Below are 53635 nucleotides of genomic sequence, written 5' to 3'. Positions count from 1 at the left end.
TGGGGTGAAAGTCAGCCTTGCAGCTTAGCAACAACATATCATTATCGGTTTTGTAGTGTTCTAAGTTTGCATTAAAATCACAGTAACCAAGGGCCTTTCTATAGAGGATGAACCTAGATGCGGTGGGGCAGTAGTCGTCCACAGGTTTCAGGCTTTGACAGCGAGACAGTGTGTGTGTGTGTGTGTGGAAAGAGGTGAGCAGTCATGATTGTGCACAGTCACGAGGCATGAGACGACAAAGAGTGGCAAACAGTCAATGCTGATACTTCAGAGTCTCTACAAGGGGAAGAACTAACCCAGGCACACTACTGGGCCTCACATGCTTTTGTATTAACATGCAGCCTATCCAACAAAAGGAGAATATTATACAGCATATCTGCTCATGAAATACTGGTCACCATGGGTTCTACTGGACAAGAGATTGGAAATGTGTTTGAAATGCGTTTGGTAAATAAAAGGTGTTTAGACATTTGCAATACGAAGGAGAAAATAATGAGCATCAAGTCCTTGTGTGTGTGTGTGTGTGTGTGTGTGTGTGTGTGTGTGTGTGTGTGTGTGTGTGTGTGTGTGTGTGTGTGTGTGTGTGAAGTAACTATGACTTCTGCTCAGCTCCTGCAGCAGACTGGGCTGCACTCTCCGGTTTAAGGATCTGGTAGGTGATGAGGTACTCCGGGTAGGCCTGAAGGAAAAATACAGAAAGACATTACCCAATATGACAAAGCAGGTGTTCAATGTGCTTTTGCTAATGTTATCGGAAAATTGTTCTTAATGTGTCCACACCAAATGATGCAACATGAATGAGGCAAATACAGGGAATCCTCTTCATTCACACAAGTTGAAATATTTCAACTTGAGTGGGAAATTGCTGTGTCGTGAAAGGTCCCTACACGGAGCTCTATGATAGTAGCTCACACACCAGTAACATTAGTCCAGAGACCAGACCAGACTATGTGGAGGAACCAGAGACGTGCCTGTACAGACAACAAGGTCGCTAATGTTCTTGTCTAGATGACATGTTTTTGAGTGTTGATGGAGCAGCTGCAATGTTAATCCAAACCCCATTCAGAAAACAAGCATTTTAAAAGTCGTTTGCTTTTCGTCTTGTAGTCAGACCTTACAAACTTCAGACTTCAGGTGATGGTATGAACTCAGACAGGACGGCGGATCTGAGACTTCACAACATGTACAAATAGCATGAGTGATAAACCCCAACGATCTGACGGTCAAACAAGTAATCCAGGACGAGAGTAGAATGTGTGCGAGTGTGAACACAGCTTTGGGCGTTTACCTGTTCTCCTCTGTAGATGACATACTCGGCGTAGGCCAGGCCGTTCACACTGGGCCGCCCGATCACCGAGTGGTGTCCTGGGGGGGCGTGGGCCATCTTCATGGCACTGAACTGGAGAAAGGACTTCCCCAGGGTGACTCGGCAGAACAGCATCTGCCTGAGATGGCAGGTGACAGGAGGCAGTTCAGACACAAGCATCCCAGAATAATACATATAAAACCTATTTATGCCCATCCTCTGGTTTAACTAGGGATGGGCAACACCAGGCTTCTAAAGGTCAGAGGACACAGACTCTGTTTGGTAGAATTTTACAGAGAGTTGAATAGGTATGTGAATTTTTAAACTAATGATCGTTCTTAGCATAAAAAGGTAATTACATTTAAAAGGCACATCACATGACACAACTGGCCATTTATAACACATGCATTGCAAAAAAAACATTAAATAAGATTAGTGGGAAATGAAAAAAACATCCGAAATACACATTTAGGATTTATATACTGATTAAGAAGAGATAAAACTCTCCTTGTAAAACTCTTTAAAAACTTTTACTATAACTGGGAAAGACTCATGGACGGTGCTTTTTATTTATTACTCTTCTAACCTGTAGTCTCTGGCCTTAAACTGAGATGGTGATCATGACTTTTAATGTTGAGGTTACTTGTGTTGCAGCTGTGTGGAACCATTCTGCTTGGTTGTCATGTCTCACAGTTTCCACGGTTAAAAACATGCCAAACTTGTGACTGAAAGCGCCTGGAAGAGATGCACCCATGTTTTGTTCTTACTGATATTTTCTTTTTAAAGGAAATGAGGAGCTTGAGAGTATGGAAAAATGTATTACACCGGATCCATCAGCCCATCTCTAACCAGATATCTTTTAGTTGTTGTGGTGTGATGCTGCTATTAGACTATTCCTTATATCCAAGTCAAGGTTACCTGTGGCACAGGTAGCAGGATCGGTCTTTGTGCGTTGGGCAGCCCGTGCCTCCTCCGATGCCGTAGACGTACTGATTGCTCTTTGAGGAGTTCTCTGCGAAGTAGATGCCTGCTCCAAACATCCCTCCGATGTACGCGTGGCGCTCGTCGAACCCTTTGTGGATGATTGCGTTGATGAACGGGGAACCTGAAGGAAGACGAGGCCACAGTGGCAGAATGATATCATATACAGTAATTGACATGCAATGATTTACAGAATTAAATAAGTGCATGCCTGACAAACAAACAAACAAACTAAACTATCACTATTTATTTTTATGGTTACCATGAAACAACATCCGCTCATTGTGATGGTTGTGGTTCTCATCTGCGATCTCCTTCTGCCGGTGGGTGTAACGTTCCCTCAGCTTCTTATTTACCACCTTCTGAATCTGTGGGGGAAACCGTGACACACACATAGAACACGATGTTGGAGTCACGTCCGTTTTACACCAAGAGTTAGATGTTGATCACTGTTATTGGTTCTCATTAATACGATCTAACCAGAGAAACAGTCCCCATAGAAGCTGCTATGATAACAGGTTCAGACCTTGATGATGTTGTATCTGCTGAACACCCCACCAGCGTTTCCTCCGTCTCTGTGCTCTCTGATGGTGCTCTGCAACTGAGGGGAACACAATGAAAAGGGCAGGATTTTATAACCAGGATACATATTACTTGCCACCAGTAATTATTTTCTTCTTTTTTGCTGTTGTTTCAAATATAAATCAAGCGTTTCTCAAGCATATACAGTGTCTGCATGAAGCACGATACTTGAATCTACTATATGATGCAATTATTTGTACAAAATCAGAGTAAAAAAGGCATTTACTAAGATATTTAGTACCCGTTTAAAATGCATTATTCATCAGCAGAAGAAATATTGATTTAAAAGGACACCATAAACAGAGACTGGACTCACCTCCTCCTCCACGGACTGGTACTCCTTGTCATCTGGAGCGAGATCTATCAGTATGGTGCCCTGGTTGGCACAATGGAATGTCAGGTAAGGGTTGCCCCCTGAAAAACAACAACACAGCGCATCACTGGCTATGACGTGTTAATTTGTAAAGTGTTACAAGAACAGTCTCTTCCTGCCTCCTTTCTTTTGGTTTCAAACTGTCTGACTACTTGTGGAAGTGCTGCAGACGTCACAGCATGCTGCCATTCCCAGGAAGACATACTATGACTCCTAACCTTGCTGGCCACCAAGCAGCCTCTCAACTCCCTTGATGAGCTTGTGTCGGTGGCCGTATGCATTAATTCCAATTTCCTTCAGCTCCTCATGACCCATGTCAGCCAGCACATCCAGACTGATCTGGAAAAAGGAAATAACCAAACAGATTGAGAAGTTTATACCAAGCAGAAAAATCAACTCAGTCTTGTGCTGTTGGTCTGTTTGCTCCAACATGAAGGTGTTTTGAGTGTATTAAGTATATCGGAGACGGCCGACCTGCTCCCTCTCAAAAATGTCCCTCAGGTGCTCCAGACCCAGGCTCTTCATGAATTGACTTATATTCATGTCCAGCATGGCCACTGCAAGAAAGGGGCAATCACAGTTAAATGAGAATTAGTTAATCAATGTCAAACAGGCTTCATGCACATTTTACTCCTAAAAGTCCCACAAATATTCCATGTCCAGATTTTATTATGCCAGATGCCATGAACTTACTCTCCCCTTCCTTGCGGTCGGTGCCGGTGGCTCCGTCTGCCACTCCAGAGGACCCGGAGGCAGCAGCTGTAGCCAGCTCAGTGAGCGGTCCGGCCAGGTTGTCTATGCTGCTTGCAGCCGACAGACAGGATGGCGTGGAGGCGGGGGAAATGACCGAGGCGCTGACCACTGTGGCCTGGGGCTTGAAGCAGCTGGGCAGGGCGTCTGGTGGCATGGCGTCCATCAGCAGGGCCCGGATATCATCAGCCTGCAAGGATGGCAGGAAAAAAAGGTTTGTTTATTGTACTCTCATTCCAGTTAAGTGATCAGTTGGGGCCCTCAAAGAACAAACAGAAGAAGCAGTGTGATTCTTAATCAACAAGAGCATGATGATGTGAAAATGCCTTCCCCAATTTATGATTCATTTCAATATATATCATTTTTCCACCACGTATCTAGGCCTGAAATGTGCAGTAATTCCTAAGCTATCAATGTCCCCCAGGTTGGTTGCCAGAGTTACCGTGGCCAGGTCCAAAGCAGTCTGACCCTCTTGGTTCTTCATGGTGGGGTCGGCTCCATGAGCGAGCAGGAGCGCGCAGAGCTGTGTACGACCCTTCTGGGCCGCCTCGTGGAGGGGTGTGAAAGCCCATTTGTCCGTAGCATTCACACATGTATTGTACTTGATCAGTAAGGCTGCAATGTCCACATGCTGTGAAGAAGAGAGGCAACAGAGGGCAAGTCAGTCTCTGAACCACAAAAGACGACATTTAAGTTCAATGAAATAACAGAACAAACTATAAGACTACAGGATATATTTTTCTGAGAAATGTATCTTTAAGAAATGTAGTAAGTTAGTGTAGTTCCCCGTAACATTCTATTTATTTTTATTAAAATTAAAATTTATTAAATTTTATTTAATTGTCTTTTAAGTTCCTATCTATCAAAGGGTAAGTTAAAACAATGGTGGTTGATCATGTGACCCACTAATGAAAGTTCTGCTTTGTCCAGAAATAGGATCTCCATGTCTGTGGCCACATTCCCACGCTAAATTCGAATTGAGTTTTATCTTTTTCCGTCAGTCAGCAGCGGTTGGTCTGCAGGTGGAGCTACTCACGGAAGTATGCTGCGTTTACTTGGAATGGGAAATCAGTAACTTCCAACTGCTGAGTCAGGCTTAGACTTAGTTCGGGCCCAGAAAATCAAGCTACCCTACCCAAGCCTGTTCTGTCTGAGCCCGGCCCGGCCCAACACATTAAAGGGATAGTTCGGAATTTTGGACATAAGACCTATTTTCCAAGTGAGCCGGTGTGTTCGAGACGTAAGTCAATGGTTCTAGCTAGACAGGCATTAAAAACAGTCTTGCCCACTCCACAGTGCACCCAAGGCAAATCCATTGTAACGGCAGACTATCGATGTACATATGTGTTGATAGAATGTTTGAAATAAATCCTTAAAAATGCAAGGTTGGTTTTATTTCAGTCTCAGCAGCAGCAGCGTGTCATACTTCCTAGTAGGCTATGGCAGCGGCGGAGTGATATCACCTAGCACTTATAAGTTACCGGTTCTATAATAGTTTGTTTACCTGCTGTCATTGCTACAGACGCAGAGTATCCTACAGTGCTAGTTTCTTCAATCTCACGGAAATGGCCACTTTTGGAGAATATACTGAAACTTTTGAAGACAATGATGAGGAGTTTTTTTTCCACCCAAACCCAACCGTACCTGTACGAGCCTGAATATACAGAGGAAGAATTGCGCGAGAGGGATGCTCAAAGGGCAGAACGTGAACGAGCGTCTGTGGAGACCGAGACAGCCCCCGCTGGAGCTGAGAACCGGGACCGAACTGGTGACTGGTGGCCGCCAGGAGGGAATCCCCTGCAACGCGTCCGAGGGTTTACGGGTCTACGGACAGAGCAGAGGTCCGGGTTCGCGGTGCGTAATTGTGGGTTCACGTGGCCGTGGGCTGCCTGGTGTTTGCGTGAGGTCCAAGCGCTTTTCATCCAGGTCTGAGGGCATGAGTCCCGACAATTCGTCCCGGTTCGATTGCCTATTTACGGGCAGTATTTCGGGCGGCGTGTCTTAGAGTTTTGAGTCCGACGGAGAGTCCGCATGTGTGGATTCGCGGAGCCGCCCGCTGCCCGGTGTTGGTCTGCGGTCCAAGGGCTTTTCACCCAGCTCTGAGGGCACGAGGCCCGATTATTCGGCGGTGTTCATGTGTCTATTTACCGGAGGGAATCCCCGCAACGCGTCCGAGGGTTTACGGTTCTCCGGACGGAGCAGTGGTCCGGGTTCGCGGTGCGTAATTGTGGCTTTGCGTGGCCGTGGGCTGCCCGGTGTTTGAGTGAGCTCCGAGGGCTTTTCAGACAGCCTTGGGGGTATAAGTGCCGACAGTTTGGCCCGGTTCGAAACTAGTTCCTCAAAAAATGGATGATTCATGCGATGCAAGGTTAGTTTTGTTTAAAATATTATTCTATCAACACAGATATTAGATCGACAGTCTAGTGTTTTAATTGATTTGCCTCGGGTGCACTGTGGAGTGGGCAAGACTGTTTTTAATGCCTGTCTAGCTAGAACCATTGACTTGCGCTAGCCATAGCACAAGCGAACTCGGCAACTAGAAGAACTGAATGAAATGTCTTGAAAACGTCTCCAGACGTCTCGAACACACCGGCTCACTTGGAAAATAGGTCTTATGTCCAAAATTCCGAACTATCCCTTTAACTGTAATTAAGAGCCCGAGCCCGATTTCAACCTGACAATTATTTTAAATGCATGAGGCTGTTGTATGTGCATATCTGTGGGAAGTGGGGGTGTGGCTGCACCACTACTCAGCCACAAAAATATGAAAATTATTATTATTATTTTATTACTATTATTATAGTGCTGCCACGATTAGGATATGAGTGGACAAGCCGACACGTATGTTATCGCCTTCTCCCACTAGTCACTTGAAACGATCCCGTACCTCGGACTTTCCTGATGACTTTGCTTAACGTTAATTGTCCTGTTTTTAATTCATCCTTTATGTCTCCAAGCTCCATGTTGCCCTTTAGCGTAACTCCTTTATTCTTTGTTTTAGCTGCACAGAGCAGAACCGTTATGAATGATGCTTTGTACACATTTGTTACGTAGACCTACTCTGCTAAACATATAACCAATAATATTTAATGTTTATGACCTAGTCTTCACCTCAGATTAGGCCAATAGAGCAATGGTTAAAAAGAAAATGAACGAACGAACATAAACGCTTGATCAAAGGCCCGGCCAGACTAGGACTGCCACTTTAAGCGTTTTCAACGTGTAAATCGATCCCACTCCGGATCAGGATTGGATTATGTACTGTGTTTCTGTTGGTGAGACTGACCCCATAAGAAGCAGCATTATGAAGAGGGATAAGGCCTCCTTTGTCCTGGGCGTTGACATCAGCACCATGCTCCAGCAGATACTCTGCCACCTCAAGGTTGTTGTACCCAGCTAAGGAGAAGGAATCAGAATTAAGATCGGGTCCATTTTTAACATTGATCACAAGAACATATGCCAGGTCGCTTTAACTGAATATTTACCATACTTAACAGATTTTCTTTTTAATAACTGAAAAATGAGATGGACTAGAGACATCGGAGTCACAGAGCGGTGCCGTGCATCTGCACCACTGCTGCAGAAAGCACACTGAGGAAGTGAATGCTTTCAGGGAAGGTAAATGCCACGCTCAGAGTGTCTGCCGAGTTCAGTCTCCAGTTTCTCCAGTCTTTTTTCGGAATTCAGATCAAACTTTAAAACGGACAGGAGAAGTCGTCTTAATATGAAAAAAAAAAAGCAATCTGCCTCGGGGGAGTTGGCATGATCGTTGGCGCACAGTCTGTGTAGAGTTCCTGTTCATCTTTTCTCTCCATGACCTTATGAATGCATCATCTATAAACTTGTTCCATAGGCATTATTAATTGTTTTAAAAACACACGCATTCAGTATTGTGAGCGCTGAACCCGCCGCCATATGTCTTGTCCAAAATTCAAAAATATATCCATGTAGAGATGTGAAAATCACCAGAACGATGTGTTCCATCTGTGATGCAATACAAATGTGTTTCTTGACAAAATGATCCACTATGTTTTGCTGCCATTTTAAGAGTTTTTAAAGCACATTTTGATGATTATCGGGATAATATTGTGAATTGTAATTTTGGCCAAGATAATGGTGATATGAAATTTTGATATGGTCCCATCCCAATTAGCTAGTATTGATTACCTGCAAGGTGGAGTGGTGTGGAGTTACGCCCCTGTGTGTCTCTGCAGTTGATATTCTCTGGGGAGCAGAGCTTCTGGACTCGGGCCAGGCAGCCCTTCTTGGCAGCATCCAGCAGGGCAGCATCGCCCCTCAGCAGGTCCTGGATATCTGTATCTCCATCCTTCACCATGTCCAGCGGCATGTTGCCGTCGCGGTTCTTCTTGGATGGGTCGGCTCCATGCTGAACAAAAGAGTTCCAGTTTCTTAGATTTTATACATTTTACTTGAAATATATGAAACAATTTGCCCTCCTCACAAAAATGAAAGACAATACTAGTCCTAATAAGACAGATGTCAACCACGGGTCCTCACTTTGAGCAGCAGTTTGCAGATCTCATATTTGCCCTTGGCTGCAGCCTCATGAAGTGGGGTGAATTTCCACAGGTCCGCCACGTTGACTGAAGCTCCATGTCTGACCAGCAGCTCAGCCACTTCATAGTGGCCGTAGGAGCATGCGTTGTGGAGCGGCACCAGACCGCTAGTGGAGGAAAAACACAAGGGAAAATCTTCACACATTGATGTCTTGCCAACTTCAAACTTGTATTTGTGTCTACTGAATGCATCATCATAGTAGCATTATTAGCTCTAAAAATCTAAACACAATTGATTGATTCCTTCCATTGTGTCCATCCTACAGATGGGAAGGAGGGCAGCGCTCACCCCTTGTCTTTGGCGTGGACGTCAGCTCCATGGTGCAGCAGGTATTCAACCACAGCCACTCGGTTGTAACCAGCTGCAAAGTGGAGAGGAGTGGAGTGGCGGCCCTCCAAGTCCCGACAGTTTACATTCTGGGGGGTGCAAAGTTGCTGCCATAAATAGTAACAATATTAGCAACTCAACTCAGTGGTATAATAGCAGGTTATCAAGACAATTCAAACAGGGCTTTCACAGTCATTTGTAAACCAGTGCTGCTAGCATTTGAAATGTCTACAAATTCTTCAAGAAAACAAAGAATAGCTCCGGTCACGGTGTACAATAATGATTTCATTCAAAACAATTGCTGCCAAAAATCGGCAACTTTAAATTTAATTTATAAAACTAAAAGTATTGTGTATAAAAACCAAACTGTAGCAACTGATGGTATAAAACATGGAAGAAACAGTGAGCTCACTTGCACTGTGTCCAGATCCCCCGCTTTGGCAGCCTCCAGAAACCTGTAGTCCACGTCAGAGTTACGTGTGGGGACATTTTCTGAAAAAGAAAACACATTAAATACAAAGCAAAATGACCAACATGACCAAATGACTAAAGGCTCGGTTATGCTTCCGCGTAGTGATCACGCAATGGCGACGCAGTTGCTTGGAGACCGTGATGGTTCTGCGTTGGGTTTACGTGTCGAAATGCAATTCAATGCCACACCGGTAGAGGGCGCTATGTTTTTTGTAAAGACTGACCGACCGACCGAGACTCTTGACGTATATCGTCGTTAGCCTCGTTATAGCCTATTTGTTTACCTTCCGGCTTTAAACATCCACAATTTTTCAGAACTTGGTGTTTTATTTCTTTGTGCAAAAGCGACAAGGTGCAAACAATAAAACAAGGTGCAAACAATAAAACAAGGTGCAAACAATAAAAGTATTAAAAGTTTAAATGGCAGTGTTTATGAATGGAAACCGGATAGCGGTCTCCAGCGGATGTAGTTAGCGGACCAATCACAGCCAATGCTGCTGCGTTGGTGTTGCGTCGCCTCGACGCGCGTCTAGGATTTTTGGGAGGTGCACGTCGGGCCCTTGCGTTGGACGTAAGGGGGGTTCGCAAGGACGTAAGGGGTCTGCAAGGACGTAAGGGGTCCGCAAGCCCCCTTGCGTTGTGTCGACGCGGAAGCATAACTTGGGCTTTATACAACTAGTTATTTTCATTTGAAAGTAATACATCAGGTTCTAATATTACTATATGATATATGTTAATATCAGTCTTTAGATGAGAGAATTACTGATTACACTTCTTTTGGAGAAAACCGCAGAAGTACGACTAAACATTATACATCGAGGAAGATAATGTTTCATAGCAGGGAATCAGAAGCTCATGCTTCTTGAAGTTCATTACAAATCTAGTGGTGGCCATATGATATAGCTTCAGGGCATGCATAGCAGTCACAGTCAGCATAGCATTTTCCTTTGAGGGAAAAGCGGGATGCAGGGGAGCGCTTCATTCATTCATTCGAGCACTGAAATCCACACAAGAGTTCTGCATACTTCAGACTATAACATCGGCTTTATCTTGTGCAAAGGCGAGCAAGGTTGTTGGAGTGCATTTTCATTCTGAAACTTATCAAACCTAAAGGCAAACAATGTTAAATAGTCCAAAGCCCAGTGTGTGTGCTTACCATTAAGAATCTGTTGCACAGCCTCGTTCCCCATCTGAGCAGCAGTGAAGCCTTGCAGAGACACGATGGAGGGGTCAGCCCCGTAGCTCAGCAGCAGCTTGCAGGTCTGGATGTGACCAGCCAGCGCAGCTCTATGGAGAGCTGTCTGACCTAGTGTGTCCGCAGCATTTACCTGATGGCACAGGGGGTGAAGGGAAGTTTCAGGAACACACACTTTGAATCCCCCTCAGATCAAATTAACTCATTCCATTTTCTAGTAGAACTGAATGGAAATGTAAAAGCGAAGAGACCTTTGCTCCGTGTTTCTGCAGCACCTCCAGGATGTCGTTGTGAGCTCTCTCAGCAGCAACGTGCAGTGGAGTCATGAAGCTTAAAGACACAACGGGCAGGACGTTATCACCTTCTCCTGTTTTTCTTTTCTTCTTAGATCATTTGCTCCAACATGCAGTTGATTTTCTCTCTTACAAGTTTTTACTGATTCTAGTTGTTCTATGTGGAAGACATTACCCTGTTTAAACTTGTTACACTATCCTAACTATAATGTCCCGATGCTGTGTTCACAACAATAAGCAACGTTTTTGCACGATGCTGTGTCTACCAGCATTGAGATTGTCCTCCTGACGTTGGTGAATCAGAAGTGGAGGAAACAAATGTTGTCTCCTGTGTCTGAGGTCACAGAGGTCTACGATAGTAGCTCATACCAGTACAGAGACCAGAGATCTTCTAAGGGACAAACAACAATTTTGCTGCTGTTGTCTCAGACTGACCTCAAGTTATTTCAGCATCCTTTTTTTAATTTTTTTTATTTATTAAATCACTGCAAAATAGTTTATTTTGGATTCATTCATTTGTGTGTGGTACCTTTGGTAGCTTATCAATTCTAGTTTTTAAATTTTCAATCGAGGTAAAATGTTGAAACTAAATGTCAATACTTACTCTTTGTTCTTCTCGTTGATGTTGGCACCTTTACGCAGCAACAACTCAGTCACCTGCTTCCTCTTGGGGTGGGGCGAAGCCACGGCACAGTGCTGAAACACACAGACACATTAGATTAGTGTGCTGGGATCTTGATATTCCGAACCAGGACACGTTTTAAATGCCAGTTCACTCAACCTATAACTAACTGGCTGTACATCATTATTAATCCTACAGAGCACTGTAAGAAAGATCCCTTTTAATGACTCGGGTGAATGTTCTTAAGCATTTGGAATCAGGATTATTTATCCGCATCAACATCATTTGTAAACAACAAGGAGGCTAAGAGGCTAAGTTTCTTTCCACACTGCACTCAAATGTCAAAGCAATCTTCAGCCCAACACAAGAAATAAGGCTGCAGTCTGACCAGAGCCGTCTCGTTGGTCTGAGGATGTTTGAAGCTGATGATCTCCAGAGCCAGTGTCTTCTTCACTTTGGTCATATCTGCCTCTCTGGCTGCCTGCAGCAGCGAGTGACCTTTGAACTCATCTACAGGAAAGAGAAAGTAGAAAATGACATTCTCGAAATGCAAATTGAACTGAACCAATATGTACATGATGTCAGTGTGTATTTTTCCATTCATCGCTCTGAGTATACATGTTCATGTGACTGAGAGAACTCACAGGTGAGCCGTTCTTTAAGTTCTGGAGTGGGAGCCATGTCCACGGCGCTCTTGCTGTGACAGTTCAGCAGGGTGGGATCGGCCCCATGACTCAGCAGCAAGGAGCACACCTCCACTCGGTTCTTGGACGCTGCCTCGTGGAGAGGAGTGAACTGCCACAAGTCCATGGCGTTCACACAAGCTCCATGCTGCAGAGAGAAAAGCAACCAAAGCAAAGAGGTGTACAGAATGTTTCTCCCCACATCTGCCATCATCAGAAAACATCTAAAATGAAAAGCAAAGACTGACAAAGGAAGATTAGCAAAAGTGCAATAATTATTCAATTATGTTCTCACATAGGCCCTTTTGAAATAAAACCTTTTGTGGGTCTTACTTTCAGCAGAAGCTCGGTGACCTCAAAGTGGCCGTAGGAGCAGGCGTTGTGAAGTGGGACCAGGCCACTGAGGGACAAGACACTAGGTTAGTGAGGTCAGAAGTTGCAACTGAATGACGAGGTTTTTGTGCGGTGATCTAAAAGATCTTCTCACCCTTTGTCCTTGGCATGAACATCGGCTCCGTGCTGCAGAAGGAGCTGGACGATGCGGACGCGGTTGTAGCCAGCAGCCAGGTGGAGGGGCGTCGACTATAAGAGAGGACGACTGGTTAGCACAGGCAGATTACCCTGCTTCAGTGTGTACACCTTCCATGGCCACAGGAGCAAGCAGCTGATTAGGCCAGAAACACGGTGCAGGCTATGCTTGGTGAGTTGCAGATGAATGGCGGATATGATGCAAGGTCAACGGAAGTTTTTTCATTCTTCATCTTTCTAAACACTGCCATTTGACAGCAAAATAAATTCCCATGTCTTAAGAGTTCTAAATTAAGTTTAATGTGGTTAGACGACAAGAAAGAATTGCTAGTGCAAATGTTAAGACGATTAAATTCAAAATGGCTGCGTAAGAATTACGGTTGGGTGATGATCGCTTCCTCTCTTTTTAAAAACGTAATGTAGTCATTTAGTAAAACAAAACAAAACAGGGCAAACTTTTACTGTGAATTTTCTTTGTGTTTTGATTCCTCATCATCAATTTATTTATAAGTGCTTTGACTTAAAGAAGAAGAAGAGCGTAACCGGCACTAAATCCAATAAGGGAATTCATGACTGGATTCAAATTTGATTAAATGCCATCGAACCCCAACCGTAACAGGATGCAAAAAAAGCTACAATAAGCAAGCTGATGGATTGAGAAAGCATCTCCAGAAGCTATTAGAAAATAAAATAAAATGACTTCCATCAGCCAAGGAAATTAAATGTTAGTCTGAGCAAAGCAGCAAATTCAACTTCACTTCTCTACTCAAAAGTCTAGCTCAGGTCAAGCTGACAATCATAAACGAGATACAGCATTCATTTAAATTCCCATGCAAGAAATAATTCCTAAGAAGCCAACGGTTAGATCTCAGACTACAGTGATAAAATCAGACGGCTGGAAGTCCAATCGTGGAAGCTTCATTCAGTGTGGGATGACATGAGCATTCAAAAGTCGTTACCATGGAGACAAGCATAGCACCAGAATGACGGGTGACAAATGTAGTCCATTCATTATCAACTGTTCCAACAGGAATGTGAAGTAGACACACATTTCCACACATATTCAGGTTTCGCTTGATAAAATGCAGGGGGGGGGGGGGGGGGGGCTTTTGGCATGCATGAGTGATCATCAAAACAAAAAAAGGAATTAAATAAAAGCCAGATACTGAATGAAGAGTGATTGAAAGTTGTGTGAGTGTGCAAGGACAGACTGAAGAAAGCAGGCGGTAGGACACACACACACACACACACACACACACACACACACACACACACACACACACACACACACACACACACACACACACACACACACACACACACACACACACACACACACACACACACACACACACACACACACACACACACACACACACACACACACACACACACACACACACACACACACACACACACACACACACACACACACACACACACACACACACACACACACACACACACACACGATATATGAGTGACCCATACACCCAGGTCCATGATGTGCAATTAACAAGTGACAGCCAGCTTATTGGTCAAATAAAAACAATGGATTACAAAGGAACAAAACTTCAAAAAGAAAAAAAATCACAACAGTGCATCAATTAAGTGGCCGTTATCAAGGTCAACTTACCAGCATTTTTTGGGATGTTGACTGATCGACAAATGTTGCCAGAGTCACACGGAAAACAAAACGAAACAAATTACAAAATGACAATATCTTTTCACAGCAATTCTTTTCCTGATTCTTAAGTCAATGAAACACAAGCCCTGTTTATAAATCCCCGGCTGATCTGGCAAATAGGGGTGAGATTAAACGGGACAACTGCCGTAGAACTTCTCCTCGGTTTTCTCTGCGGCTTTGTGGAAAGGAAAGGATTGGTTAATGGTGCCCACTGGTTCAAACCCAGACCAATTATGCATTTGCATACTGGCCCGGATCATGCAAACTCTAAATAAACTGCAAAAGTCAGTAAGGAAGTCTTAAACTGCTGTTGAAGGAAATGTGGTAAGGAATGAATGAAATAGGCAACTGCTGATTTACTGTTAGCAACACGGCATAGTGGATACATGGCAATGAAATGGATAAACAAGCCTAAGCCTAAATTAGCAATGCAAATGCTGTCATTACAACATAAGTGCCAAATGCTTCCTCTAAAGTGATCTCTGTGAGATTCTCCTCCTAGTTAAATCTCCACAAAGAGAAAAAACACAAACTTGATGCCTAAAATACCGTCTCATGATCTAAACACTGCTTCCACTGGAAGCAAGTTCCAATAACATGGATTGAAGAAGAGACACTAGCAATATCACAAATAAATGTACATGTATATCAAGATCACAATTAGCATTGCTCCATCATCGGGTATGGAAAAGTGATTATGAGGATGAAGAGACAATATCGCTGCCATGACACCTGGTCCAACCATGTTCACAGAAACACTGAACTGCAAATGAAAGGAATGGTTTGTCTACTTAACTTCCAGGAGATTTATACAGAATCAACTAGTCTAACTGGATGAAAGTGATGTAATGTACTACGGTGAAAAGACACCGGACAACCAAACATGTCCAATTGAAACTGCTGAACCTCTGGGATTCATGAGGTTGGAGAGTTTACATGTTAGAACAGAAGTGGATTTCAAGGATGGTCTGATTTGAGTCACACATCCACTAAGTGTGTGTGTGTTGCACAGTGGTTTGTTCCATGTCAGGTGGTCACATTTAAATCAGACCTTGACTCACACACTGTATGACAGAAACCACCTCGCTATTTTTTTAATGAAGAACTTTAAAAATATGGGACAACAGATGTGTAACCCTGCACAACATGTTGTATCAAAGGTGTGATGGCAGATATCTGTCTGCTGTGTGAAAAGGTGCGGTACATAGTGGCTCATTTACCTTGCGGCCATCACTGGCATGGCAGTTGACATTCAATGGAGTCAGCAGCGCCATCAGCTTTTCTTCATTTCCACTCCTGTCATTAAAAGAAAAAGGCGAGTGTCATTCAATTTTCCATGCAACACCGGATGCAACTAAGTACTCCTTTTCGAGCTGGTCAGATTTGAAAGTCGAACACAACATAGCTGAGAAAATACATAGGTCAAAGGCCAACACAAAGTACGTCTAGTGAACAGTTAGACTGATACTCACCTTGCTGCTTCCAGAAGTTCATCCTTCTTGTATTCACCTGGATGAAAATAAAAATTCTCATTAGAGCTAGGCATGCAGTTTACCCGTTTTTACTTAGTCCAGGTGGAATAGTTGGGAGGCCGATAAAGAGAAGATGCAATAAAGGCTGTTGACAAAGCACACTGCTCGACCAAGATTACAATTTTTAAATCTTGTATTGGCACGTCACTTGTAAATGTGAGGGTTAAAAGTATGGCTGGGACGACTCGTCGACGTAATCGACTACATAAATACGCCGACACGGATAGAAATGTGTGTTGTCGTCCCAAATAACTAGATTAACTCTCGTCCCACACTCCAGTCCAGTGGTGGCGGGAAGTTTCCCGCTGCTGGCCTGAGTTTTTGTTTTTCTTAAGTAATATTGACAGGCAATCGTAGACATGAGCGGCGCTAACAAGCATCATTAAATCCACGCGACTCCGGTCCATCAGCGTCTCTGGCCGTCTGTCAGCGGCAGCTCTGCGGGGCGGAGTGACTTGGGACAGCCCCCCTTCACCCCTCTGTTAGAGACTCATCACATATGAGCAGCAAAGACGTTTAAAGTCTCTGTGTTCCGCTCTCAGGACTTTTGTAGCTTCTAACTGGAACTCTGTGGTCTGAACTTTAGTTTCTGTTAGTACTTTCAGAAAACATCTATTATTTTTTTTTTTTTTTACAGTTTTGTGTTCTTTCAGCTGAATAGGACTCGTGTTAAGTCACTGCTGATGGAAACATTTCCGGTTTCTGCTGCTTCACAATAAAAGCTTTAAAATAAAGTAAGGGGTACTTTTATTGTGAATCATTTTAAGAAATCAATGTGTTTATTCGCATTATACCCAATACTTCATAGGCTTATGGCATACCTTTTGATTAATAATAATAATAATAATAATAATAATAATAATAATAATAATAATAGGCCAATATCAAAAATAAGAAGTAGCAGAAGAAGAAACTGTTGTGATGTCTCCCTCTTTAATATGTATCTGTTTAAAGTGAGGTTCATAACAGTACCATGTTAAAGTTTAAATTTTAAAATGTTAACAAGAAATGTTTTGATATCCATATTGTGTGAATAGTTACATTGATCAAGTAATGTGAAATAATCAGTAACTGAAAAATAAATCTAAATCTAGATTAATTGTTTGAAAAATAATCATTTGGGACAGCTCTAGTCAAAAACATAAAAGCGAGCGATGAACAGCTGAGAGAGACTGACCAGTGAGAACAGCCTTGGCTGACGGGTCGGCTAGATCCAAAGCAGATTTTCCATCAGTGTTGCGGATGTTTGGATCAGCTCCGTGTTGGAGTAACACTGAGTAAGAGAGGTGTAGTTAAAGACTTTTTCTTCATTCAGACTTCATTTTTGACTTAAACCATTTTTCATATTGCATCAACCAGTATCACGCTGATCATATTCAAAAACAGGTACAGTAAGTTGGTTAGAGCAAAGACATTGGTAGACAACACAATCCTGCCAAGCTTTTCAAGAACCTGGCATATTTGCAGACACATAGGACTAGAACAATCTTGAAAAACATTGCCGTTGTTTGACATAACTGACAGGCATCCATACCAATGCAAACATCTATCTTTCCCTTGATGGCAGCCTCGTGTAATGGAGTGTAGTTCCAGTTATCTCTGGCGTTGGGGTCCGCACCCTGACACAAGAGGAGGCTGACAACTTCTGCGTGGCCAAAAGAGCAGGCATTATGCAGGGGGATCAGTCCTCCGTCATCCCTGGCGTGAACATTGGCTCCCGTCTGCAAGAGGTGCTCAACCACATCTTTTCTGCCAAAACCTTAAAGAGAATCAATATGAAACTCAATTTAGTATATTTTTTAAATATTGTGTTAAGAGTAGTGCATGTGCACTAAAAAGTAGCCTGGCGATCTAGTATTGCTACAAAACAATAATAACTAGAAGGGGTGGGGGGAAAATTGTTACACCATAGTATCGCAATATTTTGCATGGCAATTTTGTGTTGATACATGGGTGCCAAATATCAATCTTTTAAAATAGAAACTGTTCTTACAAAGATGGAGTGTTGGTCAGTCGGTAAATCCATTTGCATAACGTGTATCAGCACACATCAAGGCTGTCTGGTGAAATCATTCTCCTGGAGGACTTTAGCTGCAGCTAAAAAACCCTCAACCATGATCCCCAAAGTGTTCTGTACTTCAGACGCAGAGCCAGCCACCTTCTGCCTGCAAACTCAGTTAACTGGAAATGTCTGATCACAGCAGTACACCTGTGATGTATATATGCTTCACAAAGTGAAAGGCCACGTTTACTACCATCCCGACCAAAGCATCATCTATTAGGATTATCAACAGCTGTGTTTCTGAGTGTGGTGATTTTAATTGAAGCTGGTTAAATCGAATATTGAATTATTAATTAGAAATGTTATGGATATTGTGGATTAATTGGTCGCTATATTATTGAAGATTTAAAAAATAATAAATGAATCAGATCGATCAATTAAAAAAACAATCATTTATGTGCAGCCCTACTGATTAGGTAAAACATTTTGACAAACTGCAAAATTAACATTTGGAGAAAAAAAAGAAGGAGATAAAGATAGACAATATATCACAATATATGTAATCACAATACTAAGCACGTCGCAAAATCACAGTAAGGTATCGGGACTAAGTATTGTATTAATAGTGTTGTGAGGCCTCTAGTGACAGAAGATTAATCTAAAAAACCCTACAAAATAAACCCATTACCAAGTTATGAGCAATGGATAGGCACCATCAGTTTTGACTGTTAGCCACGACTACAATAGTGTTGTATATTGTTTTGTCCAGAAGTTGCGCTGAAGATTACTTAGGGTAAGGTAACTGACTCAGATTTATGCTGAACTGGCTTTGTAACCGAAAAACCAGAGTTTCCCTCATCTCAGTGTTAACTAACTCAAGGTTTTCACTAAACCTGCTTTCTGAAACGGCCCCCAGTTTGTGTTGCTTACCGTTAGCTTCATGTCGCAGTGTATTTGCTAAAAATGTCTTTTTGGATGATTCCCGGCACATTAGCTGGTTAGCACCACTGGGCTATTCATTGATAAACTGCATTTAGTTGTATTGTTGCCATAAGGACAAGCCACGAAATACAATGCTAACAGCATAACACGTCGACCAAAACACAACAACATTTGCTAGCTAACGTTAGCCACGACAGCTTATGTTGCAAAACATAACGCTGCTGAGTCGTTAGCTTAGCTCATAGTTACCCGCAGCGAAGTGAAGGGGAGTTGATTTTCGTCCAGCCATGTCCTTCGCGTTTACGTTCACCGAATCGACAAGTCTCTTTACTCGGGATACGTCTCCGTTGCGACATGCTTCGAATAACTCCCGAAACGCCCCGCCGATGCCGCTGCTACCATCGGAGGGGCTGGTAGCTCCGGATCCGGGGCTCGACACGCCGCTGCTGCTGCCGCCGCCGCCGGAGGTGATGGTGGTGAAGCTCGCACTGCTCGCTAGGACCGGGGCGGGGAGGTCCGGCGAGGCCAGAGCCAGCTCGATCCCTCCGCTGCATTCTCTCTCAATCTCCGGGGGTCCAGCGACCGAGGTCAGCAAAGCCATCGGCGGAGAGGCCGGAGGAGCGCCCGAAAGGGAGCTGTTTCTCGGCGGAGACTGTAAGGTACTTTGCTGTTGTTGCTGCTGCGATGAACGACGAGACACCGCCATTACAGCAGCTCTCTGGCGACAATAAAAGCTGCTCCTCCTTTCCGGGGAAAGTGCTCGCGTTTCCTGTCAGCTGTTTGCCCTCAGTGGATGCTCGGCTGGTCGTGGCTGTGGACAAACCCTCGATCAACTTTATCATGTATTAACACGGCCATCTGGATCTCAGAGACCTATAAGAAATACCTGCAGCAATGTTTTCTCTGGGCACTGTGAGCTCATCTTGTCACATTTTCAAAAGGAAATACATACTTATCAGACAGTTGGTGGCAGTATAATAACCACATTTGCAGTTTACCCCAAAATGTCCCTCATTGATTGGTACTAATATGCATTGCTACATACACATGACATTACAACACTGTAGAAGAGTGATGAGGGAAAACACATCATGATCTTAGTTTTTTTAAAGGCTGTATTACAGTTTCTTACAGTTTTGCTGTGTTCCTTAATCAATGGCAGCCGATCATAATATATGATTATGTATCACTCTGATTCAACCTGCACGTGAATCATATTTAATAACTCATATTAGTGTTAATTATTTGTATCAAATCGCAGGTTGTTCATTTGACACTATAAAACAGCTAACTAAAGGTGCCATGAAACTAACTTAACAGACTAGAACAGCGGGAACCTCTGGTTAACATTATATCTATTTTAATCAGTAATTATGTACAGGATAGGATACATATTTTCTGAGAGCCATTTTCTTTGTAGTGAATTATGAGCTGTTGCTTTATTGAACACACACACACGCACACTCGCACACACACTCGCACACACACTTTTAGACACCCATCAATTCAGAAAACACAATAGTTGTGTCCCAATCCAGTGGCCACATCCAAAGACCAAATGCCTCCCATTTCAAAGGTTCCTTCAAATGCAGCCTTCTTTTCCTGATTCTTTCACGACTCACCCTTTCCCATGATTCATCAGGCCCCTTGTGATGATTGAATTTAATCAATCTGTGAGCGGATCAGCAGCGGGATCAATGGTGTAGTGGTGGGTATATGCAGGTATACGGGGTAAACCCACCTCTTTTTCTGGTGGTATACCCACCAATAAGCCAGAAAGCCATTGGAATATATAGAAGAGTTTCCCCTTTTCCTTCTCTGTAACCTACCCATCTACCTAGCAGTACACCCACCTCATCAACTACCACCACAGATGAGACAGAAATAGTCTTTCAGCCTGAAATATATCATCAAACGATGGCGCCAGTGCTGAAGCATATCCTACGTCGTCATTTAAATAAATAAATGAAAAAATTAAATGAAATAAAAAGAACATATCTCTGGCTCCATTTTAATCATATAACTCTAGTTACCTCTTCTATTGTCGTTCTTGTCAACCACAGCTGGTTGCTAGGTGATGGGAGCGGCAAAGGTGATACAAACCGGTAAACTAATTCTGGAGGCTGCTTGGTTCTGCCTTCATGGTCTGCAAAAGGACCCGGCCGATCTAGACTGAGAAGGTCGCAGGGTTCGACTCATGAGGATGGAATGTGGTGACCTCGTGCTTCTGACCTGCATGGTCCAACGCCGCTCTGCTGACCACAAACCAACTCTCAGAAAGCTGAACTCTTCTGGAAGGCGTTCCACAAGGTTTAGGTGTGTGTTTATGGGACTTTTTGACCATTCTTCCAGAAGCGTATTTGTGAGGTCACACACTAATGTTGGACGGGAAGGCCTGGCTCTCAGTCTCCATTCTAATTCATTCCAAAGGTGTTCTATCGGGTTGAGGTCAGGACTCTGTGCAGGCCAGTCAAGTTCATCCACACCAAACTCTCTCATCCATGTCTTTATGGACCTTGCTTTGTGCACTGGTGCACAGTCATGTTGGAACAGGAAGGGCCATCCCCAAACTGTTCCACAAAGTTTGGAGCATTGAAATGGTCCAACATCTCTTGGTATGCTGAAGCATTCAGAGTTCCTTTCACTGGAACTAAGGGGCCAAGCTCAGCTCCTGAAAAACAACCCCACACCATAATCCCCCTCCACCAAACTTTACACGTGGCACAATGCAGTCAGACAAGTACCGTTGTCCTGGCAACCGCCAAACCCAGACTCGTCCATCAGATTGCCAGATGGAGAAGCGTGATTGGTCACTCCAGAGAACGCGTTTCCACTGCTCTAGAGTCCAGTGGCGGCGTGCTTTACACCACTGCATCCGACGCTTTGCATTGCACTTGCTGATGTATGGCTTGGATGCAGCTGATCACCATGTAAACCCATTCCATGAAGCTCTCTACACTTTGCCGTGCCTCAGCATCCGCTGACCCCGCTCCGTCATTTTACGTGGTCTACCTCTTCTTGTTGAGTTGCTGTCGTTCCCAATCGCTTCCACTTTGTTATAATCCCACTGACAGTTGACTGTGGAATATTTAGGAGTGAGGACATTTAACAACTGGACTTGTTGCACAGGTGGCATCCTATCACAGTACCACGCTGGAACTCACTGAGCTCCTGAGAGCGACCCATTCTTTCACACATATTTGTAGAAACAGTCTGCATGCCTAGGGGCTGCTTTTATACACCTGTGGCCATGGAAGTGATGGAACATCTAATTTCAATTATTTGGATGGGTGAGTGAATACTTTTGGCAATATAGTGTAGTGTCTGAGGAAGGGAAAAAGAGGCTCATGGTTCCCAGTTAAAGATTTATTTATACCATACACATTTTAGGTATGAACATCAACAAAACACTGAAATAATTACACCACAGGAACAGTGGCTAAAACAATAATAAAAACTCAAAACTTTGCAAACTTTGGAGCAATACTCGCTTAATCATGGCTGGGTCTGGAGTGACCTGAGCAGTTTACTTGTGGTAGTAACTGGTGCAGCTCAAAGGAAGAAGAGCTTGTCCGATAGCTGGATTCCCGGCTCTGAATGCAGGTACTGGCCAGCCAGGAAGGCCAGTTTGTGGGCGTACTTGCATGGTGCTGGAACACGAATTGTGCCTGGCCAGTTCCAGTACAAATGGCACATCTTGAAAGTCAGCCTAGTTTGGGAACAAAAATATATTTGCTTTGAACATGAACACGTTCTCATTTTCACTGACCTGAAGTCACACCACAACAACTGCAACACAGGATGCTTTCACACCTGTAGTTGAGTTCATTTGGGAAAGGGCAAAGAATTATACATTGTGCACTAGTTCTGCTTCGGTTAGAAACGATCCAGAGGAGTAAACAGGAAGCTATTCAGACTGACAGCTAACCGACAGAAAAAAGACGAACTGTTAGTTTTCCTGTACCTCCAGTACGAGTACAAGTTCCAGTAACATTGTTAGTGCGTCTTTAGTCACATATGATGAGCCTGGCAGATTTTTATTAGGGATGCAACAACAGCCCACTGTTCAACACGCACCTCAGTTCTTGGGTTACGGTTTCGGTTCACATTTTGTGTGCAAGGAGAAAAAAAATTGCTATATATAAATAAATATATATATATAATATTCAAAATTCTGTATTTTGCTTATAAGCTAAGATTTTTTTTATTTTTATATTCAGACACATTCAAGTGTATTTTCTAGGGATGCACGATAAAGGGATGTTTTGCCGATATCCGATATGCCGATATCTTACAACTCATTTGGCCGATAACCGATACCGATATATAGGCCATTGAGTAAAAAGAGATTGTTTTACCTTTATACTTTACCTTATATTTTTAATACCAATATCAAGCTAATATTACATTGGATTTTTTTTCCAATACCATCTTACAAAGTAGGGATGCACCGATCAGCATTTTTGGGGGCCGATCCGATCACAGGAATCATAAATCGTCCGATACCGATCACCGAATGGATGGGAGAATAATAATAATAATCAAGCCGTTTTATGACTTAACATACTGTTGATGACTGTGTAGGACACAGCGGGATTCTGGGTCGGGTTTGGGCTTCACACTCGTGGTGTGAGCGGGACCGGAGCGGAACCGGACCGGTACTTTTAGAACAATGCCGCTCTCTGCAAAATCCGCTGCCCGCTCGTGGCCACTTGCTCGTTCAGCTCCGCTCGTGTTGACTAGAAACATGTGCGCACGCCGGAGCGGAACCGGACCGGTACTTTTATGATAAAAATGACGCTGTGTGCTTTCACTGCCCCCTCGCTCAACTCCACTCGGGTGGCTGTAATTAAGCTGACGAACGGTTGACGTTCTTCTTGCATGTGATGTTGATACTCCACCTGTGCGGCTCGCGAAGTTGCGCAGGTTGTATTTTGGAACAATCACAGCAGAGCAACCGCTCTGATCCACAGACACGGGACGAGCCGACTGTGTGCACGAGGGTGGCTGTAAGTCCATAAAAGCTCACCACGAATCACTAGCGTTGTTTACACTGTAACTTTGACAGGCGTCGTGGCCATCGTGAAATTCCCACCATTTTTACATGGAACTTGGACAGGGATAGGGGCACAAAGGCCACCTTGGCCGTAAATTGAACATTTTTTCACAGGGCATCAAGGCCAAAGTGCGGGTCGTCGTGAAATTCCCACCCTGTCACAGACGCTGAACAATCGTTGCAAATACAAATTTTGCTATCCGTTTCCGACACCTTAAAAAACGTCCACACCGCGACATTTTGAACTTCTCCCTCGCTCTTCTGCAAGTTGAAGTAGGTGACGTGTTACTAGTGCTGCACACACAATCCTTCAGGCATTTAATCTGATATAATCAAGGAAGCAGCAGTCTTTATCGGTTCAATATATCGGCATGTTATCCGATAATACATTTTAACGTCAATATCAGCCGATACTGATACCTTGCCAATAATATCGTGCATCCCTAGTATTTTCGAATAAAAAATAAATATGAACATTTTTTTAACACTTTAAAATGCAAAAGTGCTTTTTAGCCTTGACGATTGGTATAGGATAAAAGGGGGTAAACAATTTCAAAAGTAAATGTACATATTTGAAATATGTGATAATGCCTGTAGCATTGTGTAGTACACATGACAATGAACCAACACAATTTTCAGCCGTCTATCACTATTAGAACAGAAGTTATGGGCCTCCAAAAATGCCAACAAAGGAAATGCGAAATTCCAATGTGTCAAAAAGGGGTGTGGCACTTGAAATTCAAATGGACGCCACGGGCAAACCGTTTGAGATATTGACCTGAAACTTCAGATTCCCTCGTTTGGTAACATAAGGCATATTTTCACCGCTTTTCAGCAAAATCTGAGAGGTGTCATGTACATGATACCCCCGATTTTGTCTGTTTTCACATGGAATGACCCAGTTACGTTCAAATCTGTAATGCGTCACACTCTCCTTAAGTGCGCTGGAGCAGCTGACTTCATACTCACCGTCACCCTCTCTCGACCGGACACTCGCTAACATTACCTTGTTTATTGATTGTTCAATCTTTGTTTTTGCATTTAAAATAATGTATGCATCAACCCAAGAAATTAATCGACGTGCGTTAACGTGTTAATTGTGACAGCCCTAACACACACACACACACACACACACACACACACACACACACACACACACACACACACACACACACACACACACACACACACACACACACACACACACACACACACACACACACACACACACACACACACACACACACACACACACACACACACACACACACACACACACACACACACACACACACACACACACACTAGGGATGTCCCGATCTGATATTTGGATCGGATCGGGACCGGCCGCCGATATTAGTAAAAATATGTGCACCGATGTAGGTAATCCATTCTAGTTTTTTCCCCAAAATCCGGTCCGTGTTTTCCAGCACTAGCTAGCTCACACCTAGCGACCTGTCCAGCATCCCCTAAACAACAACAAGACGGACTTGTCTGTGCATGTCCCACTAAGAATTTAAAGTTATCTATAAAAATGTCAGCTGTGTGGGATTATTTTACCCTAAAAGACGAAGTTTGTGTGTGGTTAATTGACTATTTATTTTCTACTCAGGTTTTCTGTGTGTTTTGCTTTTTTTAAACAGTTTACAATATTTGCACTGATGGCTTTTTAAGCCTTGGTTTGTTGTTCAAGAGCAGAGCACTGATGCCAATTCAGTTTGTGTGGTTAGTTGACTATTATTTTGTCTATTTTGTGTTTATTTAACCCTGTTAAGAATGAACAGGTCAGCTTCTCATTATCAACCATTGTGGATTATTCAAACTAACCTAATTAAGTTGGCTAGTTGTTCTTAAGAGTAAAACCCTTTTCAACAGTCTGACAACAAAATAAGTAAATATCTTTAATACATGCTTGGATCGGCCGGTATCGGCCGATACTAAAAGCTACAATATCGGTATCGGATCGGAAGTGCACAAAGCTGGATCGGGACATCCCTAACACACACACAAATTAAGTTGTAGACCATCTATTATAAATATTGACGTTTTGTTAAAAAAATACACATGGAACTTCAATGAAGTCTGGTAAATGAGCTAACATGTTTTACAAGTGTATGAGTAATCAGAATGATGCCGAGTAGAAAACGTGGGTTATCAATACCTTTGCAAATGGTCTGGTGTGAGGTTTGCTGTGTTGTACAGAGAGACGTAGTGTGTCGGAAGTCCACAGCCCTGACGAATGTGATGTGCCATCAGAAAGAAGTCCACCCTAAACAATCAAAAAACACAAACTTAGCAAAGCCAGCAGCAGCTGGACTGAGTCTTTGATCTAAGTGCACATATTTACGGATGTTGCCAGGAAATGGTGCGTCTGCCTTTTTGATATACACAGGTAAAAAGAGATGGCTATCGTCCTCTACCCTGTAGGGAACAACACTCATGTCTGCAGTCTTCATGTAAGAAGAATCTTTTTATGATTGTGTTGTACTGTAATATTTTACTGTAATACAATCTGACTGCACATAAATGTTACTAGTCAGACTGGAACCATGTCAGACCACCTTTTTCAGGTTTACGGTTTGTGCCAGGGTTCGAAAACAATGTTCTCATCGGCAAATTATTATTGATTAAGGCTGCATTCCGACTGAATAATCAAGAAGTGCAGCCTTCTCATTGATTTTAACAGGAACACAGCATTTCACATGGGGAGTTTTGTTGCAGAGGGATCAGGAAAGAATGAACAGACTGACCACTCTTTCTGGGTGAGGGTGTGGTCCAGAACAGTTCCAGGTGGAGGTGTTGCAACGCTATTTGCAGTACAGCTGTAGAGGGTGGTGCTGATACGCTTTTGGACCACAATGAAGACCAGCTTGGGCTCATAGCTGGGGAAAGTCTCAAAACATTTGATCAACTGTGGGATTTCGTACTGCGCCACCATCGTCAGCTGACCATCTGACACACCATCCCGATACACTACAATCTTCTCTGGCAAGTTGTGGTTCACCTGTACAAAAGAACATACAATGCTTTGTCAGGTGTGGGCATTCAAAAAATATATTACATATTACAAATTTTCAGATGCGGCATAATAAGCTTGGGCATAGCAGCTTTGTAGATACAGTCATAAATACAGCCACTCCTCATTCTATGCTACTGTATTGATGTGATGTGTTGTAGTGACCAGCAACACCACCATATCGACTCTATAGCGGAACAGGCAGCTGACCTCTGCAAATGGAAGCTCATTATTTCCTTCTTTTTGTTGGATTTAAAAGCTTATAGTTTAACCTAAACTGGCATCCCTACTATAATTTGACTTTATTTTCCTTTTACTCCAGGGCTCCATTGACTCAATGTGTTTGCTGCAGAAGGCTTTGCAGAAGTTTATTGTTGCAATTCAGGTTACGGGTGTAGCTTCCGATCCGTTGATATTCATTCCCAATCAGTTGATCTGTGTCTGATCGTCCATGCGTGTATCTATCTATCTATAATTTGTTGAGAACAAAATTATAACGGTCAATGGTAACCAAAATCATCAACCCATTGAGGGCAGTATTCAAAACCACACCGAAAGTCTTCTAGCCTTTTGTCTATAATTTTCTTTTGGATCTCCTCCGAAAACTCTCTCCTTTGCTTTCTCAGGTCCATGTCCAGTGTGATGCAGACCATGATACCAAACAGCAGACCGACTCCTTTTCACCCTTTATATAGGCAGACTGACTGATTGCAAGATTGAAGAAACCTGTGATGCTAATAACTGGATGCACTTTAGTTTATCACGTCACTATCATCAATTTATCTTCAAGCTTTTCTAGGGGTACACACACACACACACACACACACACACACACACACACACACACACACACACACACACACACACACACACACACACACACACACACACACACACACACACACACACACACACACTCAACTAAAACTAGTGTTCATGTGTTCAGCTGCTAGAGAGGGATGGAGCTGTGTAGCTGCGGCACTGCTGGGTTAAGCTCCGCGTCAACTGGAGGAGGCACAGTTGACGGCTAAAGTATCGATACGTTTGTAGTTAGTATAGAATACGATAACATTTTTTAGTATTGATTATTTTCTTAGTATGGATTTTTTGTCAACCTAAAGGGGCGCCAACTACTTTAATTTGTTTTTTAATTCAAAAGCAATGTCTGATTTTCATTATATGTGACCATATCAGCCAGCAACATATAATATATGTATGTATATATATATATATATATAAAATATAGGCAGATTAAATCCGACGGGCACTACTACTTACCTCGTAGTACTTCTGCAGGGCAGCCAGTAAGCAAACTTTGAAGCCATTGATCAGTTCCTCAGAGGGTGCCTGGAAAGTTACCCTGGAATACCAGCGGGTCAGGGAGCTGGACAAGAAAAAAAGCACATGCATTTATTGCAGGATATTGCCATCATTTCCTCACGTAAATTTTAGTAGAGGAAAGGTGAAATATACAGTTATTCTTTAAAATAGCCAGGATATTCTATAGAACACAAACTTTCTTTAGCACCAACCTGCAGATATGATGTGCTTATTTGAGGGATGTTTGAAAACATTTTCCACAGATAAAACCTAAAATCTGTCAGGCTCATCATATGTAACACAAGACATCTGTGTGCGCCAGTAATGTGGAATTTCTACTAGTACTGGAGGTAGTAACCACAAGGCTGGGTATTGGTAAACGGTACCATCAGGCACCGACCGAATTACGCCGGTCCTACCAGGTATCGAAAAATATTTTGAAGCTACTTAATCTATATCATGCCATGGTTTGTTGTTTTCCAAATTTGGGTTTTTGTACTTGCTGTACTTGTTTGCGGTTAGGTAGCTAGCGCGCCTGGCAAAGGAAAGATTCAATAGCAATGACAGAAAGCTGGATCATGCAAAAAGGATACTGTGAACGGAGTCATATTTTACTTATAAATTAGTTATAGTGGTATATAATGGGCTAAAACATGCAAAAATAATTCTTGACATAATAGTTAAATTTGTGGTCTTGGTTTGTAGTAACGAATGTTAGAGTTAAACATTTTGTATTAGATGCCCACAACAATACAAGCTAGCTAAGAGCTTTTGAGTCACATGGATGTGTTTGTGAATGCAGAAAGATTAATGTCCGTATAATGACACCTCATGAGCAATATTATAATGGTGTGTATTTCCAGTGAATGAATTTCAGCGCGCCTGGCTAAATTAGCTAATATTAGCAGCATAGTTTGTAGATTTGAAGCTAGCTGGATCTCATTCTCCCATTTACAATTCAGACCAAGGTTCCTCTGACAACACCAGCAGTGGAGCTCATTCCAAGACTCCCTTGACCACGGCAGAGAACAGGGCAAAGTGGAAGAGGCTGTAGCCCACTTCATAGTGAAGAGGCTTGCTTGCAGATCCAAAAATTGGATGTTTCGATGGCACAACTAATACCTTTCATTCACAATGTCAGACTGTTATAATGTAAAATATAAATTAATTTCAAGGATTCAGAATGTATACATAACAGTTTTAGTAGATAAATTAACTTATTATTTTTAGAAACATAGTTTGTATAAATAATTATGCCAAGAGGTTTTCATACAAAATCTATCAAAAGTATTGTGTATCGGTATCAAAGTCGAGGTATCAGAAACGATACCCAGCCCTAAGTAACCATAGAGTGTATACAAGAAGAGGAGGTAGTCATTGTGACGTCACCCAACAGTTTGTAGACTATGGTTTTATAGTCTTGAGTTCAACATTTTGACCATTGCCATCTTGGAATTTTTGCAGCCAAGAAGTGATCACATTTGGTCTGCAGAGAAGTGATGGGCAACCGTACTGGATCTGGATCCATCTGGCTCCTGGTGACGCTGTTATTAAAGTTATCCTCCTTTACAGCTAGCTTTACAGTCATCTTTGTAGCTAATCTTTTGTAGCTAATTACAGTAGTGTGGTAGCGACGGTAACGAGGCCACAGTAGCGACCTCTTAATCACAAAGTAGTTCTAATTTACTCTAAATTTACGAGACTTGAAACTAGAGATTGAGACCATAAACTCATGTTTACAATGTTTACTGACATAATAAATCAAGTGAGAATTAGGACCATTTTTCTCATTGACTACCATCAGACTTATTTTTTCAACCACAGGAGTCGCCCCCTGATGGCCAGTGGAGAGAATGCAAGTTCAAGGCACTTCAGTTTGACTTCACTTATCAGAACCGTAGCTTTCCGGTATAAAGTGGAATAGATTCCAATATTCATCATGAATAACTACTAAGAAAATATTAAACCAAACAAGGAAAAAACAGAAAAAAGCTTTACCTGTTCACACTTGCGACAAAGCCCATGACTGATTGATGTGCCTTGCTGGTGTCATGGTGCACATCGACACCCACCACCATCAAGTTTTTCTATTAAAGTGAGATAGAGGTTCATTATCTCCCCATTGATCGCAGTAATATCACAACCTCTATTTGTTGCAGGTCGTCCATCAAATCTGTATAATACACTTCCAGTGGTTCTGTGGTATAAATGTTTCCTTTGAATAGCATCATTTTCCAAAGCAGTATTACGCATACAATTAATAGAACCGTTCATAAAGAGTACAATATGATATTTTCCCAAAAACACTGCGTCCATGTTGATTCTCTTCTTGCCGTTTAGAGACGTATACTCACCAGAGGGACATTGACAGTCCACAACTCTCCTCCTAACTTGCTGTTCATCTGCAGGAGTATCTTTTGAGCAACACTCTTCAACTTCTGTTGCTGGGAAATCGTTCTGACATTGATGGCCTGTGACACAATAAGTGACAAAAAAACCTTTACATTTAAGTGGGAGAAAATATTTTCACAAGAAGACATTTCTTTTCTCCAATTCTAGACCAGCCACGTCCAATCATATGGAGAAACATTACAAACCTGTGATGGGATGGGACTTTTGACACAGCAGAGCTTTTTGATGGCACTGTATAGATCGTCTCTGTTGCCGACCAGGATGCACACAATGAGCTGCATGTTGGGCTGTAAACAGATATGAAATGGAGCGTTACACAGGAAGAGCGTCACTCCAGTGGTACCTCTCATCAACCGAGCCTAATAAGCCGCCCAGCTGCAACAGTGACCTGATGAACAAACATTTTAAATCATCATTTATCAGTGGCTGCAGTTTTTAGCTGAACACAGTCTAGTGAGTAGGGTTGCACATCTCTTTGTGATAAACGGTTCGATATGCATCTAGATACACAGGTTACGATTTGATTCAAAAAATATATCCTTTTATTACAGACCGATTCGATTCCATACAGAGTAACGATACGATTCGATTCTACGGTTAATATTTGTTGTAGATATTTTATAAAATGAAGAAGCTGATTCTATGAAAGTGACAGTACAATAGTTTCTTTTCAAATATGTAAAATACCACATATCCCTAAACAACAAAATCACATGTCAATGTATTTATTTTTAGACATGGACCAAAAAAAAGTCTGGCTGAATCGTTGGATGGCGGTCACAGGACAGTGTTGTGGACGCTACCCGTGCTGCGGCCGCCTCTTGTGGCACAAGTTGAGACACAAGCGATTGACATTCAAAGCCATCCGTCTCTCACGTGTGGTCGTGGAGTGCCTGCGGTCACACGGCAGCGTCGCAGCCGCCTACCTGTGCTGCGCCCGCCTCTCCACCTCCACCTCCTCCATGCTCCGTGTTGTCCCTTGTTTATAACTCATACAAGCTAGCCAGCTACGGCGTTTCACGGGCAGCTTGAGCTCTCGCGTTGTTTTAGAGACGCTGGTGTCATGCCGCCAACCGCTTCAAAGTCTTGCGATACCCGATCCATGACTCTGTAACCGATTCATCTAGGAATTCATTGATAATACGTATCGATTGAGGAGGCTGCTACCGATGCAGCCGTATCTCTCACTTTTTGAACCGAATATCCGGTCGCATCGGTTTATCGTTTACAACCCTACTAGTGAGTCTCCACCACATCAGTTCAGCTGTGTGCTCCTCTGAGTGTCTTAATATTTATTTTAACTGTGGAACTGATAAACAGAATTATTAATATCTCTACTGCAAAATTGTAAAACATGGGACACTAAGTGTAGCAGTTTACAAATAATCACTCTGTTGCATGGGTTATGTAACATTTATCGATGTAACTGAAATAAATGTAAGACTGGCTGACTGACATTTGATGTGCATTGTTTTTGGAAATGTGACTTAGGAAGATTATAATTCAATTTTCTTTTGGTTTAAGAATGAAAAAAAAATTGCATCAATACTATTGAATCGCAAAGGAAAGATTCAATAGCAATGACAGAAAGCTGGATCATGCAAAAAGGATACTGTGAACGGAGTCATATTTTACTTATAAATTAGTTATAGTGGTATATAATGGGCTAAAACATGCAAAAAGAATTCTTGACGCTTGTTTCTCCAATAAAAAGATTAAAAAAAATAATAATTCTTGACATAATAGTTCAATTTGTGGTCTTGGTTTGTAGTAATGAATGTTAGAGTTAAACATTTTGTATTAGATGCCCACAACAATACAAGCTAGCTAAGAGCTTTTGAGTCACATGGATGTGTTTGTGAATGCAGAGAGATTAATGTCCGTATAATGACACCCCATGAGCAATATTATAATGGTGTGTATTTCCAGTGAATTAATTTCAGATATGCTTCATATGCTTCACTCAGTGCAAGCGGTCTATAAAGTTGCTTAGCATGTATTGAGCCTTTGTTATCTTCCATATTAAAAGGGTTTCCTAAATGGCTTTAGTCTGTCTCGGTACCTTCTTTACTGCAAATACGTTTTCCTCTAATTGTTGTATTCATGTTTTTTTTTTTTTTTTTACAGAAAGTGACATATTTGGATGCAGAAGAAGGACAGGTGGATCTGACGAATGCAGCCAAACTGGAGACTAGATTTAGCAGATTTTACCGCCCCTGAAAGCCAGACAGTCCTCATACCTGCATACGTCAGTCCCCCCCTCCCCCCAAAAAAACTCTTCGGATCTAAATGATTCACATAAATAACCTATTTTTGGTTCAAAACAGCAGATTTCGCCAAAAGGTGACTAGTTTGCAGTCCTGATCATGAAGGAACCCCAGAAAGGAGCAATTCCTTTAAACTACCAGCCAATAACCTGCCTCTGCACAACATGGAAGCTGCTGTCTGGCATCAGGAGCCAAACACCAGCTACTGTTTGAAAAGGCAGTCACTCGAGACTGTAAGACCAGACACACCAACGTATGTGTGACCTGGATTGATTACAAGAAAGCCTATGTCTCAATGCCACACACATGGATACTGGAATGCTTGGAACTGTACATCAACAGGACACTAAGTGCTAGGGATGCCACCGTACGGGACGCCATGCACGCTTCAATAAGCACTTGTGAATTGAGGTATTTTCGGTTTTGCAATAAAATTTCATGTAATTTCACGTTTCCATCCATGTACATATTTCAAATATGTACATTAACTTTTGAAATTGTTAACCCCCTTTTATCCTATACCAGTCTTCAAGGCTAAGAAGCACTTTTGCATTTGAAAGTGTTAAAACATTTTTTTTTACATAATTTATTTATTTTATTATACAATACACTTGAATTTGTCTGAATGTAAAAAGTTTGCGCACAAACTGTGTACCTAAACCGTAACTCAAGAACTGAGGTACGTATTGAACTGTGGGCTAACTGGATTGTTGCATCCCTACTAAGAGCCTTAATCAAGAATACAACAGGCCGTGAAAGACAACTCTCAAGGCCAGATTGTGTTAAGGCTATGTGCTGTCCTTGGGGCTTGGAAAGTCTCGACGTGTGGGGGTGATGATGACTTCCCACCTCTTACCTGTCGCCCTTTCTCCCCCTTGACGTATCATTGTTGTAACCTCACCAACTCATCTAAATCGTTATTTCATGTCATACCTCATTGGTGAGCTGAGAATGGATGCTCTTGATGTAAGTCTCAGTACGATCGTCCTTCAGCTCCACACGAATGGGTCGCTCCAGACGCAGCCCAATAGGCCCAGCCACCTTGTTAAAAGTGGAGACCAGCTCTTCAGCCTGCTCTGCACAGCGGCGAGGGTAAAAGATGGCCCAGATGTTCAATGGGATCTAGGAGTGAGATGGGTCATTTGTTAAACAAAGTAATACAGCATCCAATCCTGGGGCCAAGGCAATACCATGTAGGGTAACGCACTGATGTCTGAGGGGAAGACAGCAACAAGGAAGATAAGACTGGCCAATATCACAGTCTGCCAATAAAGCTTACATCAATAAGATCAACTGCCAAAAACATCACAGGCTAGACAATTTTGCTGACTGGTTTCCTCAACATTCCCCCAGTTTTAATGTTGCATTACAGCAAAATCAATTGAAAATGAGGAGGTGACACTGGAGATTTGTCTTCAAAACTCACAGAGTTGATTGACGCATCCCTAACAACCTCTCTGGACCAGGATACATCAGCACTGGTGGTAAAGGATGAAGACTGCAGACAGATGGTTTCAAGAGGAAGAGTTCTACCTCCAATCTGCAAGAGAGCAAATCAATACCGATGGACTGTTCACACAGCACAGGAAAAGAATGGCCAAGGAACACAGGAAGACTTTCAACAGATCAACTTCAGATTCTAGTGTCTTCCAATCTACCTGCGTCACCACTGCACACCTCAGACAGCCAAGCTGCATTTAAATATTCTCCAGAGATTGTCATACTTTGTAAATCCTGTTTCACTGGACCAAACTTACTTCCAGTGAGTCCCTAGTGTGAATAGAATGAATAGAGTGGGCTCTGGGACCCTGAACAACATTAACTACTGCTTTTAAAGAAACAAGATTTGCATTGACCTCCAAAAGTAATGACTCTTTCTTCTTTCATTATGTAGGCGCTTAGAATTGAAAGTTGAAAAATACTCTGGTTAACTGCAGAGCCTCACCCTCAGGATTTCTGAGTCAATGTCCAGTCCCCATCGGCTGAGTTCATTCTTACTCTCTGGGTTGGTGCTGATGTTCTTCAGGAGCTGTTTGATTGAGTGGATGTGCTGCTCACTGCTCACGTTGATGTGCATGTTCAGGTCCTACAACATACACAAAAAATTACATTCTCAAGGAGTCGGTTTCCACAAGAACCAGTATCCCCACATTTCATGTTTTTTAGGGTTTGGGACGTGGGGATGGTGGTGTCTAACTGCTGCTGTGGTCAGAGACTACCAGCTACAGATAGTTCACATCAAAACCAGCAGCTACGCCATTTGGGACAGTTGCGGCACTTATTCAATAAAAAAGGATCCATTAGATCAGGCTGAAGACAACAGTTGGGATCCTACTGACCAAGAGCAGGGTCTGACAATCTGTCTGAGATATATTGTTACATAGCCTTGCTACTGTAAGATATTTGATAGTGTTTTCTTTGAGTGAAATGCTCTGCGTGAATTTGTGTTCTATCTAGTAAACGTTATGTGGTGTACTCTATGTCTGGGGCTTTTATTGTGAAAGATACGAACAGAACTGGAGTGGATGTGGTATCTGCTGCCTTTATTATTTATTCTAATGTATTATTTGTTATTGTTGTTATTATTATTTGTTATTGTACAACAGAGTATGCACAATAAATAACATGCAAATGAATCGAATGATAAAAATGCCCCCAATGTAGGTAAAGGCCATTAAACTGGAAGAACATTCTAGGGATGCATGAAATTTACCTTCATAACTCTGAAGTCCTTCCTCATTTTGTCTGGGATTCCCGTCATGAAGGAAAGCTCCGGTACCAAAAGAATCTCTCCAGTAATGACTTGCTGCAATGAATAATAATATATCGTCATCTACAGTGCTTTTGATATCATGCTTCTGATGGAAAAATTAACAGCCTACAGAATAATTGGTACATTGAACAAAAATGTATCATGCCTGAGAAGGGTTTTTTTTAGTAAAGAAGGGAAAATATGGGACAGCTTGATATAGCAAATCTAATTCAGTTGTTTTGAATTGTTTTTACTTCACGTTACAAAACCTGTCTCAAAAAATATGACCATTGTTACTTATTGTAGCCACAAGGTGGCTTTCTAATACAAGAATTCCGGTCATTTCAGCTGAGTGATCTACTTTAAAGAGCTCGACTTTATTAAAACAATTACAATCGACTGTGTCTTGAGCAATTATTATTATGATGTTAAAATAAGTGCTAAAACTTTGTGGCCTCTAACTCTGACTGTTTCCCATTGAGCCCTCCTGAATCTCTGCTTGAAACGATTTTAAAATGTAAAGCTAACACAAAACAAGTAATAGGCAGAATTTACACATTGCTCAATACAAATGATATGAACAGTCTCGATGGCCTTAGAATCAAATGGGAAACGGACCTAGATGAAAAGATTCCAGAAGAAATATGGCAAAAAATTATACAGCGAATCTACTCTCTCCATATGCCTCAGACACACTGTGGTTCAGTTTAAGATAGTGCACCGTCTTCATTGGACCAAGGATAGATTGTCTAAGATTAAGACGGGTATTGACCCTACGTGTGATCGCTGCAGGCAGGCTCCTGCCACACTGCTGCACATGTTTTGGTTGTGCCCTAAGCTACACCATTTTTGGCAGTCTATCTTTGAGGCATTCTCTGGAATATGTGGGAAAACAGTACACCCATCTCCTCTGATTTCACTGTTTGGTGTGGCTCCGGTGGATGCCACTTTTTCTGGGTGCCACCTAAGCATGATGGCCTTCTGCTCTTTGTTGGCTAGGAGGTAGGGCTGGGCGATATGACCTCAAATCAATATCACGATATATTGAGGAACTCACCTCGATAACGATAAATGAACGATAAGTAACCCCCCCCCCCCCCCGCGCCTAAAAAAATGCCACTTTAAAGGACTGTAAAACTACACTGTAGTTAAGATTTACATTATTTATTTGGTAGTATAAAATAACAAAGTATTAAAAATACAGTCTCTATAAACAAATTCAAAATATGGAGTTGTCAAGTAATCAGGTTCTCTATAACGGGAGAAACAAGTTGCATCCCTTGTAAACAAAATAATTTCACATTTGCCACTGGAAAAGTAAACAATGACTTGTGCAAAGGCAGTCTTTAGGCACAGTTTACATTTTCACATGTTCTGATCGACATCGTCCTCGCTGAACCCAAAATGTTGCCAAACGATCGATGACTCATTTCTTTTGGGAACGAGGTGCTCTTCCTCCTCGACCAGATTTAAGGTACGTGTCCACAGGGGCGATTTTAAACGCGAGTGGACGCGCCGCTTCCCAGTATTGCACGCTTGGTGGGCTGCCACTAGAGGATGATTGACAGGCGCTCTCCTTTAAACAACACATTTTTGCGAGCGTTCGCGAGCGTTCCCGAGGCGGCGAGTCGAGCCCGGCGCCTCTGATTAGCATTAAGTAGATTCGACTTCAACTTTAGGCAAATGAGGAGCGGCCAACTCGCGCGCCGTCTCTCGACATTCGCCGCGACGCTACCAGAATGCATTGCACAGCTTTTCACATAGACAATGAATGGGACGCGGGGAAACACCGCTGCCTGTGGACACGCACCTTTACTTCGGCTGCCGCGGCAGCAGCCGCTTCATCGTTTAAACCGGCGGGCTCCATTTTCGTCTCACCCACACTTTCCCTTCTTGTTACAGACTGGATGGGGTGGAGTCACGTGACTGCACACGCTGTATACGTAGTACAGTACAGCCGAGCGTCTTAAAGGGACATGAACATACTGGTAGCCTACCTACACACACAGCCAAACAAGAAAAAAACGACTTTTTTTTTTTTTTTAAACGAATATACCGACATGGGCAAAATGACGTCGGTTGTCGTCGTAAATTTCGGTATCGGTACATTTTCGGTGTATCGCCCACCCCTACTAGGAGGCTTATCCTGTTTAAATGGAAAGATGCTTTCCCCCCAACATATGGCCAATGGATTAGGGAGGTAATGAGTTATGTTCATTTAGAAAAAATTAGATACACTGTAAGAGGGTCCACTAGAACATTTTATCTCATTTGGCAGCCATTTATTTCCTTTGTAGAAGGCATGGCAGCTACTGACATTTCTATGTAACCCAAATGTATGTACGTATCTTGTGTGTTGTTTTTTTTTTTTTAAGTATTATTATTATTTATGTATGTTGTCTTTTCCTTTTGTTAACCTAGATATATTAACTATAAATGTATGAATCTGCAATCTCATATTTGAATATGTATGCACTGAAATCTGTTTGGGTCCAGTACCTGGGGTGGGGCGAACTGGGAAGTCTGTTTGTTTGTATGGTCAGGAACTAGACTTGACTATTTCATGTGTGAATTGTGTATTTTTGTTTGTTATATTTGAAAAATAAAAGAGACCTTGATAAAAAAAAAAAAAAAAAAAAAGTGCTGCTGAAGAGAGCTTTTACCTTCCCTCCCGGCTTGGACCTCTCCTTCGGCCGATGCATGAGCAGAGGTTGGTCCATCTCTTTGATTGTAATCCCGTAGTTTTTGCTGTTTAAATGTGCAAGTGTAGGTAAGACATTCATGACAGCTCTGAATTAAATAAACTACAAAACTCGCTGTACTTTCTTACATTCGTTTGTTCACAGAGAGCAGCCTCACCTATAGTAATCCACAAAGGTGGTTTTTGTGCCATTCATCAAAGTGAAGGTGTCTTGGGGTGACTTGTTCCACTCAATGGCATCGATGCGATAGGTTTGGTTGTTGTAGCGGGTGATGACGATGGTACCGATGAGCTCTTTGGTGCATTCGTCTTGGAAGTTTTCCTTGCTCAGTTGGTACAGCATGTTCCTGTCAGGCAGACAGCAGAGGCTGTTTTATTTTGTTTAAATAAAAAGGGCAAAGAAAGGACAACATTGTTTCTATTCATAAATAAACTATGGATGCAATAAAGCAACCCGCCTCTTAAGCCAACCCCATTCCCAACCCTTCCCGGGTTATAGTGGTCAAGGGTATTTACAGTTCCGTCGACAGACAAGACACACTGTGAATGTCTTATCTTACAACCTGGTATTCAAATATGTATGACAATTAGGGGTGTAACGGTACATGTATTTGTATTGAACCGTTTCGGTACGGGGTGCTCGGTTCGGAACGGAGGCGTACCGAAAGAGTTTCCATACGGACATATTAAGTAGAGGACCGCATTTGTGGAGCGTGCTGCAGCCGCACATGCGCAGTTGCGCACACCGCGACACAATAAACAGCAGTAGTAGCGGACGTCATGGCTAATGCCGCTAGCGTTGGCAACAAGCCAGAGTTGGAGGACCCTCCCGCGACATTAAGGTCTCCCGTTTGGGAACACTTCGGCAAAGCAGTTTGCCGACATTGTTCATGTGAGGTCGGGTATATTTCTGGCAACACGTCAAACCTGTTGACGCATTTGAAACGGCACCACCCCCACGTGAACATCGCTACAACGAGGAGAAAGACGAGCGTAGCGTGGTCCACACCGCACCGACTGCCCGACTCGCGTCGGTAAATGAAGTCGGGCTACTTAATATGGCCGACTCGAATGGCGGATTACACATTTGAATCGGCTGAAATGAACGCCGACGTGGGCCGATTCGAGCGACCACACCAAGGAGACTCATGTCACGGACGCCGACTCTCTCAAAGACGCCGATTTTCGGTCCGGTGTGGACCCGCCTTTAGTGCAAACACAGCTCCCCACCGCATTTAAACAGCCTCTCCCTGCCCTGTTCAATTTTGCACATCAGATGGAGAAAAGATTTGTTTTTAAAAAAACAGTCTGAGCCTTATTCATGTTATTTAATCTGAGCAACAACTTGAAACTATTTAGTGTTGCAACTGTTCAATTTTGCACATCAGATGGATTATTTTTTTTAAAGAAACAGTCTGTTATTTTTATTTATTTTTATTTTTTAAATAAATATTTTAAATACTTGTATTTATATTTTTGAGCAGCATTCTAGCTCCAGTGCATGTTCCTACTGTTAAAAGCACAAAAGTAATAAACAACTAGCACATTTATATTTTGCATTTTGTTTTCTTACTGTACCGAAAATGAACCGAACCGTGACCTCAAAACCGAGGTACGTACCGAACCGAGATTTTTGTCTACCGTTACACCCCTAATGACAATATCACACTATATGACATTTATATAGCTCTGTGTGGTTTGGTCATGGCATATGCAATGTTAAACTTGTATGAGCATGTCTATAGAAGACAGAAGAAATGGAATAAAAGATGCACTCTTGGTTTTGATTTAAAATACATTAAAAAGTGATTCCTTCCCTGTAGCACTGACAGCTGAGTATATAAAGCTTTACAGAAACGAAAGGGAAAGCTGTGTTCACACCAAACGCAAAGCAAATTTTTCACGTGGTGAGATTGCATACAAAGTCACTGCAAAGACACAAAGTCGTGCTTGGAGACGTGAATGAGGCGAATACTGTGAAATATTATACTATGCGCAAAAACTTTGCGTTACTAAAATAGGAGGTCATTTTAGCAGAGACCTGACAGTGTGGAGAAACCATCAATGTTTCTGTCGTCAAACTCACGCAAGGCAAAAATTCGCTTTGCGTTTGGCATGAACTACCCTTAGGCCTCCAACTATTTTACAATGAAATTCTTAGTAATGAATAAGGACTAATCTGTCAAAGTGCCACTGTTTGGATGCTGCTGATTTGCTGTGTGAACTCACATGACATTCAGCACCGAGTCATTCCGTAGGACTTTGTGAGACACATCCACATTCAGGTACAGGCCTCCATCTGTGCGTTTTATACCAGTTGAATAACCTGGCCAAACTTGCAACCTACAAAAATAGACAAACAGAACTGAATAGATGTGAGCTGCTTTGATATTAGCCGACATCTGCCCTGACTCAACACTAACCGATGTTTGCCAATAATGACTGCACTTTCTGGATCGTAATGATTACGCCCGACCAGCTTCAGCCCGATGGTTTTCATTACCCTTGAAAAACAAACACATGTGATGGTAGCATAATTTGGAAAGGATAATTACGGTTGCTTATGTTGTTTCTATGTAATAAAAGGAAAATTATTTTCTAAAGCAGTCTGGCTTTCTGTCAAACAAATCAGAATGAACATATTTAAAAAAGGATTTTGTGGCCAAGTTGAGACATGCAAAGAGTGTCATGGGCGTTTTAAATACCTCCTGAGCACCACATTGTAGAACGGGATGCATAGATCGGAGTTGGGTGGCAAAATCTTTGTCATCTGGATTCGTATTTGTATTTCCTCATCATCGGTCCGTCTCACACTCTTGAGCTCAACCACCTGCATGTCATAAAATCATTATGGAGAAAACAGGCAGAAAGAGAATCCAGTATTATGTTCAGCAATGTCAGACTTTGCAGTGAATGTTTGACCTTTGTAAGAACTTAGTTATCAACAATTCACACTCATCTAAGTACAACTTGTCCCACTAAATACGAAGGCAGTAACTGATACCTACGTCATTCAGTTTAACAGGCAGGAAGAGTATGGAGCCATCGAAAGCTACTACTTCCCCTGTGGACGAGCGGTGATCCTTCATCATGCCAAAACGCATTGCCATAGATTCAACATTTGGACTGAAAGATATAGAAAATACTTATGACTAATAATACATAAAGCACTTTGATAATATTGATTGAACAAACAGTTGCTTTGAAAACAGCCTCGTCTGTAACTACTAAGCATGTTTCCTTTGGGATTTTATGAACAGTTATGCTTCAGTGTCATTTTAGCAGTGGTTGTCCGTGCACATTTCTGGTTCATGTTGTGGTTAAAAATAATTTACCTTAACAGATGAAGATATTCTTGCTTCACTAAAAGCATATAATCATTTTTGTTGAATAGTGCTAAATAAAGAAACTCAAATGAATTAAACAATACTTACGTGAATGTAACATGGTATTGATAAACTGCTTCATTCTTGCATCGGATTGGGATGTGGTTTGAGGCAATACTTATGGGAGATCCTTTTGTTCCAGCCTTATTGGGTGGCTCACTGAGCAGATGAGAATAAACATGCACAAAAAGTTACTTTGTGGTACCGAGTTTTAGATTCTGCATCAGTGAACAGTGGCCTTAGTACAACAAGCTGTTCTCAAAGAACTAGCACTGATGAAGGCTGACTAATCAAACCACAATGTCACCTCGCACCTCTAAAATGTGGTACACTTATGCTGCAGCGCCTGCAACAGCGCGGCGACCTTGCCATGTGACGTCACCGTGTTGTAACTACAGCTGAGAGGACAAGGAGCAAGCCGGAGCTTGGGGAGAAAAAAAGAAAGAGAAAGAGACAGAGAGAGAGAGAGGAGCACGGAGAGGAGAATGGCTGCTGCAACCGTCACCACGCCGCAACTTGTGGACAAACCAGGGGCTCGAAGTGCGATACAGCAGTACTTTGGCTTAAAAACAAATGAGCAAGGCAAGGCAATTAACGCTGATGCACCACTGTGTAAACGGTGTTTTAAAACATGCATGGCTAACGGTGGAAACACCTCCAACTTAGCCAAACACCTCAAGGACAAGCACCCAGACCTGCACACTGAGCTCAGGGAACGACAGGTAATTTAGCTAAAAGCAAGCGCCACCCCCCTTCACTCTTGACAAAAGTAGCCTAACCCTAACCCCGGAAAAAAATAGAGCTGGTTTATTTATATTATATTATTAAGGCCCGAGCGCCGACAACGTCGGGCAGCGAAGCCCTATTGAAACTGTATCGTTTATTCTTTTTTCACGACTTGTGAAAACTCATCATATTCAGAAGTTGAAAAAAATTTCTGAGCCCATGGGGACTGGCGAAAAAATCGCAACATTTTAGAGGTCTCGTAATCGGCCACAAAAAAGTGGCTCTCTACCGCCACCTAGCGCGTTTTAGGCCACGCCCCGCACACCGTAACTCCAATTGACAAAATTTGCCACACATGTGCAGGCAAGTGTGCTCTACAAAAAAGCCGCTTGGAGTACCAAAGTCTGCCTACCGAAATTGTCCGCCATTTTGAATTTTGTGAAAAACAAATTTTTGCTAACTTCTCCTAAACCGTAAATCTGATTCTCACCAAAATTTCTGTGGATCATAATTAGACCAAGCTGGTCAAGTGCTATCAAAAGCTTTGTAAAATATTGTTGCGTTCAGAAGTTATTAGCCAATGAACATCAGAGGGGCGGGGCTCTATAAATCAATACACATAACTCCACAATATTTAACCCAATTGTCACGCAACTTGCTGGATATGTTAAAGTATCTCCCTGAAACATATTCTGAAAGTTTTATTAAAATTGACCACTCGGGGGCACTACAGTAATCAGACATTTTAGGCCATTTCCCCCCCATTTTTTCAATTGTAGGGTTTGTATTTTAACGAACTCCTCCTACAGTGTTGATCCGATTCCTGCCAAACTCGCTGTTCTAGAGGCCTCAACGATGCAAAATCATCGAAAGGTCTTGCAAAAGTCAAAGGTCATGGCCAGGACGACGTTATGAACACGGACAAATTTCATGCTTCACCACAATACTCTAAGCTATAACTTCCTTGTCCATCACCCAATCTGGTTCAAACTTCTCACGTTTGATGTCCCACCCTGAACACGTGTGCACTGCAATATTGACCTGAGGTCAGAGCGCCACCTAATGGTAACTGGAAATCATGTTTTTACACTTTTACCGCTCCTCTGAAGAGAATGATCACCTTTAACTTTGACGTACCTGCATGAAACTTTGTAGGAACATAGAACATGTAGAAATGTACAAAAAAGCCTCTTGGACCCATGCCGTAAAATGTACAGGAAGTCAGCCATTTTGAATTTCATGTGAAATTTTAACAGATTTTTCGCCTTTTGTATGCAGTATTTTAACGAACTCCTCCTAGACCGTTGATCTGATTTCTACCAAACTTTGTGAGACTGTTCTAAATGCCTCAACGATTAAAAATCATCAAAAGGTCTTACATAAGTCAAAGGGCATGGCCAGGATGGCGCCACGAGTGCGAACGAATGCCATGCTTCACAAAACTCTAAACTGTTATAACTTCAGTGTCCATTGTCTGATCTGGTTCAAACTTCTCACGTTTGATGAGAGTCCCACTCTGAACGCGTCTGCACTGCAATATTGACCTGAGGTCAGAGCGCCTCCTAATGGTACCTGGAAATATCATGTTTTTACACTTTTACTGCTCCTTCTAAGAGATTGAACACCTTTAACTTTGACGTACCTGCATGAAACTTTTTAGGTACATAGAACATGTAGAGATGTACAAAAAAACCTCTAGGACCCATGCCCGAAAAATGTACAGGAAGTCAGCCATTTTGCATTTTGTCAAATTTAACCAAATTTTTCGCCTTTTTCATGCAGTGTCTTTCAACGAACTGCTCCTACAGCATTGATCCGATTCCTACCAAACTTTGCAAGCCTGTTCTAGAGGCCTCAATGATGAAAAATCATCAAAAGGTCTTACATAAGTCAAAGGGTGTGGCCAGGACGGCGCCACGAACACGGACGACTTTCATGCTTTGCCACAATACTCTAAACTGTTCTAAATTCTCACGTTTGATGAGAGTCCCACCCTGAACGCATCTGCACTGCAATATTGACCCACAATCAGAGCGCCACCTATTGGCGACATGAAATGCCATGTTTTTACACTCATACAGTCCCAGTGTCGTGGAACTTTGCACCCAAGTCAAGCATGACGACTTCAATCGCTTGATACGGTGATCAACATGACGATTCAGGCAAGGGACGACCGGCAACGTGGCGGTGGCTGGGGACGACCGGCGCCGTGGCGGTGGCCGGGGACGACCGGCGCCGTGGCGGTGGCCGGGGACGACCGGCGCCGTGGCGGTGGCCGGGGACGACCGGCGCCGTGGCGGTGGCCAGGCCAAGGGGTCGCACTAACCGAGTTGCGTGTATGCGAGGGCCCGTGCATCACTGCTCGTTATATTTATATTTTCACAATTTCACTTTTTGCCATACATGTAGACATGCTGATTTACAATAAATCTGAAGTGGTCCCTTATTTTTTTTTCCAGAGCTTATTTAAACTGTGTACATTAGAAAAGCTTGTATGTGGTATTTTATTTTATTTACTGATTAATATGTTATTGTTTTTTTATGTTAAGATTTTCTAGTAAAATAAAGTCAGTAATTACATTTTTTGCGTTCTCTTTTTATTTGAAAAAGTTTCGAAAAATATCGAAATACATGTTGGTAAAGGTACAAAATTTTGGTATCGTGACAACACTAGTGGTCAGCATAGAATAGGGACTTCACCTGTATCTAGGAGGGAGAGGCCTGGAGCAGTTTTACAGCAACTTTATTTATATATACGTTAAATAAAGTTGGACTTAGATTGCAGCCCTGCCGAACACCTTTTCTCTGAGTGAAGAATTTAGTTTGTTTACAATTTTTACAGCACACATTTTCCAGATACATTGATTTTATCAGATCATAAATTCTTCCCCCTATACCATATTGCAGAGGTCTGTAGTATAGCCCTTCATGCCATATAGAGTCAAAAGCTTTTTTGAAATCAATAATTTTTTGATTGGTGTACATTTTTGTTAATTCAATTTTGAAGGGTAAATATTAGTGCTGTCAATCGATTAAAACAAGTTAACTAATTAATCACACAATTTGCCGTAATTAATCGCAATTAATCGCTTTCTTTCTTATTAAGAATAAAGTATGTTATAATGGATATTTAAATGTAAAATGATGGAATTTATGTAGAATCAACACAAAGGAAGTATTTAAATTCAAATACTATTGTTAAATAGCAGCTTTTTTAAATTTTAAGCACAGATTCTCTCATGTGAGCTACAGATTTCCAAAGAAACCATCAAGGCCATCAAAATTAACTGTCAGCTTGAAAAAGGCATTTTTCTTATATGCACTAACAGAACGTTTCAAAAAGATCCACAATAGAACATGCAAATATGGAAAAAAAGAACAAGGAAATATTCTGCTGTGAAGTCAGAATGATAAATCCTTTTCACTCCATAGAACAACAATTCAGCTTAGTCCTCCTTTACATTCAGCCCGTTACTGAGACAGACCAGTTTACATTGTCAGAGGACAAAGCAGCACACGCCACATCCAGTGTTTCTCACTCAGACAAATTACCGGGATAATTAAAAAAAACTGCTCGGCGGTTGCTCGCCACGACCCCCCCCCCCCCCTCCCCGCTGACGCCGCAGCCTCAGCCAAAATCTTACGCTGAACTCCGTTAAAAACGAACGGCTTTGTGGCACACGTCGTCGTAGGTCTTACATCAGCCGCCACGGGAAGTAAACAAAACACAGCGGCGTTAATTTCGTAAAAAAAAATAGCGTTAAATATTTCATAATTAACGCAAAGATTAACGCGTTTATTTTGACAGTAAATATATGGTCAGTGGTGCAGTGTTTTGGGAGGAAGCTAATTTGGCTTTTACTCAGGATGGAGTGTCCGTCAAGGAAATCCAGAATTCTTTTATTCAAAGTACTACAAAACGGTTTACCTAGGCAACTGCTGAAACAGATGCCACGATAGTTAATTGGGTCTGATTTGTCCCCAATCTTATGAATGGGGGCTTTGCACCAGATGTTGGGAAAACTCCCTGACTGCAATACAATGTTAAACAGCTTCAACACTGCACCCTGCATCTCTGGGGTGCTGCATTTGAGCATTTCATTTGTTATGCTGTCTGGGCCACATGCTTTCTTTGGCTGGAGAGATTTTGTTTGAGTGGTCAATTCTTCCAACTAAGTAATTGGGAAATCAATGGGGTTTTGGTTGTCTTTAATTGTTTCTTCTAATGTTTGGAGTTGTTCTGTCATAATACATTGATCTGAATTTATGTGATTGATTGGTATGTCTTTGTACAGCTTTTCAAAATGTGCTCTCTGGATGTCACCATTTTGGATGGGTAATGGTTGCTGTTTGTTGTTGAATTTGTTCCAAATATCCAAGAATTGGTTTTGGTATATGGCGCTCAATATCTTCAAGTTTCATGTGGGTATAATTTTGTTTTTTTTGTTCCTAATTGTGTGTTTATATTTCTTTAAAATGTTGTATTTAGTGTTGTTTTTGGCGACCTGTTTTACTTTTAGTTTTAGTCTAGTCTTTGTCTCAAGCTATAATTTTAGTTTATTAGTTTTAGTCATGTTCATCCTATTTTTAGTCTAGTCAAGTTTCAGTCGACTAAAAGTCTGAGCATTTTAGTCTTATTTTAGTCAGAATTGTCCGTGACTATTTTCGTTTAGTTTTAGTTGACGAAAACTGACGACATTTTAGTCTAGTTTTAGTCGAAGATTGTATTTAGCCAAACCCATTTTACAATTCAAACAATGTTATCTTATTATTATATTATTGTTATCTTATAGACTCAAGAATACATCCATTCCAGACACAGAAGATGCTCTGATTAGAATTTACAACATATTATTCTACTAACCAAATATGTTATCGTCACATGACCAGCATTTTCGCGTCTCGTCTAGTTTTCCTCATATAAAGGATAAAGGTTCGTTGACGACGATATTTAGTCATAATTTTCATTAACGAAAGCAACACTACCCTGATACACATTTAATACAGTATAACTGTCAAAAAATAATACCTATATAGATATTAATATTATGCCAATAAATATTAGTAATATTTATTGGCATTATTTTATACTTTATTATACTTACTTTTTTTCTTCTCTTTCTCTTATAACGACAGCTGTATAACTTCCCGAGGGATTACTAAAGTATTCTGATTTTGATGAAAATGCGAATGTGGTCGCAAACTACAAACAGCCTACAGATCGCGTCTAACGGGATGTAACTTTTTCTATGACTTCCTGACAAATCTTCGAAGGCCGATGGAAACTGTCCGACTGGAGAGCAGTGTTTAGGCTCCGCCTCCTGCTGCTTCACTGGCTCTCGTCTAGGCTTCTTTTTCAGGCGAGGCGCAGTTCACCTCGAACGAGCCTACTGATAATAACGCCACTAAACGTATAACGTTATAACATTTCATCTCGTCTCAAGTTAGGTCAACGAAAATGAAGACACATTTTAGCATAGTTTTTATTTTGTAAACCACATTTAGTCTCGTTTTTATTCTTTTACAATATTGCATTATATATTTAAATATCGTTATCATCACATGACCAGCATTTTCGTTGCGTCTCATCTCGTTTTCCTCACGTGATAAAGGTTCGTTGGCGACGATATTTTGTCATAATTTTCGTTAACGAAAGCAACACTAGTTGTATTGAATGCATCAGGCTTGTTTGGTTGCAATATTCACATGCAATTTTTTTAGGCCTTTTCTGATAGTCTTGCAATCTTTATCAAACAATTTTTCAACTTTTGCTTTTTAACAGGCTCTCTTTTTTTTATGAGGTCAGCTTTAAAAACTGCCTTGTGAAATATCCTATTGATATCATCAATGGCATTATTTACACAATCTCTGGTAGGGACATATTGGCTCTCTCTCTCTCTCTCTCTCTCTCTCTAAATAAATAAATAAAGATAAAGTCCGCCGCCCTCCACAATTGGTCGAAAATAGAAATCGCCCCCCAAAACCTAATGTCAGCTATTTTGCTACCGACACATAATTAAAGCTGGAAGACAGCTTCACTTATGGGTAAATATAAAAAAGAACAGTATACTTACCGGATTGCTTCCATTTTCAACTCCATTTTTGCTGGTGCAACAGCAGAAAGCTCAAGCACCTCTTGAGTGGTGGGCTCCGGGGGCTCGGTTCCTACAAATTATTTGCATTTTAAAATCTTGCACCTCTTTCAGTTCTTGTTCTTGTCACTCATATTTTCATAATTAAATATTATAACATCAATGAAGGCTACATACAGTCATGGCTGAAAGTGTTGGCACCCCTGATTTTTTTAGTAAGTATTTCTCCCAGAAAATTATTGCAATTACGCATGTTTTGTTATACACATGTTTATTTCCTTTGTGTGTATTGAAACAATACAAAAAAGCAGGGAAAAATATATGAATTTGACATAATTCCACACAAAACTGGGCTGGACAAAATTATTGGCACCTTTTCAAAATTGTGGGTAAAAACTTTGTTTCAAGCATGTGATCCTTGTTTAACCTCACCTGTGGCAAGTAACAGGTGTAGGCAATATAAAAATCACACCTGAAACCAGATAAGGAGAGACATTGACTCAATCTTTGCATTGTGTGTCTGTGTGTGCCACACTAAACTTGGAGAACAGAAAGAGGAGAAGAGAGCTGTCTGAGGACTTGAGAACTAGAATTGTGGGGAAATATCAACAATCTCATGGTTACAAGGCCATTTCAAGAGATATTGGTGTTCCTTTGTCCACGGTGCGCAACATAATCAAGAAGTTTAAAACCCATGGCACTGTAGCAAATCTCCCTGGACGTGGACGAAAGAGAAAAATTGTTGTAAGGTTGCAACGCAGGATAGTCCGAATGGTGGATAAGCAGCCCGATCAACTTCCAAACATATTGAAGCAGTCCTGCAAGCTCAGGGTGTATCAGTGTCAGTGCGAACTATCCTTCGTTGTTAAAATGAACAGAAACGCTATGGAAGGAGGCACATGAGGACCCCACTGCTGACACAGAGACACATACAAGCTAGACTGCAGTTTGCCAAAATAAGTAAGCCAAAATCCTTCTGGGAAAATGTCTTGTGGACAGATGAGACCAAGGTAGAGTGTTTTGGTAAAACACATCATTCTACTGTTTACCGAAAACGGAATGAGGCTTACAAAGAAAAGAACACTATACCCAAGGGCGTAGAATTGGGTAGGGACGCTAGGGACACGTCCCTACCAATATTCAGGGTGTAGTCACTATCAATACAACCACTGTCCGTAGTGTTTAGTCAATGATTGTGGCACACAAAGGGTTATGTCGGTCTCTGCTAGAAGTCCCGCCTCTAACCTAAATACCGCTCCCTGATCGGCTGCCGGTTTCTCGCTAACTTACATGTGATTGGCTGTGCCCACTGTCACTCCTTCTGCTTGTTAAAACTATCTGCAACCTGCTTGGACCGGACGAGAGGCAGTGCATGGTATCTGCAAGTTGTCAACATGTTCGGCATTTGTTCTTCCTGGGTCACGTCAGCTAGATGGATTTTAATATCAGTGGTGTCATTTACATTTGTGTGTCTGTTTGCATGCGTGTACGTGCGTGCGTGTGTGCTGTACAGGATTTGAAGGATGTCAAAGAAAAGAAAAGTGGATATAAGAGACTTCTTTAGGAGTCAAAGTGTAAGTTACTTCAAGGGTGTATAGGTAGAGGCTCAACAATACAGATATTGAATAAAAGAGAATATTTAATGCCAAAGAGATACACTTTTTTAAAGTTATTTTTAATTCTTATTTTCATGTATTTGTGTAGAAGAGAGCAACGGTTTAAAAACACAAATAAAGAAAATTTGTGGTGGAAATACAATAAAACCTCAGATTCTAGATGATCATGTGATTTTATAATTGTAAAATATAATTAATTAATATTAAGTAATCTTAATATTTAGTAAAAGCTTTTTTTGCTCAGGCAATAACTGTACCATCAAGCTCTATGATCATTGTATCCCTAATGTATCTGTTCATGTCATGCATCAACATATTTTTGTAAGGTGACAGACAGCATAGAGGCTGGAGTAGAGGCCGGTAGAGGAAGAGAGGCAGGAAGAGGTAGAGAAGGAGAGGCTGGAGCAGATGAAGGAAGAGAGGCAGGAAGAGGTAGAGAAGGAGAGGCTGGAGCAGATGAAGGAAGAGAGGCAGGAGGAGGTAGAGAAGGAGAGGCTGGAGCAGATGAAGGAAGAGAGGCAGGAGGAGGTAGAGAAGGAGAGGCTGGAGGAGATAGAGGAGGAGAAGCTGGAGGAGATGGAGGAGGAGAAGCTGAAAGAGAGGCTGGAAATTCACAGGTGAGGTTAAATAATGATGGATATGTTAGTCATGAGATTCAGCACTGTGACAAATGTTAGTGTGATGATGATCTGAATAGCAATGCTTCACCCATGTTGCTTTAAAACCAGAGCTTTGTATCAGGTCTGGTGTTCTAAGAGGCCTCATCATGTGTTACTAGTGTGTATGTGTTTACAGTAGTTGCTATACAGTTGTCAAATTTATATTGTGGTTTATTCCTAAGGAAACTGATCCACCTGGAGAGAGCAGCAGGGAGAGTGGCATTAGTCTTTCATTAGTTGCTTTCACCTGTAACATCTTCATGACGTGAAATTATGTTTATTTATAAAATAAAAAACGATTTTGAAAACCAATCTCAAAATCAAACCTACTCCCTTGACTATACCTACAGTCAAATATGGTGGAGGTTCAAAGATGTTTTGGGGTTGTTTTGCTGCCTCTGGCACTGGGTGCTTTGACTGTGTGCAAGGCATCATGACATCTGAAGATTACTAAGATATTTTGGGTTGCAACGTAGGGCCCAGTGTCAGAAAGAAAAAGACAATGACCCCAAACATACCTCTAAAAGCACGCAGAAATGGATGAAAACAAAGCGCTGGAGGGTTCTAAAGTGGCCAGCAATGAGTCCCAATCTTAATCCCATTGAAAATCTGTGGAAGGAACTTAAAATTGCTGTTGGGAGAAGGCACCCTTCAAATATGAGAGAACTGGAGCAGTTTGCAAAAGAAGAGTGGTCCAAAATTCCAGTTGAGAGGTGTAAGAAGCTTGTTGATGGTTATAGGAAGAGATTGATTTCAGTTATGTTTTCCAAAGGGTGTGCAACCAAATATTAAGTTGAAGGTGCCAACAATTTTGTCTGGCCCATTTTTTGAGATTTGCTTGTAATTATATTCATTTAGTTTTTTTCCCTCTCTTTTTGTGTTAATCCAATACAAAGGAAATACACATGTGTATAACAAAACGTGTAAATGTCAATCACTTTCTGAGAGAAATGGTGGATTTTCTGGAAAAAATCCAGGGGTGCCAACACTTTCAGCCATGACTGTATCTACTTAAACCTAGCTCTATGAAATTATCTTCATGAATTGTCAGAATTAATTTATTTGGAAAGTTTCCCTACCTACGCCGGACATCTGAGAGTGTAGGGCTGCTTTTTGCTCAGAGGCTGGCGAAACATACTCGACAGGACCTGGAGGAAAAGGAGGTAGCGTGCGTCCTCTTCCTACTCCAAGATGAGGTATCGCTGCTCTTCCAAGCCCCACCATCGTCTGAGGGGATAAACCTCGGCCATGGAAACTGGAACAGGTCAAATTACGCAGTTGCATATCTGATTTTCAATACTGACAGTGGTTGCAATAATTCTGCATCAATGACAGTTCTAAAACAATAAGGGACATTAAAAGCCAGCCCACCAAAGCTGCCACAGCTAAAACATTACTGATGATTATTAATTCTTCTCAATCTCTCCACCATACACACAGTGTTGAATTAACATGTTCATTGTTTTAACACATTAACGCTGTTGGCTCTCTGGATGGGATGTTCGAGTATGATAAAAACAAAGATGGAACAATCAAATACGCAGCCTCATCAAACTCCTCCGATACACCACAACGGGCCCCACTGCAGCAGCATGACGTTAACCTCTCACCATGGAGCCTAACGCCGGGTTCACACCGGCCGCGGAAGTGCCGCGAATAGGTGTGGAGCGGAGCCCGCTTCCTTTCGGCGCCCTTGTTAACCGATAGTGTAGCTCACACCAGACGCGTTGTTTTAGAGACGCTGGTGTCATGCCGCCAACCGCTTCAAAGTCTCGCGATACCCGATCCATGACTCTGTAACCGATTCATCTAGCAATTCATTGATAATTTGTATCGATTGAGGAGGCTGCTACCGATGCAGCCGTATCTCTCACTTGTTAAACCGAATATCCGGTCGCATCGGTTTATCGTTCACAACCCTATTGAAGGTGAGTATTAAGTAGTGCTGTCAATCGATTAAAAAAACAACAACTAATTAATCGCACAATTTGCCGTAATTAATCGTAATTAATCGCAATTTATCGCTTTCTTTCTTCTTAAGAATAAAGTATGTTATAATGGATATTTAAATGTAAAATGATGGAATTTATGTAGAATCAACACAAAGGAAGTATTTAAATTCAAATACTATTGTTAAATAGCAGCTTTTTTTAAACTTTAAGCACAGATTCTCTCATGTGAGCTACAGATTTCCAAAGAAACCATCAAGGCCATCAAAATTAACTGTCAGCTTGAAAAAGGCATATTTCTTATATGCACTAACAGAACGTTTCAAAAGGGTCCACAATAGAACATGCAAACATGGAAAAAAAAGAACAAGGAAATATTCTGCTGTGAAGTCAGAATGATAAATCCTTTTCACTCCATAGAACAACAATTCAACTTAGTCTTCCTTTACATTCAGCCCGTTACTGAGACAGACCAGTTTACATTGTCAGAGGACAAAGCAGCATACGCCACATCTATTGTTTCTCACGCAGACAAATTACCGGGATAATTAAAAAAAACTGCTCGGTGATCGCTCGCCACGAGCCGTCTATCGCGGCCATCTCCCTCCGCCTCAGCCATTTTGATACTTTAGTGTTGTTGTTCGGAAAGTGCCCCTGGAAGTAATTGAATCTTCACAACTTCATTGTCCACTCATGGCCAGAAAATAAACAGTGACATAAATCGATTATGGCACGTTGCCGCATCAATGCTGAATCGTGCATGCCCCGCATTGCGATGCATCGCCGAATCGATTATTGTTGACACCCCTAGTAAACAGGTATATTTATTTA

General features: G+C 41.9%; 2 protein-coding genes across 4 annotated transcripts in view; both read right to left on the bottom strand.

The window, feature by feature from the left end:
- LOC311022653 (poly [ADP-ribose] polymerase tankyrase-1) overlaps positions 1 to 19591 on the bottom strand; it is a 20160-nt gene extending 569 nt beyond the window's left edge. The window contains exons 1-29 of one of the 3 annotated variants that reach the window (XM_084024111.1): positions 19102 to 19591; positions 17443 to 17667; positions 17086 to 17181; positions 15849 to 15885; positions 15597 to 15672; positions 14326 to 14346; positions 12649 to 12743; positions 12495 to 12561; positions 12123 to 12309; positions 11867 to 11988; positions 11461 to 11552; positions 10815 to 10893; positions 10525 to 10696; positions 9310 to 9389; positions 8859 to 9004; positions 8511 to 8676; positions 8160 to 8379; positions 7279 to 7388; positions 4435 to 4623; positions 3936 to 4182; positions 3717 to 3799; positions 3461 to 3581; positions 3186 to 3283; positions 2814 to 2888; positions 2550 to 2655; positions 2225 to 2411; positions 1289 to 1445; positions 587 to 679; positions 1 to 534 (exon numbers count right to left, since the gene is read on the bottom strand). The exon at positions 1 to 534 is cut by the window's left edge and continues 569 nt beyond it. In XM_084024111.1, coding sequence (XP_083880237.1) covers positions 593 to 679; positions 1289 to 1445; positions 2225 to 2411; positions 2550 to 2655; positions 2814 to 2888; positions 3186 to 3283; positions 3461 to 3581; positions 3717 to 3799; positions 3936 to 4182; positions 4435 to 4623; positions 7279 to 7388; positions 8160 to 8379; positions 8511 to 8676; positions 8859 to 9004; positions 9310 to 9389; positions 10525 to 10696; positions 10815 to 10893; positions 11461 to 11552; positions 11867 to 11988; positions 12123 to 12309; positions 12495 to 12561; positions 12649 to 12743; positions 14326 to 14346; positions 15597 to 15672; positions 15849 to 15885; positions 17086 to 17181; positions 17443 to 17667; positions 19102 to 19558 — 3798 coding nt within the window. In that variant the 5' untranslated portion in view covers positions 19559 to 19591 and the 3' untranslated portion in view covers positions 1 to 534; positions 587 to 592. Of the gene's footprint in view, positions 680 to 1288; positions 1446 to 2224; positions 2412 to 2549; positions 2656 to 2813; positions 2889 to 3185; positions 3284 to 3460; positions 3582 to 3716; positions 3800 to 3935; positions 4183 to 4434; positions 4624 to 7278; positions 7389 to 8159; positions 8380 to 8510; positions 8677 to 8858; positions 9005 to 9309; positions 9390 to 10524; positions 10697 to 10814; positions 10894 to 11460; positions 11553 to 11866; positions 11989 to 12122; positions 12310 to 12494; positions 12562 to 12648; positions 12744 to 14325; positions 14347 to 15596; positions 15673 to 15848; positions 15886 to 17085; positions 17182 to 17442; positions 17668 to 19101 lie in introns of all 3 variants that reach the window. The other 2 variants (XM_084024110.1, XM_084024112.1) reach the window with 2 other exon arrangements.
- A 2671-nt stretch (positions 19592 to 22262) lies between these two features.
- On the bottom strand, positions 22263 to 52051 carry LOC311022661 (piwi-like protein 2). The gene is made up of 20 exons (XM_084024138.1): positions 51935 to 52051; positions 48563 to 48653; positions 41811 to 41921; positions 41385 to 41502; positions 41082 to 41206; positions 40800 to 40880; positions 40606 to 40719; positions 38535 to 38723; positions 38339 to 38423; positions 35637 to 35729; positions 34869 to 35009; positions 34350 to 34463; positions 33857 to 34045; positions 30842 to 30943; positions 30599 to 30715; positions 30243 to 30331; positions 28203 to 28308; positions 26659 to 26912; positions 26070 to 26177; positions 22263 to 22561 (listed from the first exon to the last, which is right to left on the bottom strand). The coding sequence occupies exons 1-20, from the start codon at positions 51945 to 51947 to the stop codon at positions 22405 to 22407; spliced, it is 2397 nt and encodes a 798-aa protein (XP_083880264.1). The 5' UTR covers positions 51948 to 52051; the 3' UTR covers positions 22263 to 22404.
- Between the last annotated feature and the right edge of the window lie 1584 nt (positions 52052 to 53635).

This window comes from Eutrigla gurnardus, assembly GCF_963514095.1.
Source record: "Eutrigla gurnardus genome assembly, chromosome: 13".
Taxonomy (NCBI): domain Eukaryota; kingdom Metazoa; phylum Chordata; class Actinopteri; order Perciformes; family Triglidae; genus Eutrigla; species Eutrigla gurnardus.
This window is presented reverse-complemented; position numbering and strand designations above follow the sequence as displayed.

Coding starts and splice junctions, on each gene's coding strand:
- LOC311022661 (XM_084024138.1), bottom strand. Junction 41,503..41,810: donor CAATACCATGTTACATTCAC/GTAAGTATTGTT, acceptor TATATCTTTCAG/TCCAAATGTTGAATCTATGG. Junction 30,944..33,856: donor ATTCTCAGCTCACCAATGAG/GTATGACATGAA, acceptor ATCTGTTTACAG/CCCAACATGCAGCTCATTGT.